General features: G+C 39.3%; 1 protein-coding gene and 1 non-coding gene across 2 annotated transcripts; one reads left to right on the top strand and one right to left on the bottom strand.

Moving 5' to 3' along the window:
* Positions 1 to 39,841: 39,841 nt before the first annotated feature.
* LOC133782080 (proline-rich receptor-like protein kinase PERK7) lies at positions 39,842 to 44,262 on the bottom strand. Its single transcript, XM_062221258.1, has 2 exons — positions 43,157 to 44,262; positions 39,842 to 40,263 (listed from the first exon to the last, which is right to left on the bottom strand). Exons 1-2 carry the CDS (start codon positions 44,024 to 44,026, stop codon positions 40,177 to 40,179), a joined length of 957 nt encoding a protein of 318 aa, XP_062077242.1. The 5' UTR covers positions 44,027 to 44,262; the 3' UTR covers positions 39,842 to 40,176.
* TRNAQ-UUG (transfer RNA glutamine (anticodon UUG)) lies at positions 42,007 to 42,078 on the top strand. The gene has a single exon. It is a non-coding gene; the product is annotated as a tRNA-Gln (tRNA).
* Positions 44,263 to 72,089: the final 27,827 nt, after the last annotated feature.

The following is a 72,089-nucleotide window of genomic DNA, read 5'->3' as shown; positions in this document are numbered from 1 at the left end:
GACATTAGAAGCAGTAAGCAGCCCAATCTTACCTGCGACCAGTCTGGTCGATAGTTCCACATACAAAGCAACATTTATGAGAAGATCTTTGTAAATCCCGAATTTATCTCACACAATCTCCTGAGTATCCGATGATTCAGGAAAGAATATCTGTAACAATCTTTTGTAATCCCCCTTGAGCCTATAAATAGCAAAAGATAGCTCAAGGAAGGGACTTTTTGGCTTTCGGATTATTTGAGACTATAGTAATTCTCCTAGTAATATTGTATTGTTCATCAGAGGTTAGTGAAACTCATTGAACCCTTGTTCTTTGATCACTCCTTTGACTCTATATCAATAACAGTCCAAGTGGACGTAGGTTATTACCAGATCCTGGGGCCGAACCACTATAAAAACATCGTGTTGTTATTGCTTTTTGTCATTACGTTCTTCTCTACATATTCATTCATATCAAGCATATTCTGACTCCGTGTCAGTTGGCCAAATCTTGGGTCAACATTCTGGTGCTTTCATTGAGAGCTTGACATATCATTGCTGAGAAAACCGATGGCGAAAGCTACAAAGAAAACTGGACAGGCCGCCGCCGCTGCACCGTCAAACCCACCACCTCCTCCTCCTCCTGCAAGCGTGGCAGAGGATGAGCCACATCTGGACTTTGAGGAGGAAGAGATGGATGATGCAACGCTGAAGAGTACCCTGGGCGCGTTGCAAGAAGAACTAGCTAATCTGAGGGCCAGTCAGGAGACTGTTGCCAAAGTTGTGGCACGGCAGCAGCAGGAGATTGAACGGCAGCGGGCAGAACTAAGCGAAAGGCAGGCGGAGATGGACCGTCGCCAGAACGAAGCCATGGCAGCCCTCGAGGCGGCCTTGCAGCTGGCAAGGAATCGACCCACACATGCTTCGCAACCTGACCAACCTGGCAATGGACCACCCCAGAGGGGTCCTAATCTAAGCCCACCGATCCAGCCTTCAAGTCCACAAAGGCCCGAGCAGCCTCAAGCGCCCCATGATGACGCCCCACTGGACCCTGAGGCGCAGCCACCATCCCAGGCTGGTCGCGGCGATCCCCCGCAACAAAGGCAGAATAGGGCCGAGCATCAGCCTTGTAGTCCTAGACGCCGTAGGGGTGATGAGCCAAACCTACCGAACAGAGGTCAGTATCCCCCTGGTAACAGGAGGGACTCAGAGTTAGGCTCTGCGGTCCGGGGTCCCCCACGGCACGATGATGCACGGGGATACTACGACCAGCGCAGGCCACCCTCTAACGCTCGGAACGTTTCAGCCAGGAATGGGAATCGAGGGAACAGTCGATCCCACCATAGCCAGTCGAGATTCAGAGATGACCATGGATATAATGAGGCTGACTCAGGCAAAGGGGACGTTGGCTGAAGGAATGAAGAAAGAGGTAAGGGCAAGAGCCAGGTACCTCAAGATGACCAACCCAATAGATGGGATGCCAGGGGGCAGCCCAGACAAAATAATGTCTTCAACCGGCTCGGGGGTAGCGAGCAGCGGAGAAGAGAAGAGGATTTGCGTGACGTACTTAACGATCGCGCGCGAGCGGCATGGCGAGAACGTCCCCCCGGCAACAGAGGCCACAGCGATTCTTGCCGCTGTACAGGCCCAGATAGACGCCCTCAACCAGGCAGTGCAACAGCTGGTCGGGGGAAGGACATCCTACATCGACCACGATAGAAGGAAAGGCACTCCTTTCGTACAGAGGATAGCTAATGCCGAAACTCCAAGCAAGTTCAAAATGCCTACACTCCCAAACTTTGACGGGTATGGAGACCCAGTGTCTCATGTCAATAAGTTTGAAATCCAAATGGACATTCAGAAAGTGTCCAAAGACGCTCGGTGCAGGATCTTCCCTGCAACACTTTCTGAAGCTGCGCAGGAATGGTTTTTTAAGTTCCCTCCCGCAAGCATAGTTTCCTGGGAAATGTTCGTAAGGGAGTTTTACGGACAGTTCTATGCAGGTCGTGTGCATCCAACCGAAGCAAACCAGCTGGTCGAGATCCGCCAGCAGGATGGGGAATCAGTAAAGGACTACGTCCAGCGCTTTATGAGAGCGGCGGCTGGAGCAAAAACGGTGGGGGACGAAGGCAAGATGATGGCCATTACCGCAGGGGTTAAACGTTGTTCTCCCCTCTGGAAAAGTCTCCGAAAAGAAGGAGTGAGAACTACCCAAGAATTTTTAGACCGAGCTGATCGCTACATCAAGCTCGAAGAAGCCATTGCTGATGATGGAAAGCCCTCAAACAAGGGTAAGAAGGCTGTCGAACCCGCCAAAACCGCCAATGGTTCTAAACCTAATGGCAACGACAAAGGCAACGGGAACGGCAACAGCAATAGCAAGAATGGTGGGAAACGGCCATATAGCGAGCCTTCCACCTCCGACAACAAACGAGCCAAGGGTAATCGTTATGAACCCTGGTTCACTAACTACACTGCCCTCGTTGAGTCTCGGGGGGAGGTTTATCAGGCCACAAGCTCTAGTGTGCCCTACAAAAAACCTGGCCCCATTCGGAAGGATATTTCGAAGAGAGACACTACCAAGTTCTATCGTTATCATAACGACTACGGACATGACACTAATGAATGCAACCAGTTGAAAGACGAAATCGAGTTCCTTATTATACAAGGACACTTGAGAAGATACGAACGGGCCTCGGGAAATTCCCAACGAGAAGCTCCGGGTGGCAACGAGCAAGCGTCCACGTGCCAACGCTCGCCACCCTTACAGCCTGCCCCCATGGCTGGAACACTCTTAACCATCTGTGGAGGCCCGCACCTCGCGGGAAATAGCGGAAAGGCCAGAGAACGATATGCTCGGACTCTGCGCCACGACCAGGACATCGAGATGATGACAGTGGAGGACCGTGCACCAAAGAAGGCTCGGTCAGAAGAGGATGAAATAACCTTCTCTGATGTCGATGCCCAACACGTCAGGTTCCCACATTCCGATCCGCTGGTCGTGGACATCCAGATGGCCAATATGATGGTGAAGAGGGTACTAGTCGATACAGGAAGTTCAGTGAATATCCTGTATAAATCCACACTGGAACGCATGAAATTATCCGTTAAGGACTTGGAGCCCTGCAACAAAACGATATATGGCTTCTCTGGAGAAGGACTCGCTCCCGCCGGATTGATCAAACTCCCAGTAACGACGGGTACAGCGCCTGCGATAAGGACATTACTCGCCACCTTTGTAGTGTTCGATTGTCCCTCGGCGTACAATGTCGTTATTGGAAGGCCCATAATGGTTGATCTACGGGTAGTCATCTCCATGTGGCACTTGGCCATGAAGTTCCCAATAGACGCGGGGGTAGGACGCGTGTTGGGAAACCAGAGGGAAGCCAGGGAGTGCTACAACGCCTCGATCACAAAGGCGAAGAGTGGAACGTCGAAGAGCGCTACCTCAGATAGGTTGCAGATGGCAGTTGATACGCAAGCCCAATCCGGTGATGAAGTCACCAAATAGGGTGTTGCCCAAAGTGAGGATGGAGATTTAGATCCTCGCTTTGGGGATTTTGAAGAAAATGTTGGACCCGTCGAGGACCTGGAGGAGGTCCAACTCGACGAAAAAGACCCAACCAGAGTCGTAAAGGTTGGGAGAAACTTAGAGCTCACCACGAAGAACGCACTGGTGGAATTTTTGCGAAAGAACCAGGAGGTTTTCGCCTGGTCCCATAAAGACATGGCTGGATTAGATTCTGCAGTAATCAGCCATGTCCTGAATATAGACAAGACCTTTCCACCTGTGCAACAAAAGAGAAGGCTGCTCGATAAAGATAGATCAAGAGCCTTAAAAGAAGAAGTCGAAAGACTAAAGGAGAATGGGTTCATCAGGGTGGAATTTTATCCATCATGGGTCTCCAATCCAGTTATGGTTCCCAAGCCTAACGGCTAATGGCGGACCTGCGTGGATTTTACAGACCTCAATAAAGCCTGCCCAAAAGACTGTTTCCCACTCCCGAGGATCGACCAGCTGGTCGATGCAACCGCAGGACACGAGATCCTCTCGTTCATGGATGCATATTCAGGCTACAACCAGATTAGCATGCATCCCCCTGACGAGGATCACACCAGCTTTCAGACCGATAGGGAGTTATATTGTTACAAAGTAATGCCCTTCGGACTGAAAAACGTAGGTGCGACTTACCAACGGCTAGTCAACCACATGTTCAAGGAGCAAATCAGTGTAAACATGGAGGTATATGTGGATGACATGCTGGTAAAGTCTAAGAAGGCAGAAGGGCATGTGAGGGATTTACAAGAGTGCTTTAGTGTGCTAAACAAGTACCAAATGAAGTTAAATCCCCTCAAATGTTCCTTTGGAGTTGGATCAGGGAAATTTTTGGGGTTTATTGTAAATTCAAGAGGAATCGAGGCCAACCCCGACAAGATAAAAGCCCTGATCGACATGAAGTCGCCAGAAAGGATCAAAGATGTACAAAGTTTAACCAGAAGAATCGCAGCCCTAAGTAGATTCATTTCAAAATCCACAGACAAGTGTGTCCCTTTTTCAATCTACTTAGGGGAAATAAGAAGTTTGAATGGACAGAAGACTGCGAGCAGGCATTCCAGGACTTGAAAGCCCATATGGCACCACCTCCCATCTTATCAAAGCTAATTGAAGGAGAAACTTTGTTTATTTATCTGGCGATTACTGAAGTTGCTGCCAGCGCGGTATTAGTGCGAGAGGAGGAAGGCGTACAAAAAGCAGTCTACTATGTTAGCAAGAGACTGATTGGGGCAGAATTAAGATATCCACCAATTGAGAGGTTAGCATATTGCTTGATCCTGGCCTCTAGGAAGTTACACCCCTACTTTCAAGCCCATCCTATTACAGTTCTAACTGACCAGCCCCTTCGGCAAGTCCTCCAAAAACCAGAAGCGGCTGGGCGATTGTTAAAATGGGCAGTCGAACTGGGACAATTCGATATAACTTCTTCACTGCGAGCAGCAGTCAAGGGACAAGTCTTGGCCGACCTTATTGCAGAGTTCACCGAACTCCCAGACAGCGAGCAGTGCGAACAGCCTAAAGCGCCCGAGCCTCAAGACAAAGCTCCTTCGTGGAAGCTATTCACGGATGGTTCATCCAACGAATCCCACGCTGGAGCGGAAGTGATATTGATAACGCCGGAAGGGCATCGATTTCACTGTGCCATCAGGTTTGACTTCAATGCATCAAATAATGAAGCAAAATACGAAGCACTCCTCGCTGGATTGAGAATGGAAAAGGATATGAGCATAAAGACGCTTGATATCTACAGTGATTCACAACTGGTGGTGAATCAGGTCCTAGGAGAATATCAAGTGCGAGGCTTGAAGATGGTGGCCTACTTAAACAAAACAAAAGACCTGCTAGCCCAGTTCACGAAATACACTCTCCAGCAAATCCCGCGAGATCAAAATTCAAACGCAGATGCCTTAGCCAAACTCGCGAGTGCGAAGGATGTTGACACTTTGAACATTGTGCCAGTAGAAAGACTAAGTAAGCCGAGCATACAAGCAACGGAGTCCAGTATGGAGATTCGAATGGAGGATACTTGGATGGCACCTTTATTGGAGTATCTGACAAATGGTATGTTGCCAACAGATAGGAACAAAGCCAGAACTCTACAAAGGCGAGATGCTAGGTACATACTGGTCGACGGTGTTATGTACCGAAGAGGATATTCCTTGCCACTACTCAGATGCGTTACACCAGAAAAGGCTAAGGAACTCATGAGAGAGGTGCATGAAGGCTTCTGTGGGGATCACGCTGGGGGGCAGAGTTTGGCAAAAAATATTCTAAGGCAAGGCTACTTCTGGCCAACTATGAACGAGGATTCGATGGAGTTTGTACGAAGGTGCGATAAATGTCAAAGGTTCTCCAAAATTCCACGAGCAGCTCCAAACGAATTGAAGCAGATGCAAAGTTCGTGGCCTTTTGCAGTATGGGGGATAGATTTGATTGGATCCCTACCTACAGGAAAAGGTGAAGTAAAGTACGCAGTCGTGGCAGTCGATTACTTCACCAAATGGGCCGAAGCTGAACCGCTCGCTACCATCACGACCAAGAAATTCCTTGACTTCGTTATCAAGAACATCGCCTATCGATATGGTCTACCTAGAAAGATAGTTTCAGACAACGGGACCCAATTTGACAGCGACTTATTCACCGATTTCTGCGATAGACATGGAGTCATTAAAAGCTTTTCTTCAGTTGCCCACCCCCAGGCGAATGGGCAGGTCGAAGTCGTGAATAAAACTCTTAAAGACACCTTGAAGAAAAGGCTTGAAGAAGCTAAGGGAGCGTGGCCAGAGCAATTGCCTGAAGTCCTCTGGTCGTATAGAACGTCTCACCGAACTGCGACAGGACATACCCCATTTTCCTTAGCCTATGGATATGAGGCAATGTTGCCTGTCGAGTTAGATCCCCCCTCACATCGACGTCTAACATACGACCAGGACCAGAACAGCCAACTAATGATGGAATCTCTAGATTCAATTGACGAAGTACGGGAGAAGGCCCAACTCCGAGTTGCTGCATACCAACAAAAAGTCGCCCGGTACTTTAACTCCAAAGTTAAAGAAAGAAAATTCAACGTCGGAGACTTGGTGCTACGATGAGTTTTCTTAAATACCCGTGACCCTACTGCTGGAGTGCTCGGACCTAATTGGGAAGGACCTTACCAAGTTGAAGAAATCCTTCATCCGGGCACCTACAAACTTGCATGCTTAAACGGAGATCTCGTTCCACGCTATTGGAATGGAGAACACCTGCGCAAGTATTATCAGCAAACAGTCATTTTTAAAGGACTGGCTTGTATTAATTTCTCTTTTTACAAGTTTAGCAAAGAGGGTTAGCCACGCTATATGGCTAATCGCTCGTATATGTAAGATTCTATTTCAGAATCACTCGTAAAGACATGTTTAGTCCATTTTTAATACGAGATTATAAGGGACTGTGTGCAGCCAGTCATTCTTGCCAACCTTTGTGAATTTACATTTATAAGTATTAGTTCATTACGTGTGTTGTTTTGCTGTATTACAAGTATTATTTTTGCACACGAACAGAAATGTTCGAACAGGTCATGGTCAAGGCAAGTGACCAAGGACCTAAAGCTCCTCGATCACTTGGGGGGCATATAAGGCACATCGATAGCAAAGCGTACCATGAGGTATGTAAACACATGAACAAAATGAGTGAAAGCATGCTAGGGTACTTAGAGTAATTTTCAAAATTTATATTTTGTTAAATCATGCCAAAGTACTATGCTAAGTTCGGTCATACAGACAAATGTTATAATAAATGAAAATATTATAGCATCGTGCAATCTTTTACATTGCAAGCATCACTGCTTGGATGTAATTGTTAAAGTAAAAGAAAAAATAAATGAAAAAGTTCAAGAGGCATTTGGGGCCGGAGGGTCATTAGCAGCGTTCTGGTTGACAGCATCCTCAACAGCCCCTTCTTCTTCAGCACCAGCCAGGCTTGGGGAGGCAGGAATCCTCGCTCTAGCCGCCTCTTCAGCCAATTGGGCAGTGCAGCGAGCCAGCTCAGCAGCCCTGATCTCATCTGAAAGATAACTGAAGTCGGCTCCCTGATTGTGTTTCCAGAAGTTGTAGAAACATCGGAGCGTCGTCCTCTTGTACCTTTCCAGATTTTTGGATTTGTCGAGCTCCAACTGCTTTACTTTGCCCTCGAGAGTAGCGATGGCCTCGTCCTTGGGCTTAAGCACCTCTTCCAATCTCCTGACTTCGCGGAGATGGGTTCGGCTGGCATCCTGGTACTCCTGCCTCGACTTTATCGCAGCTTCCTTCACAGCTTCAGCCTCCGACAACTTTGTCACAGTAGCGTCCCTCTGCTGGACCATCGCCTCCAACTCCTTGGCGTGCCTGGCCTCTGTAGCCAAAAGCTCCTCGGCTGCCTTCACTTGGTATCCCTCAATGGCCTTTGCCCTAGCCTGCTCGATGGTGGCCTGGGTTCGGGTACGAGCAGTGGTAGCGGACAGCAAAGCCTGAAGACAAAGGACAAGAGTTAGAACCTGTGGCAAAGACTAAAAGACTAAAGCCAAAAGGATTAAAGAAGTACTTATGCTGGCTATCTCGTTCTGGGTCCTGTTCAGGATCAGGTCGACCGTCATGTTTTTTGCCTCAACCATGGCATCTTTGACACGGTCATTTTTCCCGATGTACGCAATGCAGTCTTTTGCTACTCGTACGACACGGCTCGAGAGTTTGGCCCCAAGGGTCTCTTCCCGCCTATCTTGTTCCCTACTGGGTGCAGCCGGGGGAGGGATCTTTGGGGCGGGAGGACTCTCTTTCTCGACAGGGGCTGAAGGATGGATAGGAGTTTGCCCAGTTGGCACGTCCCTGGGAGGGTCCTCTGTTCGACCTTTCTTGGCCGGTCTCTGGCTTGTTTCGCCAGTCTGCCTTCGCGACGACTTTCTTCGGAGCTGAGGAACTTCTTCTTCCTCCTCAGCGTTGTATAGATCAAAGACGTTGGGAGTATCCATATCTGCACACAAGAAAAAGCATGCATAAGAATAAAGATAAAGGCAGATGAAAATTCGTTATGCAACAGAAAAGAGGTCACAAAGTGAATACCCGAGCTACAACTACTGGTCGCTATACTATTGACTCTATTAGTCATACATTCACTATCTGGCATGAAGAAGGCTGGCCCTAATTTTGGAGTATATGTAAAGTTGCCCTCCCCGTCAAACAAGTGACAGGGAATTGGCAAACTATTCAAAATCAAAATAGTGTTACCGTTCTCATCAGAAGACTCCCCCAAGTCCACAACTGGCTCTTTGGCCTTTTGTTTCCCCTTGCCTTGGGGAGCAGAAGGCCTTTCTGCGGAAGGATTGCCCGTGGGCTCCCTGATAGTAACCCCCGTTGGCCTCCTCCTCCGAGGGGACGCAGGAGGTTGCTGCTCGGGAACCCCCTCGGCAGTGGCATCATCCACCACGGACCCTCTTGTTTCATGGTGAGGAGCCAGGAGGCCAGACCGCCTCAGGTTTTCATCAGTGACCAGGGTCTTGACGCTTTTTGCTGCGTCGGTCATCCTGGCCAAAGTATTGGACCTCAACACCATGTCTGGTGTTGGGGTCGGACGTAACCATGGGCCTGAAAGACAGATTACAATTTGAGAAAAATGAAAGAGAACAACTTGATTAAAATTATCGACCAGTCGAAGACAAGCGCTTACCTCCTCGTGCGAAGGCCAGGTTGTTGCTGGTTATGTCCTGTGTAAGGAAGTACTCCTTACTATACTGCCCCACATTCGATATATGCGTGGTGTCACTCAGGAACGTCCGATTGGTCTTCTGGGGGCAGAAGTGAAAGAAACCCGTTCCATATTGTTGCGGGTTGGATTTGAGGTCAAAAAGATAGTTGACCTCATGAGGGGTAGGTTCTGGCCATTTCTTGAGTTTGTACAGGATATAGAGTGCGGCCAGCATTCTATATCCGTTTGGAGTAATTTGGAAGGGGGCGACACCGAAATAATTGGCCACCCCCTCATAAAAAGGATGAAAATGGAGGTAAGCTCCCGCCTCTAAGTGATACCGAGACCAGGCACTGAATATGCCCCCAGGGAGGTTAGCCCTTTGGTCTGCAGCGGGAATTGTAATAGAAACCCTTGTAAGAGGGTATTTCCTAAAGTAGTTAGCAACCATCCGCATGGTTACTGAACTGGTCGGAGCAGTATACCACTCAACATCAGGCAGATTCTGATACCGAGGGCGAGCCCTAGTTTGGATATTAGGGTCAGGGATAGGATTTTCTCGACCACTGGTCGAGGGAGCCCTAACCTGCGGATCAGGCTGAGCAGGAAGGTTTGGACTGTTTTCAGACTCAGGTCTTTTCTTGCCTACTGATTTTGAACGGGCCATTTGAGGAGAAGGACGGGGTCTAGTAGAGGATCGTGAGAAGGGAATCTCGTGAACTCGGTCGGCCGGTTGTTCTTCACCCTCGAGCAGCTGGGCGAGAAGGTCGTCGTCAATGGGCCGCTCACCTCCCCACAAATCTGGCATCAATGTCTGCAAACAGAAGAATGGGGTGGTGAGGATTGAGAATTTTTAAAAGCTTTTTAGAATAACGCTGGACAAGTATAAAAAGCCAAGTTTTTATACAACAGCATTCTAACCAAAAGGTAAAGTGTTCCATACGAACAGTTTGAAAGACGGATTAAAGGGTGAAAGTAAAAAGTTTTTCAAGAAAGCTTTTTCAACTCCCCATAGGGCGAGAAAAACCTATTTTCCAACTAGCCTAAAGATCGAATTTTTACTTCGATCTTACATCCTAAAAAGCATGATCCTGACTAATCAAACTAACTCGTAACCTTTTTTGCCTACAAAACACTCTACTCACAAGCATCTCAAACCAGAAGCAGATGGACTCAAACAGTCAACATACAGAAGCATGCACCACGAAAAATTGAAACGTAATAATTCGAAAACTTACCAAGAAAATGATCGTGGAGATGGAAAAAAGGCCGTCGGAGATTAAGAAACTCTCGGTCTGAGTCTTGGAAATACAGAAGAAACGGTCTCCTGGGACGAGTAAAGCTCTGGTTTTTAGGGTGTCTTGTGAAGATAATTGCGTGCGTAAAAAGAAAAGGAAAATTTCGAAGGTATTATATAAGTTTGTCTGTGGCATTAAAAATGTGTAATCATCAGTTTCCCTTTTTCGAAGTATGGGGAAGCAGAATGGCCGTCGAAATATTTCTGGGGAACCGAAAAGACGTGATTAGACAGAAGTAGGTTACTTTTTCCAAGAACACACGAAGGGTTCTGACACGTAAGGCGGGGTTACCGAAGAGTCGTTCGTTCAAAAGTTTATTTATTGCTCGTGATAAATAAACTTGGGGGGCAAATGTTGTCCAAAAAATTAGCATTGATGACGTGGCATGTGATCCCTGGACACGTGGATGACACCTGGAATAGTTCTGCTAGAGTATCGACTAGAAGAGACATTAGAAGAAGTAAGCGGCCCAATCTTACCTGCGACCAGTCTGGTCGATAGTTCCGCATACAAAGCAACATTTATGAGAAGATCTTTGTAAATCACGAATTTATCTCACACAATCTCCTGAGTATCCGATGATTCAGGAAAGAATATCTGTAACAATCTTTTGTAATCCCCCTTGAGCCTATAAATAGCAAAAGATAGCTCAAGGAAGGGACTTTTTGGCTTTCAGATTATTTGAGACTATAGTAATTCTCCTAGTAATATTGTATTGTTCATCAGAGGTTAGTGAAACTCATTGAACCCTTGTTCTTTGATCACTCCTTTGACTCTATATCAATAACAGTCCAAGTGGACGTAGGTTATTACCAGATCCTGGGGCCGAACCACTATAAAAACATCGTGTTGTTATTGCTTTTTGTCATTACGTTCTTCTCTACATATTCATTCATATCAAGCATATTTTGACTCCGTGTCAGTTGGCCAAATCTTGGGTCAACAACTCTAATTTTTAGATTTTTAGTAATAGAAACTTAACAATTTAGCAAAAAATTAATGTAACATAGCAAACTCAAATAATATACTTACCCACTCAATATTAGAAAATAAGAGACTTCATTTTGAAATTAGGGAATTCAAATTTATCTAAACCCTAAACACATACACAAACTAATGAATAATTAAAAGAAAATAATTCAATAATTAAAGAATTATTTATCAAATAAATTGGAACAAAAAAAAACCTGCTATTGAACCTCACTGTTGAGAACCCACCCACAGCCGAGATGCTGAGAACCCACGCCAGAGCTGAGGAAGACAAGCATCGCCGCCACCGGAGAAGAGAACTCAGCTACCAAGGAACCATCCAGGGGTTCTGAGAACCCAACTACCATCGTCTTTCTCCCCACCCACGAAACCCAATAGCCACTATCGACTTCACCATCGACTAGTCATCCCAAACCCCAAGCACAGCGTGAACCCTAAGCCCCAAATCCAAGTGAACTTCTTAGGCTGAAAAAATGGATCCCCTAATACCCTAATTCAAAAATGTATAAGATTTTAGATCTTTTTTACTTAACAATTTTAAGGGCATGCTTTGGGAGCCATTAATACTCTTTAAGGACTTGCAAAGCATGCCCTAAAGGTCACCATTGAAATTCAACTTAATTTTTCTCCACAGGTTTTTATAGGACACTCATTTCGAGTCCTAAAAACTCCGTAGACATTTTTAAGGACTTGCATTTAGGTGTGCATATCCTAAAAGGGTGTCATGTAAAGGGTATTTTGTAGTAGTGACCTATCCATTCACGATTGTCCTAATCTTTTGGGAAGGAGAAAACCAACAAGTGAAGAAGATTGGCCTAAGATAGCTCATATTCCATTTATTTATATGTTGGAAAAAATTGAGTGAATGAGAAATTGATGCCTAAAATGGTAATAATTCAGCAAATCACCTTGATCAAAGATGAGATTATCAAAATATTGTGTGAATAATTCTTATCAAATTTTAGCAAATCACTTTGGTCAAAGTTGAGAATATCATAATATTGTGTGATTAATTCTGATTGATTTTTTGAAAAATCACTTTGGATAACAGCCGATATTATCAAAATAAGTGTGATTAATTATGATTGATTTTCAGAAATTAAGATCCCAGATTTGTGGGATATTTGGGCATTAATGCACTTGATTCACGCACATTTTCAACTCTCCATGAAGCCTATAAAATGAGGTTTCTCCTCTCATTCTAGGACACAAAGTATCACACACAAACTTCTTTGTCTCTTTCTCTCTTCAGTCTTTGTAGTATTTTCTGGTGATAGATGGAAGGTTTGTTTCGAGTTCGCCTGAGCAGACGCAGTGGTGCTTTCATCCTACTTGATAGTTGTTATATCTTAGGATGCGTTTTCTCATGAATCCTCTAACACTATTCAGGTAGAGGGAGCAAATCTGCTTTAAGGAAAGCGTGTTTCGCGTGCCTCGACTTTGATTTATTCTTTGAATTGTATTTTTGAATTTTCGTTCTTCAATTAAATATATTAATATATATATTTCGTTCTTCCCCACTATATTATTTCTAATAATCTTAAAGCATATTTTTTACCCCTAAGGAGAAGACAAACAAGTTGAAGGGCGAAAACCATTTATGTTTTTTTTTGTTATTTAATCAGTGCTGATAATATTTTTATGATCTTTCTATTCTCTCGGTTTTATTTAATATATGTATGTATATATATCTTGATTAAGTACACAACATATACAATTTTGTAAATATATGCTTGGCAAAAGGTTCTTTATTTTATATTTGTCATTGACAATACATTCTATATGATTAGTTTTCTTGCCTTATTTATTAACAATTATTTGTCTATCAAGAGAATAAATAAGAATACAGAATATATATTGCATATATTTAACGTGTACAATATGCGAACATAATATATATATTTCATTAACTTATTTCTTTATTTTATATGCATGTTAATAAATGAGAAATTATATATATATGGAAACATGTGTTTATATATGTATTTTTTTTTTCTTCAATTTAACTACACGATTATATATGTATATGTATATGTTTTGATTTTTTTTTGTCTTTTACATATAAACTCACATGCATACTTTTTATATATATAAATTAATATGCATAAAATCATATATATATATGTATATAGAAATGTTTAAATTTGTTTAATCCATATATATATATATATATTTATCCATATGCATGAAATTCTATATATATATATGTTCATATATATATATATATATATTTGTTTGCTGCATTTAAATTGTCATATTCATGTATTTATATTTGCTTATATATTAAATATATTATGCATGCTATGTATACATATTATGTTTAATGGGTGGGTAGTTTCCATATGAAAATTTATATTATTTTACGATATAAATTTATATGTACTTATTTCTCTAAGTATTAGGTAACCATTCAGATATGACTAAAACTCATGGATGTTATTCCTATTGAAACCACTAGTGAATCTCCCCGAACTCCGGCTTCGACCACAAAGAACCAGTATTTGCAAGTTTCGGTTCCAACGATTCATGTGACCCATAATGAGAAACTAGAAAAATTCACTGGTGTGAATTTTAAGACCTGGCAGTAGAAAATGTTATTCTACTTAACAACTTTGAGTCTTGTGAGATTCTTGAAAGATGATTCTCCCACTGTTGGAGAGGACAAAGTAGATGTGCAAACTCAACATGCAATTGAGGCATGGAAGCACGCTGAATTCCTTTGTAAGAATTATATTTTGAATGGCTTGTCTGACTCATTGTATAGTGTGTAGAAAACCACTAAAGAATTGTTGGACTCCTTGGACCACAAATACAAAGCCAGAGATGTTAGAGCCAATAAATTCTTGGTTGGCCAATTCTTGAACTTCAAGATGGTGGATTCCAAAGATGTGATAAGCCAAATGCAAGATCTTCAGTTGATTATCTATGGAATACATGTTGAAGCGATGGTCTTGAGTGAGTCTTTCCAAGTAGCCGTTGTTATAGAGAATCTACCTCCTGCATGGCTAGACTTCAAAAATTATCTAAAGCACAAGCGAAATGAAATGAGTGTTGAAGATCTTATTCGCAGACTTCACGTTGAAGAGAATAACAAAGGTGCTAAGAAGAGATCCTCAATTCACAATGCTACTAAGGCTAATATGGTGGAGCATGACAAAGGCTCCAAGGGGAAGAAGCCTAAGCCAAAGCCAGGGTCCAAACTAGGACCAAAAGGTGGAGTTTCAAAGAAGCTGAAATTCCAAGGGAAGTGCTTTAACTGCAACAAGACGGGACATAAATTGTCAGATTGTAGACTGCCGAAAAAGAAAGGCAATGAGGCCAATGCTGTGGAAGCCATGTCCCAAAGCTTAGTGGATGCTATTCCAAAGGAATGGAGGCTCAATACTGGAGCTACTTGTCATGTCTGTGTGAACAAGTCTGCCTTCTCCAACCTTACTTCTCTGAGATAAAGGGGCAAGGTACTGTGTACTTGAAGATGATGTCTGGAAAGAGTGTCAAGCTACATAATGTGCTATATGTGCCTGACATTCGCATGAATCTAGAATGTTGTTGAGCATACATGGATTCAAGATGGTTTTTGAGTTCCGAAAAATTATACTAACTAAAGCTGGTGTTCCTATTGGGAAGGGTTATGTAAAAGAGGGAACGTGGAAAATGAATGTAATGGTTGTTAAGCCAAAGACTATCAATAATAATAATGCTACTACTTCTTCCGTTTACTTGCTTGAGTCTTCAAATTTATGGCGTGGTAGACTAGGTCATGCTAATTATGATACTTTGCATAGAATGATTAACTTGAGTCACATACCCACGTTTACTATTGATTCCAAACATAAGTGTGAAACTTGTGTAGAGACAAAACTAATCAGGTCATCGTTCCAAACGGTTGAAAGAAACATTAAACCCCTTTGTCATTTAAAGTTTGCTCAAACAAGAGGAGGTAACAAGTACTTTATTACTTTCATTGATGATAGTACGAAGTATTATTATGTATACTTGCTAAAAATCATGGATGAAGTTATAGAGAAATTTACTCTCTATAAGAAAAAGGTTGAAAATCAACTTAACAAGAAAATTAAGATGATAAGAAGTGATAGTAGTGGTGAATACATACATCTTTTTGGTGAATTTTGTGCATGTAATGCCCTGGTTACCCCAGAACAGTTACGGTGAACAGTGAACCGAAAAGTTGACCCGCTACCCGAGTCCTTTGGTTAAAAAACGTGATCTAAGTGTTGTTATCAGGTTAAGGTGAAAAACCAGTAAAAAGGAAAGGATACATTTTATTAAGTAAATAAACTGCTCATGAGCCTTTCAAAATGTTTACAAGTAGTTCGTAATACAAAAGGGTCGCTACAGTTTCAAATTTACAATCCTCGCCGACCTAAGCGGCAAAAGTAGGGTAAACCCCTAGTCCCTCTGAGAACTCCTTGACCGTGGTGGTCAAGCGGCCCAGTATGTACACCACATCGCCCAAGCTCTCCACTCAGGGTTGGTTAAGCTTCTCCTTTCCTTTACCTGCACCACACAGCACCCATGAGCCAAGGCCCAGCAAGAAAACACAATAAAGCATGACATAATATCAACAATGATCATAATAACCATTCAAGACCAACAGTCCAATACAGATGGGTGACAATAGCAAAAGTCACAAAGATGGGTACAACTCCCTCTAGCCATGTGATGATAGGGTCACCAGGGCTTAACTGATAAGTGGCTCTTTCATAAGTTTGATCAGGATAGGTGCATGGTGATTGGTCACCAACATAACCTTCCTCCCGACTCTAGAGTCGTAACTATGGACAACGTCCCCTAGCCATGTGACAAACGGTCACCGGGGTCATATACCTTGGCTAAATACATCTGGTCTTAGACCAGGCAAGCGCTTACAAGTTCTTCGACCTTAGGGTCGGTCCCGCATTAATGCCATGGAGCTATTCAATGCGTGATCATCGACTTTAGAGTCGGTCCCTGACTAGTCAGTGCCATAGACAGGTAATCAGCATTCACTAGCATTTAATATGCAATCCATGTCCACAAATATCAACCAACATGCTTCAATAGTAAACCATGCATGTCATATACCTATACAGGGTGCAACTGTGTTCATACACTGTTTTCTTACCTCTGGTTCGAGTGAGAATTATTATATGAACGACCCCTGAGAACGATCAACCTTTAAATCCCTTGACGATCACCTGGTCATAACCAAAATATAGGATTCATCAATAAAAATGATAACTGAGGATTCCCAAACCAAAATCTAGCCTCCGGGACACCAAACACTACTCTACCGGGTACCAGGTTCAACCTCGAGGCCTAAGGTTTGAATCCCCAAGCTAAAAACCCCATTTTGGCAAAAATGACCTTAAGGGCCGCGGCCCTCCCCTGCTGCGCCGCAGCACGCCCTCAAACAGAGAGGGACTCCCCCTGCCAGACGCCAAGGGCCGCGGCGCTCCCCTGTTGCGCCGCGGCGCCCAGCCCAGACCAGCCATAAAGGCTGCACGCGAACTCACTTTTTCCCCTGCGTTTTTCCTCTCAAACCAGCCCTTCAAACCAACTCAAAACCTCTTCCAAACACTCATTTAAACCTCCAAACATCACCCATAACTCACCCTCATCAAAACCCAAACTTATCATCAATCAAAACCTCTTCAAATCCACACTTCTATCAAGAAATCAAAACTGAAAAACTAAAGAGGAAAACAGAGCATAACCTGAATTCAATGACTAAAACTCACCTTAAAACCAGCTTTGAACCTCCTTCACTAGCTGAACCAAGTCCACCAACCCAGCCTTTGAATTCCCTAGCTTGAATCCCCACCTAGTACTCAAAAACCTCAAAGGAAAGATGAAGAAGATAGTGTACGGGAAGGAAGAAGAAAGTCTCTGTTTTTGTTCTGTTTATTCCACAAGCTTCTACAGCCAACTAAAGGGTGATATAAATCCCTTCCAAATGACCAAAATACCCTTAAGTCACTTAAAGCCTCTAAAACCATTTTAAGGGTAAAATTGGTACTTTCCACTTATCTCGTTAATCATAATTAACGCTTCCCAATTCCCGCTAATCTCAACATCCTCAAACACCAATAATTCATATCCTGTTACCCTAAAATCCCCGGTAACGCTATAACCATTAATATCACCCCGAGCTCAAACTTGTTATGCCAAACCGATAAATCATGTTTAAAGATCGTCTCATGCCGAAATACGCAAACCAATCCACATTATAATGTGGTCTCACAATATATCATTGACATACAAACAAGTATACAATTATACCCTCAACGGGCCAAATTACCAAAACACCCCTGCAAACAAATGTGGACTCACATGCATGCATTTAACATCATATTATAATATAATTCTCATAAACATGCATAAACACATTTAATGGCATAATTAAACAGTTATGGCCCTTCTGGCCTACTAATCCAGCCATTAAACCATAATAGGGAATCTGGGGCATTACAGTGCACAACATGGAATTATACATGAGGTCACACCACCTTAATCTCCTCAATCCAATAGAGTGGCAGAAATGAAAAATTGCACTCTAAAGGACATGATGAATGCTATGTTAATAAGTTATGGATTGCCATAGAACATGTGGGGTGAAGCCATTTTTTCGGCTAACTGTCTTTTAAATAAGATTCCCAAAAAGAAAGAACAAAACATGCCCTATGAACTTTGGAAAGGTAGGTTATCTTCTTAAAAACACTTAAAAGTGTGGGGGTGTCTTGCAAATGTGGTAGTACTATTGCCAAAGAAAATAAAAATAGGTCAGAAAATAGTTGACTGTATTTTCATTGGCTATGCGCAAATAGCAACGCATATCGATTTCTTGTACACGAGTATAAGAACCTTGACATCCACAAGAATACGATAAGGGAATCCAAAAATGCATCGTTCTTTGAACATGTATTTCTTAGCAAACCTAATGGGGTTGAACCAAACTCTTCTAAAAGAACATTTGAGACTATGTATGAGAATATCCATGATTAAAAACTAGAAGAGGAGAGTGAAGAAGTTCAAGTAGAGCCAAGACGAAATAAAAGGGCAATGATAGAAAACTATTTTGGACCAAATTTTCTAACTTGTATGGTAGAGGAAGAACCTTGAACATATAAAGAAGCTATGAGCTCTACTGAAAGTCCTTTATGGAAGAAAGCCATAAGAAGCAAAATTGATTCCATCATTCAAAATCACACTTGGGAACTTGTTGACCTCCCTCCTGGATGTAAACCTCTAGTTTCTAAGTGGATTTTCAAACGGAAAATGAAAACAGATGGAACAATTAATAATTATAAGGCCAGACTTGTAATAAAAGCTTACAAACAACAAGAAGGTCATGATTACTTTGACACGTATTCTCATGTGACGAGAATAAATTCCATAAGGATGATTTTAGCAATTATTGCATTGCGAAATATTGAAGTCCACCAAACGGACATAAAAACTACTTTTCTAAATGGAGATCTTGAGGAAGAAATTTACATGGAACAACTCGAGAGTTTTGTACCTCCAGAAAAAGAAAGGAAAATGTGCAAATTGGTAAAGTCCTTATATGGACTTAAGCAAGCTCCAAAGCAATGACATAAAAAGTTTGGCAGTGTCATGATGACACGTGCCTTCAAAATCAATGAGTGTGACAATTGTGTTTATGTCAAAAATACAAACGATGGATATATTATTCTTTGTTTGTATGTAGATGATATACTCATTTTCGAAAGCAACCAACGAATGGTAAAATCTACCAAAGATATGTTGAACTCGAGGTTTGACATAAAGGACACGGGACTGGCTGATGTAATTTTAGGAATAAAAACTACAAGGACGCTAGTTGGACTTAATTTGAGTCGGTCACACTATGTGGACAAGATTCTTGACAAATTTAGTAAAAATTATTCTGGTGTGTCCAGAACACCAATTGACATAAGTCATCATCTGTCCAATAATATAGGCAACAGTGTCTCTCAAGCAGAGTATGCTAGAGTGATAGGCAGTCTAATGTACTTGATGAGTTGTACAAGACCAGATATTGCCTACATTGTAAGTACTTTAATTCGATTCACGAGTAATCGAAGTGTTGAGCACTGGAAGGCAATTATAAGAGTACTTAGGTACTTGCGATATACTCGTGACTATGGGCTGAACTATACTAGAGATCAATCTGTTCTTGAATGATACACTGACGCAAGCAGGATATCTGACATCCAAGACTCGAAAGGTACTAGTGGATATGTGTTCACCCTAGGTGGCGCGACTAATTCATGGAAATCATCGAAACAAACTGTAATCACTATATCCACGATGGAATTCGAGTTTGTAGATCCACGATGTAGTGAAGAAGCAAAATGGCTGCATAATTTCTTGGAGGATATTCCAGAATGGCCTAAACTTGTGCCAACAATATGCATATATTGTAATAACCAAGCAACAATTGGACGGGCACAAAATATTCTGTATAATGGTAAGTCTAGACACATACGTCAATGACATAATACCATTAGAAAATTAATCTCAACTAGAGTTATCTCGATTGATTATGTGAAGTCAAAAGATAACATTGCGGATCCGCTAACCAAAGGGTTAAACAAAGATAAAGTTGAAAAGACATCAGAAGGAATGAGGCGTAAGCCCAAAGGAAATTAAGGTCAATATAAAGGAAACCCAACCTAGTTGAATGAAGATCCCAAGATCTAGGTTCAATGGGACAACCTAGTTATGGAGACCGAGTAGGATCACTGTGGGGGATTACCCCTACCCGTTCCAATGGTGAAACAGTGATGCCTATTGTAAAAAGAGGTTAAGCTTAAGCTTTTAATGACCCTTATGTGTTGGAAGTCCAAGCAGAGTAATGTGGGATTACTCTTAGATAAGAGGTCACCTATGTGAGAGAGAAGTCGAGTCGTTTCGAAGGAGAATTGTGGGAGCTCAATTCTCTAAAACCTCTCGTAGAACCAGGCAGATGTGTCACGACCAAAATGAACATAATCATGAGAATCGAAACTGTGCCTGGAAGATATATGTGTGAGATATATCATCATTTACACAAATGATAGAACAACTCAAAGACATCATGTCTACTGATCAGTTAGTAAAGTAAATATATTCTCACAAGGGAATATTCAAGGGCTAACACCCACCTGTACTACGCAAGTATCAATCATAGAACTCTATCACCTTGTTGTGTTGAGTCATTATTTCTTAACGTGGATCAATTTCATTCATGTAGGGGATTGTTGGAAAAAATTGAGTGAATGAGAAATTGATACATAAAATGGTAATGATTCAGCAAAACACCTTGATCAAAAATAAGATTATCATAATATTGTGTGATTAATTCTGATTGATTTTTAGCAAATCACTTTGGTCAAAGTTGAGATTATCAAAATATTGTGTGATTAATTTTCATTGATTTTTCAAAAAATTACTTTGGGTAACAGCTGATATTACCAGAATAAGTGTGATTAATTCTGAGTGATTTTTAGAAATTAAGATCTCATATTTGTGGGATATTTGGGCATTAATACACTTAATTCACACACATTTTCAACTCTCCGTGAAACTTATAAAATGAGGCTTCTCATCTCATTCTAAGACACACCAATATAGAGTATCACACACAAACAATCAAAATAATTAGGCAAAACAAATAAAAATAAAATTACAAACTAAGACATAATTAGTACTAAAAACTTCACCAATCTCTACGAAGGTCTAGGATAGAAAGACCCTCAAATTCTTTTGCTTTATAAATCTCCCATAAATCCTTTGCTGAAGCCTCTTTGCCCTCAAAGATTCTTTACTATTTTGCTATCCTGGAACTTGTAATGGATTCACCTTTTGATTTTCGTCCTACGGTTTTTTTTTTATTTTTTATTTCAAATAATATTCTCATTATTGTGTTTGAAGCCTCTAATTTGTAATTCTATATTCATATTTACTTACATTTTACCATGGTGCACTCTTTTCTTTTCTTAAATAAGATACATATATATTAGTATGGATCTTATACTAATACTAAATATACAAACGCATCTTACTAGCAGAAGTTAAATATTGTCACAAGTTCCAAATCAATTCAATATTTTTTTAATTCCAAATATTAAAAAAAGTCTTAAAATTTCACACAGGTCATCATTTTCATTCTTTGTCTAGTGAATGAAGGATTTGTTTTGGGTAACTTGCTTTAAGAATTGGGAATAGTTTTTCTTTTGAGGCAGAATTGTTTTTTTATTATTGCCATTGAGGCTGCTCATCATACAAATTGGCTTTCTCTGTGATTAGAATTTGATTATCATTACGTGGTGCGTCTGATAACTATTCATTCATTTTTGGTTGTTTAGAATCTTCTTAGTGGTTTAAGGAAGCGGCTTTTCTTTCTTAACTCATGCGTTATCATGTTTTTCATACTTTCTAGAGGGAAATCAACCAGCAGATTTCCTTTGCTTCAACGGTGGTGGACGACTTTTCTCAGTGATCATTTCACCAGACTTTTTATCTTCTATGAGTAATGATATGTGCACTAAGATTATACACTAAAACATTATACCGACTGCACATTCATTTTAAATGAGACCTATTCTTTTAAAAAACAATATCACGTCAGTAATGTTTTGGTGCACTTGTGATTATTATTGATCTTCTATTGTTAATAATTTTACTGCATTAGGATTGGTCTCAACCTGTATCATCACTGTTGTGATAAAGTAAATTCATAATTATACGTTTTCATGAATGATCATCGCTATCATTTTACTGTAAGTCGGATTTTTTATCTTTTATTGTTCATTTTCTATTGTGATGCTGTCACAACTCACAATAGTTAATTAGTTTAAAGGTGAGTATGAGTCAAGGCCAAAGGATAATCTACACAGAGTGCATGAAGAATGTCGAAGGAATTGCTCTGTAATTTTGCCGTGCAAAATGTGGCGAAATGGCTCAGAAAGAGTAAGTTCACCAAAACGAGAACTTGGATCCCAGACTTCTTCTGAATGATATGGAAGAATTTTGTGGTTAAGGAGGGTGGTTTTGTTTCTTGTTGAGGGTGGTTTTGTTTCTTGTTGAGGGTGGTTTTGTTTCTTGTTTTGAGTATGTGTTTGTGTAAATTGTGTTGTGGTGTGGTGCTATTGTTAGCTTAGCTGCTCTCTTGTGCTGTTTGGTTTAGCTTAGTTTTAGTTTTAAGTTAGACTGTTTCTATTCTGCGGCCTTTTGTGTTGATAATAATATAGTATTTATTTCACCTAATTAAGTGTGTTATAATCAAATTATATAAAAAGAAAATTGCACCTAATATGGTTTTTTTTAACCTTCTTTACATAAATATGGGATTTAAAAAAATTCCTAAAATCTATGATTTTTTTTATTATTATTTAAGTTATTCATTTAAGATTAATTTTCCACATTTTGGTATAATTTTGAAATAATGTCATATGCTTTTATTATTTGTAGTTTCGTATTATTTTCTCGTCCATCTTATCATTTCACTCTAATTATTATGATTTTTCAAACTTGAAATCTATTTAGAGTTATTTTGTTGTGAATTTCTTCTAAAATCCAAGTTCTAATTAATAAAAAAAAGTATACTAAAGATAATTATTAATTAATAATTAGAGCAATTGTTCTTCTTAATTATATAATGACTACTTTGACTAGTTATGGTCCCGAGTGTGTTGGGGAAGAGTGAGATAACACCACCACAAAAAATTAAATCTACACAAAATTTGCATTGACGGAGACTTAAAAAAGATTGAGAAAGAACTTGCAAATCCAAGTAAAACAATGAAGTTCTTCAATATTTGACGAAGCTTCAAAACCCTAAGCAAGACCACCACTTTCCTTGAGCAAATCCTTCAAGCAAATCAAACCACGAAACCAAGGCTTATACACGTTGAGAAACGTTGTCCTAATACTTTATTTCTCAGCCACCATTGATGCTTGAGGTCTTCTCTTGAGGAAATGAGGATTGAGATTGAACAATCCTTCAACTCTCTAAGTCAATCACTTTTGGAGAGTTCTTGGAGAAAACTAGAGATTATTGGAGCTAGAGAGAAAATTAGGGTAGAGAGATTAGAGAGAGTGATCAAGTCTCCCAAATCACTGTTTTTGACCCATATATAGAGTAGGCACCGTCATTAGATCTAACCAATAAAATTAGACTTGCAAGACACGTTATTTTGAGCATTTACGTAAATCCACGTGCGTCGCTTGCTAGGGTTTCTGAAAACTCTAGCTTCCAGGCGATGTGTCAACTCCTGGGTGGCGACGTATCGCCACCCCCTCTGACTTTGAACACTTCCAAAGGTCCAAAAAAATGCTCCAAATGCCACCAAACTTTTTGGGAACCCTTAGATAATTTTATGCATCACTTTGGACCCAGATTTGCATTTTCTAAATGCCTACAATTTGAAACTCAAATTCACATCTTCACTATGTGAATTCTACTAAGTGTTTATGCCTTGCTTGTATTTTCACTTTATCATTTTTATTTAACCAATCATAACAATCCCCCACTTGGTTAAATACAAGCCACATTCTCTGGTTTAAACAGTTTTGGTGCAAAAAATAAAGTGTTTTTCGGTTTGAACTTTATCTTAGTGAAAATACCACAAAGTATTATCGAAATCATTAGTAGCTTAAAACTTGAACCAAGTATTCCATAAGATAACACCGGTGATACCTCACACACCTCCACCACATCTTTTGTTTTCCCACTTTCTCGATTAGCACTATCATGTCCATGTGCTCATTTCTTCATAGACTTTTTGGGGAGAAACTCCAACTCCCATGAGAGACGACACCACCTCTAAGTCCACATAGGTGAAGTTATTACAACATATTTTCTACCTTTATAGATGCTTGTTACACTCAACTGAACTTCATTAAAAGCCCTAGGCTTAACCCTAACTCAGTAGCAACCAACACCAACCATCTCGAATGGAACTCATCATAAATTTTAGTGTTGAAACTATTCACTTATCAATGACTTGTTCTTACCCGTTGAACTCTTTCCCTTGATTTGTACAAGTTGAGAGTTGGGTTTCCATCATTGGTGAATTTATTCTTCTACGAGTTTTAATCTCATCCCTTTTGAAGTAGAACTTACTAACCTTCTCACAAGAGGTTTTGTAAATGGATCCGCTAAGTTCTCACTTGTTTTAACATATAAGATCGATATGATTCCACCTTGAATCAATTGTCTCACATATTCATGTCTTAAACTAATGTGTCTAGACTTTCCATTATACACACTATTCAATGCTCTAGCAAGTGCGGATTGGCTATCACAATGTATTGAAATTGTTGATACCATATCTGTGGTTAAAGGAATATCCATCATGAGATTTCTAAGCCACTCGGCCTCTTTGCCAGTTGCCTCTAAAGCTATAAACCCCGCTTCCACGATTGAGTGTGAAATACACGTTTTCTTCTTGGAGCCCCACGAGATTGTACCTCCTCCAAGAGTAAACACCCAACCGGTGGTGGAGAGATTATCTCCAATTCCCGATATCCAATTTACATCGGAATATCCTTCAAGTATCTTTGGAAAGTTTGTATAGTGAAAACTATACTCTTGGGTACCCTTAAGATAACCCAGTATTCTCTCAATAGTTTTCCAATGCTTGATACTCGGATTGCTAGTAAATCTACTAAATTTACTAACCACATATGCAATATCCGCTCTTGTGCAATGAGAAGCGTACATTAGGCTACCTATTGCACTTGCATATTCCAATTGATCCACCGCTCTTCCTTCATTATTTTCAAACTTCATGTTTGAATCAAATGGTGTCTGTGCCTCTTTGATTTTGAGATGACTGAATTTGTCGAGCACTTTCTCAACATAGGGGGTTTGACTTAACACAAAAACCCCACTATTCCTTCTAACTTTGATACCTAGAATGGTATCCACATCTCCAAGGTCTTTCATTTTGAAGTTAGAAGATAGAAACCTCTTCGTTTCCATTATTCATTTCATGTCATTACTCGAAATTAACATATCATCTACATATAGACACACAAGTATGACATAGTCACCACAAGTCTTAGAGTATAAGCACTTGTCTACATTGTTGTGTCTAAATCCATTAGAAACAATGACTTTATCAAACTTCTCATGCCATTGTTTGGGAGCTTGTTTTAAACCATATAATGATTTGACAAGTCTACACACTTTATGTTCATTTCCTTGAAGAACAAAACCTTCAGGTTGTTCCATATAGACCTCCTCCTTGAGATCCTCATTTAGGAATGTTGTTTTGACATCCATTTGGTGAACATAAATGATGTATATAGATGATAAGGCAAACAACAATCTTATAGAAGTAGTTCTTGCTACTGGTGCATATGTGTCAAAGTAATATATTCCTTCTCTTTGTTTGAAACCTTTGGCTACTAACCTAGCCTTGAAGGTTTGTATGGTGCCATCGATATGATATTTCTTTATAAATACCCATTTTTACCCAATTGGTTTGGACCCCTTTGGAAGGTCAACCAATTCCCAAGTGTGGTTTGGCATAATTGAATCCATTTCATCATTAATTGCCTCCCTCCAAAAAGCGGAGTCCCTAGAAGACATTGCTTTCTTGAAAGTTTTGGGATCATCTTCTATTTTAAGTACTATTGGATATTTCCAAGTAACTTCCTCATTATCACCTTCAACAAGGTATAGTGTCTCTATTGGAGAACACTTCTCATTTGATCCCAAATCTTTGAGCCTTTGGCTCATTCTAGGAGTCTCCTCTTGAGGCTCTCTAGTTTGAGTTGGTTCTCACTTGTTGTCATCTTCTCAAAGAACTAAACCTCTCTAGATTCAATTATTACATTAGACTCCAACTCTAATATGTTACAGAATAGTGTGGAGCACAATTGATACCCATTTGCTATTTCTCCTTTCTGTTAGGAAAGTTGTTGTAAAGGAAATCCCGAGGGTGCCAACATTGATTAGTGGAGAATTCTGTTAGCCTAGGAATTGCAATATTCCCTTTGTTTGTTTTGATTTCCATACACGTGTAAGGCTGGGATAAGCAGTACTCTCTTACCCTTTGGTATAAATGGAAGTTCACTATATCAGACTTATTTGAGCTGATCAATTAATCAAAATCAAATTTACAAAACTTCACTTGGTATCAGAGCAAACTTTGCCAACGCAATGTCGAATCCTCAAGATCAAACCAGTGCCTCCAACCATGGCGATCAGACTCCAGCTGGCCACACCACGGGACCGACTTCAGCAATGACAGCTCCATCACAGTCGTCTACTCCAGCACCGATTGCGACTCTGTTCAGCAACACCTTGAGCCAGCCGTTCTCTCTAAAGTTCGATCGAAATAACTTCCCACTGTGGAAGACGATGGTTAATACCATCATTCGTGGACACCGACTAGAAGGGTTCATTAATGGCACACGACGGGCTCCTCCAGAATTTGTTAATGCAGGAGCTGAAGAATCAGATCTGAGCATGGAGATTAATCCAGATTTTGAAAATTGGCTGGTGCATGACCAACTTTTGATGGGTTGGTTGTATGGGTCTATGACAGAGACAATAGCATCTGAAGTAATGGGATGCCAATCAGCTTTTGCCTTATGGAGTGCTCTTGAGGAACTTTATGGAGCACATTCTCGCGCAAATATGGATGATCTAAGGACAAAGATCCAAACTACACGGAAGGGGTCACAAACAATGACAGAGTATTTGAAGATGAAAAGAATATGGGCAGATTCATTGGCACTGGCAGGTAAACCCTATCCTGAGAAACATTTGATTTCTAATGTTCTTTCTGGCCTAGATGCAGATTATTTGTCTATTATGGTTCTTATTGAATCACAAACCAGCATATCATGGCAGCAGCTTCAGAGTATGTTATTGAGCTTCGACAGCCGATTGGAGAGGCTAAATGTTATTCCAGCTAGCAACAAGGTGAATGGAAATATCTCAGCAAATTTTGCACAAAAGCCAGGCTCAAGTGCACCTTCGAATTCAGGAGGCTTCAGGAGGTACAACACAAGTCAGTTTCACAATCGAGGTCAGCATTATTCACCTGGGTATAATCGTGGGTCAAGTTACCGTGGAAGAGGTCGTAGTGGAAGAACAAGCGGACCCAAACCAACTTGCCAAGTGTGTGGTAAGTATGGTCATTCAGCTGCTATCTGTTATAACAGATATGATGAGAACTATATGGGAGGCCAGCCAAACACTACTGGAGGACAGGAGAAACAAATTTCAGCTTTAGTGGCCACACCAGAGATGCTGAATGATGACTCATGGTATGCAGATAGTGGTGCAAGTAATCACCTAACAGCTGACACAAATAAGATGCAAATGAGGATGGAGTATGAGGGTAAGGATCTGATTACAATCGGTGATGGAAGTCAGTTACCTATCTCTCACATTGGGACAGGTTCAATTCGGACAAACACCTCTGATTCACTACTGTTGAATAATTTATTATATGTGCCAAGTATTTCAAAGAATTTGATTAGTGTTTCAAAGCTAACAGCAGATAATGATGTCTCAATGGAGTTTTTCTCTGATTTTTGTTGTGTGAAGGATCGAAGCACAGGGAAGGTGGTTCTGCAAGGAACTCTTAAGGACGGATTGTATCGACTCAACTCATCACCACAATCAAAACTGAACCATCCTCCATTTTCTGCTATTGCCGTGAACAAACCCCCAGCAACACAAGACCGTCATCACTCCCTAAAAGACATTTGGCATAGACGTTTAGGACACCCTTCAGCCAATGTACTAAATCAAGTCCTAAAAATGTCAAATGTAAAGTTCCCTATTAATGAAATACAACACTTTTGTGATGCTTGTCAGTATGGAAAATCACATGCTCTACCTTTTCAAAACTCTCAATCTATAGCAGCTGGAATATTTGATTTAGTACACACCGATCTTTGGGGGCCAGCACCCATAGCTTCACACACAAACTTCACCTATTATATCCATTTTATTGACGATCATAGTAGATATACCTGGCTGTATTTACTCAAACACAAGTCTGATGCACTAGCTACGTTTACTCAATTCAAAGCTATGGTAGAAACATAATTTGGGAGAAAAATAAAAAGACTAAGGAGTGATTCAGGTGGTGAGTACCAAGATTTCTCGAATTTAGTCACACAAAGTGGAATATTAGTTGAACATTCTTGCCCAAACACATCTGCCCAAAATGGTCGCGCAGAGCGCAAACACCGTCATATAGTTGAAACGGGTCTCACTCTCCTTGCTCAAGCCTCATTGCCTCAAAAATATTGGTCAGATGCCTTTCAAACAACCGTGTACCTAATCAATAGGCTCCCTACGTTAGTACTCAATAACAGAACACCATATGAAGTGTTGTACTCCAAGAAACCAGATTATAAGGAACTTAGAGTTTTTGGGTCAGCATGTTTTCCTTGTCTTAGAACTTATCAAACCCAGAAATTTCAATACCATTCCACTAAATGTGTGAATTTGGGCTATAGTGATGTTCACAAGGGGTTTAAGTGTCTTAGTTCGCATGGGCGTATTTATATATCCAGACATGTGGTGTTTAATGAAAAAGGAGTTTCCATGTCAACTTGGTTTCTTTAATAACTTTCGGCCAGAACAAGGAGTTACGGTTACTGTCCCTCATTCTTGGATTAATCTTCCTTTCAATACATTACAGTCACAGTCCCCTGTAGCATCATCTTCCCAGGCGCCTTCCTCGCAAAATCAGATACAAACTACACTTGAATTTGGTTCTCCTATATCTGCAACTCCTCATGATATGTCAGAGAATTTGTCAGCTAACACACCAATTGCAGAGGAGAATAGTCCAGATTCTAGTCAACCCTTGCATTAGGTTGATGAAGCATCAATGAGTCAAGAATCACCAAGTCCACCACCGCCTGTTATCCAACATCCAATGATCACGAGGAGTAAAGCTGGGATATTCAAACCAAGAGTTCTTCTATCTAAGGCAGAGTCTTCATCTCTTGAAACAACACCACAAACTACTCAGGAAGCTATGAATCATGAGGGTTGGAAGTTAGCTATGGAGGCTGAAATGGAGGCATTAAACAGAAACAATACTTGGCATTTGGTTCCACCTTCTGAACACTACAATGTAGTAGGCAACAAGTGGGTCTATACGAAGAAATTCAATGCTGATGGTTCATTCCAAAGATTTAAAGCACGACTCGTCGCAAAGGGCTTCCACCAACGGCCAAGGGTAGACTTTGGAGAGACATTCAGTCCCGTCATTAAGGCATCGACAGTCCGAGTAGTATTAACGATTGCAGTTGCAAACAATTGGGACATAAGACAGCTGGATATTAACAATGCGTTCTTAAACGGTATGTTGGATGAGGATGTTTATATGAGGCAGCCACCAGGTTTTGAAGATCAAGCAAAGCCGAGTTATGTGTGCAAGTTACGGAAGTCTATTTACGGCCTAAAACAAGCTCCAAGGGTATGGTACGAACAATTAAAAACCACACTTCTGCAATGGGACTTTGAGAGTTCGAAAGCTGATTCTTCACTCTTCATGCCGAAACACACAAAGTATGTCATTATGGTCCTAATATATGTAGACGATATAATTGTTACAGGGAGTAAATCACAGGAGCTTGAGAAGTTTATTTCCAAGTTGCATCATACATTTTCCTTGAAGGACCTAGGAGGCTTACATTACTTTCTAGGCATAGAAGTTTTTTGGGATAATACTGGGCTGTACCTATCACAAGGGAAATATATCTTAGAACTGTTACAGAGAGTAAATATGGAGAACCTAAAACCATGCCCTACGCCAATGACAGCCAACAAGGTGCTATCGATTCATGATGGGGAGCCAATGACCAATCCTGAGTTATACAGAAGTGTTTTGGGGGCACTTCAGTACTTGAGTCATACAAGACCCGATCTCTCTTTTGCCGTAAATAAACTTAGTCAATTCCTCAAATGCCCAACCGATGTGAATTGGAATGCAACTAAACGAATTCTCAGGTACTTGAAAGGGACACTGCAACACGGGATACATATAGCACCTAGTGATCGTCTCTCTCTCACAAGTTTCTCTGACGCCGACTGGGCGTGTTGCCCAGATGACCGTAGATCAGTAGCTGGATACTGTGTCTTTCTTGGTGATTCTCTCATATCGTGGTCTTCTAAAAAGCAAACGGTGGTGGCAAGATCAAGTACAGAATCTGAATACCGATCTTTGGCTCAAGTAGCTGCAGAGATGACTTGGCTTCAAGAACTACTTAAAGAAATGAGATTCAAACTTCCAGCAACTCCTGTTATTTGGTGTGATAACATGAGTGCCAGTGCACTTGCAGCTAACCCAGTCTATCATGCAAGAACTAAACATATCGAGCTGGATGCCCACTTTGTTAGAGATAAAGTTCTGCAAAAACAATTGGAGATTCGGTACATTCCCTCTCATGACCAGATTGCAGACTGCTTAACAAAGAGTCTATCACATTCAAGGTTCCAGTTTCTTGTTGACAAGCTCGGAGTGATTTCGACACCCTCTCGCTTGAGGGGCGGTGTTACAGAATAGTGTGGAGCACAATTGATACCCATTTGCTATTTCTCCTTTCTGTTAGGAAAGTTGTTGTAAAGGCAATCCCGAGGGTGCCAGCATTGATTAGTGGAGAATTCTGTTAGCCTAGGAATTGCAATATTCCCTTTGTTTGTTTTGATTTCCATACACGTGTAAGGCTGGGATAAGCAGTACTCTCTTACCCTTTGGTATAAATGGAAGTTCACTGTATCAGACTTATTTGAGCTGATCAATTAATCAAAATCAAATTTACAAAACTTCACTTAATAATCTATAAACTTTGCTGTTTTGGGCATAGCCCACAAATGCACATCTTATAGCTCTTAGACTCAACTTGGTCTTTTTAGGATCGGTGCTCTGGCAATAAGCAAGGCACCCCCACACTTTAAGATAACCAATGTTTGGTTTCTTTCCTTTACATAACTCATATGGAGATATATTATTTTTATTCATGGGAATACGATTCAAAATATGACAAACAGATAGCAAGGCTTCACCCCACAAACAAAAATTCAATTTAGAATGTAATAGCATAGCATTAATCATCTCAATAAATGTTCTATTCTTCTTTCAACTATACCATTTTGTTGTGGAGTATAAGGGGTTGTACATTCATGAATTATTCCATGTTCATCACAAAACAAGTTAAATTCATTTGAAAAATATTCACCACCCTTATCACTTCTAAGTATTTTAATTTTCCTTTCAAGTTGATTTTCAACTTCTGCTTTATACATTTTAAACACATCAAATGCTTCATCTTTATTTTTAAGCAAATATAAATATGTGAACCTAGAGCAATCATCAGTGAAATTAATAAAATATCAACTTCCTCCTCTAGTCAACATTCCATTAAGTTCACATAAATCACTATGTATCAAATCTAGCAACTTAGAGTTTCTTTCAACACTAAGAAAATGTTTCTTTACCATTTTAGATTTAACACATAATTCACATTTTTCATGCTCAACATTATCACAATCAATTAATCCACATTTGACAGCCCTTTCAATTGTGCTAAATCCTATATGTGCAAGTCTAACATGTCACAAAGTAATAGAGTTTTAGTCAAGCATATAACAAGAAGAAGAAACTTTATTGTTCACATTGACAATGGAAGTACAAAGTTTAAACATGCCATCACAAACATATCCCTTTCCAAAAAAAAAACATTGTCTTTTGATAAAATGAGCTTGTTGGAATCAATCACAACCTTGATTCCCAGTTTGACAAGCAAATTGCTACTCACAAGGTTTCTACTCATTTCTGGTACATACAAAATATTAGTGAGTAAAACCTTCTTGTCGGATGTGAAGAACAAGTCAATAGTTCCCTTTCCTTCAACCTTGGATCTTTTCTCATTGCCCATTTGAATTTCATGCCCTTCCTTTGAAGATTCAAAGGTCTTGAATAGAGATCAATCATAAGTTACATGAATGGTGGCACAAGTATCATACCACCACCCACTCACCTTTCCATGAATGGCATTTACATCACTAAGTGTGGCCACTAGCTCTTCTTGAGTCGAGTTGACCTTTGCATCATTGTTATGGCTCCTCTTGAACCTACAATCTCTAGCAAAGTGGTCATTCTTGCCACACACATAGCAAGGTCCCTTGGAACTCTTGAATTGCCCATCATTCTTCTTGGGCCCCAATGGGTTTTGGCCCTTGCCCTTGTTCTTTCCATTTCCCTTGCCTTTGTTAGGAGGATTTGCCACAACATTTGGACTTCTCATCATTCAAATCTCTAGAACAAGATTCCTCCTCAATTCTCAAGTGTTTGAGAATTTCCTCCAAAGAAATCTCTTCATTTCTATGGAGCATATTTTTCCCATAGCCTCTCCATGAAAGAGGTAACTTGGCTATAATGGGACCAACAAGAAATTGTTTCGGTAATACAATTTTAAGAGTGGACAATTTATTCACAATAATTTGCAGCTCATAAATTTGAGGGAGAAGGGGTTTATCATCATAAAATTTAAATTCCATATATTGAGTAATAAGGAATTTCCTTGTACCTTCCGCTTTCGCTTTATACTTCTTTCCCAAGGCCTCCCAAATCTCCTTGGCGGTTTTGGTGTTGGTGTAGAGATCTTAGAGCCTATCCGAGAGGACGTTGAGGATGTGACCCCTACATATCAACTCATCTTCTTCGCGCTTCTTCCTTTCTTTCACAAATTCTTGAGTATCATCTTCCTTGGGCTCTTCCGAGCTTTATCCAAGACATAGAAAACCTTCAAAATAGTGAGCAAGAACCTAATCTTGTCTTACCAACGCACAAAATTAGTCTCATCAAATATATCCAATCTAACAAAGTATTGTGTCATGAATCTCAAAGCCAAAAGAGAGTTAGATTTTCCATGATATGCTATCATAGATAATAGAGTATTAGAATGTTGGGGGAGAGTGAGATAACACCACCACAAAAAATTGAATCTACACAAAATTTGGATTGAGAGAGACTTAAAAAAGATTGAGAAAGAACTTGCAAACCCAAGTAGATCAATGGAGTTCTTAAATATTTGATGAAGCTTCAAAGCCCTAAGCAAGACCACCACTTTCCTTGAGCAAATCCTTCAAGCAAATCAAACTGTTGACGGTGAGAACTCGTCAACGAAGTTAAGTTGGAAAAATTATCGAATTAAAATCGCTAATGGGAAAGCTATGAAAACTTGAACAATAACTCCAGAACAATGGAATAACAACAATGGAGAATTCAGTATCTCATTCACACTAATGTCTCTGCTACAGTGAAATTTTCCCAACCCCTTTCAGGTGGCCTTGGAATTCAATTTATAGTAGGCTCTAACGGCCTTAGGTACATAGTGGTCCAGGGGACCAAACGGTACAAACGTACTGTACTAGGGGAGTGGCTTCAGAGGTTGTGGCTGTACATCCCGTACAGGAGCAGGTGTCAGGGGGATGTCTCCACTACTTGTCTGTACTCCTTCTTGAGGCGTGGTAGCAGGCGTGTTGGCGCAGGAGGTAGTGGTGTCGGCTCTGACCCATGGCCGTAGACGTACGGACCACGATCCTCGCTGGCACTGGCATCCGTACCTAGTACCCGGTCGTACAAATATGTCTCATTCGACTCGCTCTGGTCCTACTAAGCATAGGGACTTTGAGGTTGTGAAAAAGGGGATCTTTGGTGTCCGTATTGGCCGTGGCGTGGAATAGGGGTCTTGGGCCTATGCGCATCAAGTCACGGTGTGTCGGCCTCCTGAGAAGATGGTGGGCCGGTGGACCTCCCGGGGCGCGCGCGCGTGGGACCTTGCGCGGCCTTGCGCATGGGGCGCCATTGGCGGCCTCGCAGCCTCCCCCGGCCCCGCGCATGGGCATGGTAGGAGTGGCCCAAGGGCCTCCCTGAATAGGGCGCCTCGCCCTATGATGGCCTCTCGCCCCTATGGTGGCCTCGCTAAATAAGGCACCTCGCCCTTATGGTGGCCTCGCTAAATAAAACACCTCGCCCTATGGTCTCACGGATCAGGAGGGCCTCGCTCATTTGACGGCCTCGCGGATCAGGAGGGCCACGCCCATTTGATGGTCTCGCGGATCAGGAGGGCCTCGCCCATTTGATGATCTCGCGGATCAGGAGGGCCTCGCCATAGGACGGTCTCGCGGATTAGGAGGGCCTCGCCATAGGACGGTCTCGCGGATCAGGAGGGCCTCGCCACTTGGTGGCCTCGCGGAAGGCGACTCGGTGGCCTCGCGGAACAGCATCCTCGCGAGACGGGGTGGTCTCGCGGATCAGGGGGGCCTCGCCACTTGGTGGCCTCGCGGAAGGCGACTCGGTGGTCTCGCGGAACAGCATCCTCGCGAGACGGGGTGGTCTCGCGGATCAGGGGGGTCTCGCCCATCTGATGGCCATGCGAAATGGGGGGAGGGGGAGTACGTCCAGGTGACGACCTTGCATTTTCCCTTGATGGGATTATGAGCATCAACACAAACCACAAAACCAAGGCTTATAAACGTTGAGAAACACTGTCCTAATAATCCATTTCCAAGCCACCATTGATGCTTGAGGCTTTCTCTTGAGGAAATGAGGATTGAGATTGAACAAGCCTTTAACTCTTTAAGCCAAGCACTTTCTTGGAGAAAACTAGAGATTCTTGAAGCCAGAGAGAGAATTAGGGTAGAGAGAGATTAGAGAGAGTGATCAAATCTCCCAAATTATTTTTTTTGACCCATATATAGAGTAGGCACCGTCATTAGGTCTAACCAATAGAATTAGATTTACAAAACACGTTATTTTGAGCATTTACGTAAATCCACATGCGTCGCCTACTAGGGTTTCTGAAAACCCTAGCTTCTAGGCGATGTGTCGCCTCCTAGGTGGCGACGTATCGCCACCCCCTCTGACTTTGGACACTTCCAAAAGTCCAAAAAATGCTCCAAATGCTACCAAACTTTTTGGGAACCATTAGATACTTTTATGCATCACTTTGGACCCAAATTTGCATTTTCTAAGTGCCTACAATTTGAAACTCAAATTCACATCTTCATTATGTGAATTCTACTAAGTGTTTATACCTTGCTTGTATTTTAACACTACTTAAAGGTACCCAACATCACATGAGGTGACATTCTATGATTGATTAGTGATAACTCATAATATTTATTAGATTAAAATGTGTGAGACTCAATATTAGATTGCATCAATAGTGATATGTCATCTTCTTGTGATGTTGGGCACCACTAGTGCTCCTTAGCAATACTCTATAGCCCTACATGCATGATAAAACTATTGATTACTTGTGAGCAAAAATCATTTGGTAGGTGGTAATTAGTAACTATCACATCAATTTTATTTTTTCTTAATTTTTAATTGCATGGAAATCAGATACCTATTTTTGGAATAATATAAGTAATTTGTTACCTAGAAATTATATACAAATGAGAGTAAAAATTACATGCACACATTTCAAATTGTGATAGTAACTTGATGGTAAGCAGTTATTTAACCCGTTATAATGAAGAAGAAAAAGTATGAAAAGCTACTTTTAAAGTTTATGAACTTTAAGATTTATTCAAACAGATGAACAATGAATAAGAACTTAGAAAGTAAATAACACAAGGGAATTTTTACAAAGTTCACTGATAAAATCAACTACTCCTTGGGTCCTTGGGTCACAAAGACCATGGCAAAATACTATAGCAAATTTTGTTCTTTACAAATTACAAAATCAACATGCTTATTTGCTAAATAACATATGTAACTCATAGCAAGATTTACAATCACCATTTATTGAGTCTCCTACTCAACATCGTAAGCTTCTAAATCACTTAGAAGTAGTGTTGAAATCATTTCAACACTTTATTTCTGAAATCCCTTCAGAAATTCTGGAACATATCCCTCTGTTCTTCACCTTCACAAATGTTGAATCAAGCACCAAGAAAGAAGCTTCAAACCCAAACCAAAAACCTGCAACAAAAGATTAGAGAGAAAACCAAGAAAACTAAATGAATTGGTTGCCTACTGAAGACCCAGAACTAACTGTACATATATACAACTAACTAAGCCTAACAACATCACTAACAACCTCTAAACAGAATTAGTTAAACACTAACTAAACAAATTTATCCTACGTGGCAAATGAGACCACAAAGATCTCCAGATGCAATGAATACACAACCCAGATGCATCTGGGATCATGATTTGTCAAATAATAACTCCTATAGAAAAACATGGTTATTACAAAATATTTGAAAAGTAATATAATAAAGTTTAAAAAAAAAAAGAGATCGTCAAAGGCAGTCCAATTCAGGAAAAAAGAGAAAGAGAGAGGGATCGCATTTGAAAAAAAATAAAAGCTTGATCTGAAAATAATATAAAAAACAGAAGAAGAAGAAGAAGAGCACCAGAGGCGGACAATCACCAGAGATATCGTCGAAGTTGTGGACGAAGGTTGTGGTAGTTCGACTTGGTGGTTCTTTGGTCGTGGTCGAAGAAGGAGGTCAGAATTGTGGGGGAGGAGAATTCACATTGTTAACCTGTGTTTTGTACTATTTGGCCATAAAACCTTTGTTTCGTATTAAATTGGATGTGAATTTTTTTTATGGGAATAATGGATTATTATATTTATAAATAGAATGAAAAATCACATATAAGAAGTAAGTTTATTACTTGGTTTCCATATTTTGTTGACAAATTTAGATTTTTATATCAATGTACATGTTTGCCAAAAAAAACCATATTTAAAAAAAAAAAAAAAAACCCTTGTATAAAATCTACTTAAACTTCAATTTACAGTAACCATTCGGATCAAATTATTTTATTTAATTTTTTTTAACCATATTTATGATTTTACAAATGAAAGATCACAATCAATTGAAGTTTATTACTAAATAAATCAAACGTAATAAGACTGTTACTTTTGCATAAATAACCTAGTCATGTCTTTACTCTTCAATTACCTGAAATTTAGATCAAAAGTAAGATTTTGAAGTTACCTTTTTATTCGTTTTGTGATAGAAAAAGGAATTAATGGGTGACTTTTTTATTTATTTAATTACTGTATGTTTATGGCATTCAATTTGATTTTAATACTTAATATTGTCATTTTCTTTGTAAGAGCTTTTTAATAGCAATAAGAATTATATATATATTCAAGGTAGAAGCATTTAAAAATATATATATATATACTATAGTATATATAAATATTTATATCAATAATCTATATATATATATATATATGACATCTAAACAGAACATTGACATAAATATATATTTATATAGTTACATGACATATATATAAAACACAATAATATTTAAAAATAAAATAAGAATAGAAATAAAATAAGAATAGAAAAATTTATAGTGTAGACAGTAGTATATATGCATCAACTATTTTTAGTTTCTAATATATCTCGCAATGTTATTTGATGAAGAAAAAGAACTTCAATTATTTGATATAAAACAAACTATCACACAAATTTATAAGATAAAAAAATAATATGTATGTTTTTATTATTTTTAAATAAATATGATTTAATTATTTAAATTATCATAAAATATCTTTAAAATATCATATTTTAATTAATTTATTTATTTTTGATTAAATTTATGTTTGTTCTAGTTTTTTAATTTGGTAGTGACAATATATGATATGTTTAATATAATATCAAGTTTAATTAAATTTTATTCAAGTTATAAAATGTATGGTTTTATTATTTTTGACTAATTATCATTGTAAAAAATCTCATATTTTAATTTGTTTAATTATTTATATATTTAAGTTTAAGTTATATTTACAATATACTGCTAAATATAAGAATATTCTCTTAAATTTAAAAATATTCAGTTAAAGTTAACGGAAAAAAATAAAAAATCATTAAAACAAAAAATTTGATTTATCTACACACATTTTATATAGAAGAGATAATAGGTATATTAATTTATTTTATAAAGAAAATTGATCATATTTGAGTTAGTAATATTTTTAAGTTGGATGTTATTTAATTTTTTATTATCTGAAACAAAGTTTCAAGTTGACATATAATTCAATTCGTATTTTGTTAAGCCATGAAACACTCAACCCACCCACGAACACTACTAGTAAGAAATTTTTCTTTCATTTGAAAATATATCTTCTATATAATAAGTGTGTAGATAAAGGAAATTTTTTGTTTTAACGGTTTTCTATTTTTTTAATGTTAACTTTAACCGAATATTCTTATATTTAACGGTAGTTTGAAACCCTTAAATTTAAATAAAATAAAATAAATAATTAAAAATTTTAAAATAAGATATTTTTGAGATATTTTACAATAATAATTATTTAAAAATAATAAAATAATACGTTTTATAACTTAAATAAAATTTAATTAAATTTAAACTCGCTTATTAGAATAATATCATATTAAACATATAATATAATCATATCATATTAAACATATAATATAATGAATTAACAATAAATTACTTTTTTTTTTGTAAAAAAATAGCAATAAATTTAAATTTAAAATTCACGTATAATATTTAATATTACATTAAACATATAATATATAATCTCTTATTGTCACTCCTAAATTTAAAAACTAGAACAAATATAAATTTAAACAAAAATAAATAAATTATGTAATTAAAATAAAATATTTATTTCAAAATTTATATAACATTAATATAAAACTAATAAATTCTATATATAAAACTAATCAAACATGCATAATATATTGCATGTATGTAGTATATGCAATTTATATATAGAATTTACTAATTATTTTTATTAAATTTATATTAATGTCATATAAATTTTAAAATAAATATCTTATTTTAATTAAATAATTTATTTATTTATTTTATTATTTATATTATTTTAAAATAATTATTATTATAAAATATCTAAAAAATATCATATTTTAATTTATTTAATTATTTATTATTTTTAAATAATTATTATTATAAAATATCTTTAAAATATTATATTTTAATTTTTTTAATTATTTATTCTATTTTATTTAGATATCTATAATCTACCATTAAATATAAAAATATTATGTTATCTACACAATTATTATATAATTATATAGAAGAAATATATAATATTTCTTTTTCACTTGAGCAATCAAACTTAAGAAGAAAGGAAACTAGAAATTAGCAACAGATCTAAATAATATATATTCGAGACGCAGAGAATTTCCACTATGCGAGCGAATAAGAAATCATATCATACCATTATGTTAATAGATTCAAGATATGTTTTGGTGTAAATTGTTAAAAAATTGTGAGTTTTAGACATAAATTAATAGATAATATATATTTCTATAGAGGACAGATGAGGCGTATTGACCCCAATGGAAGTGGAATCTCTCTAATACCACCAACCAACGCATAATTTTTTATTTTTTTTTACACTATACAAGCAGTCAGCAACTCTCCGAAGCAATGGATTTTAAAAATTAATTTTGCAAAATCTTGGAACTTTTTTCTTTTTCTTCAAATAAATAATCCTAAAAATTCGAACCTCCTCTTTGTTCTTTCTCTTGGCTAGCTTTGCCTTTAAACTGCTAATTCATTTCCACTCATGTGAAAGGGCTTTTCATTTTTTTTCTTTTTTCTTTTTTCTCTCCGCTTGTTAAGAGAAAGAAGAAGAAAAATGAGAATTTGTGACACAAAAAATCTACACATTCACTCCATCGAATCCACACTGCTTGTAAGTAAGAGATTGCTTCCTTGGGCTTATCACTATAGCACAATCCACCGAAACCTGTCCACCCAAAATCAATTTCTCAAAACTCATGACCAAATAATCATAATACTAAAATTCAGACATAAAAGACAAAAGGGCAAAACAATTATTACTCAAATTATCTAGTTACTCTAGGACCACTCCAATCAAAGAAATCATTCCAATCAAATATATTTTTATATATAAAAAGATATTGACCTAGTTATGTACTCAAATTATAGTAGTGCTATTATAGTAGTACTTGTAGCAGTGGATAGTAAAACGTATATTATGTAATGTGAAGTTTTCTTAGTGTTTAAGTATTGCAAAGAATACTTGCTAAGCGAATGAAAAGCATGGATTCTCTCCCCAGAATTCAAAAAAAATATATAATAATAATAAGTACCAATATCTTCCTATTTCAACTTTTTAGTCAACCTCCGTCTCCGAAAACACATGCCGGAGTATTTTTTTTCATAACGGTGTTCGTTGTAATTTTAACATCCTTATTGTAAATTTTTGAATAATTTCCCATGCCAAAAACAAATTTGTATTTTTTTAACAAGCATGGTAAAACAGAATATCATACAACATCAAAAATTATATTTTGAAAATTTGCAAGAATAATACTGTAACTACAACTAACACCGCCATAAAAAAAATTAAAAAAAAATGATCTGACATGTGATTTGAGAGACAAAGATTAACTAAGAAGAGGATGAAATATGAGATTGACCATAACACTCATCTAATAATAATAAAAAAGGAGAAGAAGAGGTTGGATTCCATTCTGACCTAGTTGGTACTCACCACAAACACGACACCACAAAAAAGAAGCCTAAAAGCTCATCCCACCATATAATCAATTAAGAAAATAATTTAAGTATAACTAGGAAACTTAAGCCATCTGGTTGCTATTATTCTGCCAAAAAATCAAAGACCCTTTCTTTATTTAATTTTTTCTTTTCAGTTATGCATATGAAGAATTTCTTTTGCATATATTATCCGCCGTTGAATATGGAGACCCACTTTGAGGTAACGTGGAGCCCACATGCAACGGAGTCACGTGGTCGCATATTCAAGAATCATCAACACTTTATCCACCAATTCACACTAGTAATAAAAAAGCAAAAGAAAATGCATCATATATATTTATGAAATAAATAAATAAATAAAAGAATTAAACATTTGGTACTTTCTATATAGTATCTACTATGTTTGTGTTTAACATTTTCAACAAGCCACACCGTCAGGAGGAACCCTATATCAATTTTAGTGTGCCTTTCATCAATATCAATGCTCATAAGAAAAGTTTCAATATTCTTTTCATACTTCTATACTTATTCTTTGCATTAATTGTTGTTCAATGAAAAATAATATAGATATAATGAATTGTATGGCCCACTAACAGGGTTCGATTATCATAATTATATAGGATATGTAGAGTCTAAAAAATGTATTAACTATTTGACAATTATGACTAAAGAGAGAAAAAGTGAAACGAAGAAACAATTAAGAAAACAACAACAACCAGAAACTAGAGTAAGCATGCTCAGTGCCCCATAGCATGAATAAATGTCTTATGTTTGTTAAACACTATTAAAACTATATTGGGAAATCATTAAAATTAATTGGACATTTTGGACTTTTCGATATGTTCTCAAATTGAGGACATAAAATAGATAACAACGAAAAATAAAACAAAATCTAATAAAACTAGGAATAAATGAGAACAGTAAAAAGAAAAGAAGTAAAACTTAGAACAGTGGAGCGAGCATGTAAGGTTCCATGGTGTAGTGGTTAGCACTCTGGACTTTGAATCCAGCGACCTGGGTTCGACTCCCGGTGGGACCTTCTTTCCCGGATTTAATTATTTGTACTTTTTTTTTTCTTTTTAGAAAATAAAAAATGAAAATGCAAAGACGAATCCGAAGAAAACCAAAGAACGGACTAGAACCATTTATGATTGAAAAAGAGACAAGACAAAAATTGAAAATACAAAGAAAACGACAGCGATGCAAATATCTAGGAACATGCTCTGCTTCTTCTATTCACACCTACACTACAATAAACTACAAAACGACATTTTCGTAACAACAAATATTGACCAAACGACACCAAAATATTTGCATCTCAACACAACACAGCAGACCCATCGCCCATACATGTTATTTGAAGACCAAAAAGAAGCCTTTTATTTTCCACCGAAAAAGAAAAGAAATGTCAATTTTAACAACTAAATGGGATAATTTGCACAATTTCAGATTAAAGCAAAATGGACTTAATTTAATTTCTAAAAAAATTAATATTAATTAAAATATAATCAAGAAGAGCCGCCAAGTCAAAAACAGCAAGATAGAAAAAAAGTTCCTTTGCTTCCCATATAGGAGCGAGCCTATTGGCGCGTTTTATAAAAGCGTGCGTAAAAACAAAGCAATTTCTCCCAATTTAATTATTTTAATTTTAACAGCAACATCTGATTTTTTTTTTTTAATTCAAATTCTACCTTGACTAGATGAGTCCAAAAAATAAAATAAATAAAAAAAAGCCGGGCCAAGGTAAAAATATGGGGAAAAAAAGAAAAATTAAACAAGCAACACAACAATTATCACACTGTGATGTGTCTCCTCAATCCACCGCTTAAAAAAAATTATTGAAAGAAAAAGAAAATTAAAAAAGAAAAAAAGAAAGAAAATAGCAGAGTGGGACAGAAGGTAGTAGTGGGTTTCGCAGTTACAGAGGCGACTTGCCTCAAACCCACAGTCACACATTCCCGACGGCACCCTTTACTGAATCATAGACATTAATTTTCTCGGCAACCAAACAACAATTTTCGAATGTCCAACTTCGAAATTTTGATAATGCTAGTGAAATTTTTTGACAGAAAGTGCATAATGAATTGTGTGTGTGAGTTTGTAGATATAATGCTGACCTGGACGCCGGGGGAATCAAAGTTCAAGACGCGGATCTTGGCGCCAACATCGCCGAGGACTCTGAGCTCGACCCTGTCATTAAGCGAAGCGTCTTTGATCAAATCGACTGCGTCGGCCTGGAGAAGATTGACTCGATCGACGGCTATGGTGGCTACCACCTGCCTCGTGCTGTGTGCCTCCTGGTAAAATCCAGGCACCGAAGCTTTTCCCAAGGGAATCCCTCGGTACATGACGGTGAACCTCGACTCGCCGTACTTGATCCCCACTTTGTTAGGGTTCACGGCCGTGAATAGCATCCGAATGCTGAGAGAAAGCGATGCGGTGGTGGTCGGGTTCGGATTCGGGTTCAAGCTAGGGTCGGTCGTGGTGGTGGCGGTTTGGGAGGGATTGGGCGCTGTAATGCCCATGTACTGAACCCCAACCTGTTGGAGATCGAACTGAGGCTTCTTCGGCTTCACGGCGAGAAAAACGACGAGCACTACGGCCAGGACGAGGAGAGCGAGGAAGGAGAAGAGGAGGAAGAGGCAACAGCAGCAGCCTCTGAAGGAGGCTGAGGACGAAGACGACGAAGAATACGGCGTCGTTGGGTAATAGAACTGGTGGTGATTGTTGTCGTTTTGTGTTGATCGGCTTCTCTGATGATTGTCGTTTGAGGACGGCCGACTTCCTTGATGGTTGTCGTATATGGGTGGCCGACTTCCCTGATGGTTGTCGTTTATGGGTGGCCGACTTCCCTGATGGTTGTCGTTTATGGGTGGCCGACTTCCCTGATGGTTGTCGTTTGAGGGAGGTCGGGTTCTGTGATGGTTGTCGTTTGAGGGAGGTCGGGTTCTGTGATGGTCTCCGTTGGCGGTGGGAGTGGGGGGCATTTTCGTCTTTTAGTGACTCTCTCTCCGACACTCACTCTTCCTTTTTCTACTCTTCCCCTCTCTTTTCCTCTTCTTCTACAGTAGGTTGCTTGGTTTTGAAGGAAGAAGGGAGTTAGAGAGAGACTAGAGAAGAGGATGAGGAGGAAGAGAGTGAAAGAGAGAGAGAGGGAGCAGTTGAAGTGTGAACGATAAAGGTTTTAGAGAGAGAAAGAAATGAAAAAAGGTGAACATTAATATAAACAAAGAAAAAAAAATTAAAAATTGTGAAAATTAAAAAGTGAAAGAGGAAGAGTAGGAATGAACACTGATTATAATCTGCTCAGAACTGAACAACCTATTAGATTCAGCCACGTGTATGAGAACTACTTTTTTTTATTTATAAACTTTACAATGGTGGGAGTGGGCATAGAGTTCTCTATTATTTTCTTTCTTGTGGATTTCTAGCTCGGAGCCAGCTTATTTGTTTATGGTAACGAAAAAGTTAAGTGTTTTACCAATTTTTTACCAAAGTGATATTCGGTTGCTAAGTCAAAAAATAGAAAATTTGGGAAGAAAAAGAAGTCAAGAGATAATTTGTTATGAGGATATCACTTGGATAAAAAGCTTTTTTGTTTTAAAAATGGTATGTGATAATATTATGGTATTCAAGTGGGGACATGAGCTTAAAATTGTAGATTGTGTTACCGCTACAGTGAATGAATAAGAGATCTGGAATGCCATAAGGAGAATTGGCACCAGCTTTGGGTAAGCTATGTAGTATGTGAAATAAAGTCAACAAAAATGTTCTCATAAAGTGGAATCTTTTAAGAATTTTGGCCAATTAACATACTAATTATGAAGCTTGAAGATAGATTGTAATAAATACAGTGTTATGTCAACCAGTTTCAACAAATTTGGTCCCTAAATTATTATTGGGGCAGATTTAGAAGAGCAAAGAATGTGGAGAAGCAAATCAATTGGGGACTTTATTATGTGTCTACATTGTGAAAGGGAGCAAATGTGTGTCGTATCCGTGGCTCTCTGAAGGGGAAGACATCTGTGATTAGATTTGTGTATAGAATGATTATGGGCTGTGAATGTGGCTTCAGTCAAAGCTCCAGGATATGATTTGTGTTGACGCCGTTTTTCGTCTAACAGTGAAAAAAGAGCACATAAACAATAACTGATAATGGCCAATTGAAATAAGACAATACAAACACACGATTTTTACGTGGTTCAGCAGTTAAATCTGCCTAGTCCACGAGTCTCTCTTATTAAACTCAAGATTATCTCTGGAAATTCCTCTTCAGGAATGAATTCTCCAGAATTTTCTCTCAAGGTTCAAAATTTTGGTCCATTACAATGGCGCATGACCCCTCTATGTATAGAGAAGGCTGTAGAATACTATCCCACATATTTTGGGTAGTTACTCTTTTTGTGTAATTCAAATAAATGGCTTTAAATGCCTATAATCAGATATAAAAGGAAACGTCCCCTGAAGATCAGGGGACGTATAACTGACCAAATAATATCCCACGATTCTTGGGGATTTACAATAATAAATGAGGATTACATTTCGTATAGACATCACTTATATATATTCAAGGTGGTTATCAGGTATCTCCAAGGCTTTAACTTCCCAGGTTTTCCGTCATCTTTCGAGATCGTATGTGCGTCGAGCACGGGACCTTTGATCCGGTGTCGTCCCTGAAGATGGATGCGTCTCCAGAGCTACCTTTTCGAGATCATGAACACTCCGAGGTCACCATATTCGAGGTCGTCTATGTCCTGCAGGCTCGATATTTAATCCTGGAGTATATTTCCAACCTTATGAGTCCACTTGTTTGCGAATCCAAATTTCGAGGTCATATTTAACATAGCTCGAAATCTGGGTGTAACATCTTGCCCCCTCAAAAGTATTTGTTCGAATCCTAAGAGAAGGAAACTTTTGAACTACTTTCTTCGAGAACTGTACCATCACACTTTTGAAAATGGACACGCGTCAGCTGGGTATTGCTCATTTTTGGTACTTAAGTACCTTGGAAACATGCCCACGATCATCCGTCTGCCACCTTTTCGGCACCATCTTGTCATTGATTCCCATCCGTCCGATCTAGCAAGGATTTCATTCAACGCCCCGGATTAATCCCCCTTTTTCCATCTATATATACGAGACCCCATTCTTCATCTTCATTTTTACCTCCGTTCACCAAAAGCAAGAAAGGAAGAAAAACGAAACCAGAGACTTCTTTATAAAGTTTCTATTATGTGCATGTTTTCTCGGCCAAAGAAACAAAGAAACCCTGGTCTGTTCGAGTCCGTGAGTTCTTATTTGCAACCTCTTCTTCAATCGACAATCTCTCTGCAATCGCCATTATTGTGTAAGTATGCAATCTTTGTTTTCCATTTTGTCAGTTTTTATTCATGTTGTTCTTGCTGTGTATGTGTATATACTAGTTTACATCCTTAGCATAATATGATAGGAGGTTTTGATCCGATAGGCTCTTATGCTTTTTAGACTTCCATACTGGATTTACATCACTGGCTTATACCCAGTTTTCATATTTGAGTGAGGTTCTTATTTTTTGGGTTTTGAATTTTTTTAGGCGACGTTTCTTGTACACTAAGTTTTCGGGTAAAAAACATGGGCCTTGACAAATGCACGAAACCCAAGGCTGCCTTTCCTGGTTAACCGCCACTCTCTTTTCCCTTAATTTTCGGGATTTTCAAAAAAATTTCCACTCTCCTTCCTTTCCCGTGGAACGCACGTCCTGACTCTTTAATAAGGGTCTTAATATATAGCTTGTTTTGCTCCTTAACCCCGAGCTCGTAAGTTCGAGCTCGGAACTCTTGCATGCATGGCCCTCACCATTTTTTCTTTCTCGCTGGATGTCACAGAATCTGGAAAGACGGTGGGGGTCGTTGCTGGCAATCCCTTACGAGCCAAAATCTCCGAGCCCAGAATCGTTGTTCGCCCGAAATCAACGTCGGATAAGAGAATACGAGCTTGCGCGCGAGCAAGAGGACATTCGAGCTCACTACCGCCGCCAGATAGACGAGGTCATAGAGGGGAAGAGGAGAGTTCTTCGGGAGGCCCTCTATCCGGAATCCTATTCAGGACCTAGGCCGATTCCTCTCGATCTTGCATTAAAGGTTACTGTCGCGTACCATCCAGGAGAACTCAAATTTTCACTAATGGGGGAACCTTCTTCCTCACAGCCGAGGAGAGAAGTGTTTGAGGCCGAGCACTACTGGAGCTCGGTTACCACAACTAGTCAGATAACTGACATCTTGGCTTTCCACGGCCTTAGCCTGTCAGGCTCCTTGAAGTGTCGACCTCCGGTCGACCATGAACGAAGCTGTTTCGCCCCTGGGGGCCGCGACGCCAGTGTGAAATACGCGGTCTGGAGCCAAGAACATATGAGGGCAGGAGCTCTATTGCCCTTGAAGTCTTTTTTCAAGGACTTCACGGATTTCGTTGGGTTGGCCCCGTTCCAACTCAACACCAACTCTTACAGGGTACTGTCTGCCCTGAGGTCCTTATACCACGAGATGGGGTGGAAAGGACCTTCGCCTCAAGAGATCTTGTATCTCTTTTGTCTGAAAAGTAACCCCTCCCGGGCTCGGGGAGGGGATGGCTTTTATTACCTCTCGAGCTATCCCAAGGAGAAGAAGGTCTTTGGAGATCTTCCCAATCATCCGCCTGATTTGAAGAGGGCCTTCTTCTGGACAGACGGTCTGTCCCCGTCTCGACACTATTCGTTCAGGCGGATTCGTAAGTATTCTTGTTATCTTTATTTCTGTGCTCAAGATTTTAGCTCTTAGATCCGTACTTAGTAGAAATATGTTATCTTTCAGCCAATTTTCCGCGTCCCACTCCTGACGATACAATGAAGGAGCATAGAGAGACCTTGCTCCAACTCACCCGTGGCAGGAGGTCTCTCCTATACCTTTTGCACGAGGATAAGCTCTGAAAGTGCGGACTTTTGGAGGAGGGCCAGTCCACCTTTGACTGGTCCAATATAAAATATGAACACTGGGAGCAGGTGCCCCTGCCCACAGGCGCCCTCCCTCCGAGGAGAGAAACGAGGCCACCACTTCCAGTTCACCAGAGGAGTCCGTCGTCTGGGAATGAGGCTAATGATGAAGCCTCGAGCTCGGATTCGGATGAAGGTAAAGTCCTCCCTACCTCGAGAATGTGGTCCCCCACCTTACTAAAACACAGGCCCAATAGGTTAGTCTCGTGCCCACAGGATAGATACCACTTCTACATATGGAGTTGGGTAGATGACTGTGTCCATAGGTTTGATAGTGGGCTCGGGAAATACGACACCATGTATACCACGGACGAGGTGTGGAACGGAATAGCTGTTCAGTATGGGACCAACGATTATAGGGACCTTTCGAGGTTATCGCCCACATATAGGGAAGGCACTCCCCCCGCCTCCTTTGAAGACGGGGGAATTTCATGGTCCCCAAGCTCGAGCTCGGGGGAGAGTTCCAGTTAGGTTTCTTCTATCATCACTTTATATGTCTGTGATACTGAAACAACTTGTATGCTTCTCTTTTACTGGCTCACTATGTGTTGTCACTTGTGCAGGCAAGATGGACTCCAACCTCGACAACATCATCGATGGTGCTGGCGCCAAGAGGAGCAAGCGTCCCAGAGCGAGGTCGTTTAAGACTGACCAGCCGAGCAAGGGCCCCAAGAGGTCCAAGAAAACACCTCCCCTTGCTCCGCCGGTTTCGAGCTCCATCGTTGCGGCGACTTCCCAGGCCGGCGCTTCCACAACGGCGCCGTCCTCGCAGGTCGTCGCCTCTGCTGTGGCGCCGACTTTGCTGGTTGGTCCCTCCATTATGGCTGAGTCCCAACCTCCTGTGGTAGGTCAGTCATCCTTAGGTCCGCCTACTAGAAGGCCTTCTGCTTCTCGAGCTCAGAAGCTATCAATTTCCACCCACATGGATGCATATGTGGTCGATAATGCCGCTGGGTCCCATGGATCTACGCTGGTCTTGGATGTTATGTCCCGGATCGGCCAGAGCTATGGCAGTCTCGAAGCTCCCCAATGGCAGTGCTTAAATGACACCCGAGACTGCACTATTCTCTACGAGAAGAGTATCGAGCATACTGCCGCGGTGAGTATCCTTCTATAGTCCTTCCTTTTCTGCTTATAATCACACTGACCTGGAGCTAATGGTGGTTTCTTCCTTTTTCAGGCTCTTGCCTTCACTGCCCAGCTAAATTATAAGCTGAACAATGAGATCCACTCGAGCAAGTCTCATGCTCAGGAGGCGAAGGATCTCCAGCTCAAAGCATGCGATGATTTGAAGGCAGCGAATGCGAAGCTTGAGGCAGGAACCAAGGAACGTGAGGACATGGCCACCGAGCTCGGGAAGCTGAAAACTGAGCTCGAGGAGCATAAGAAGGAGATCACCCAGCTTCAGGAGATCAACAAAAAGCTTGAAGAGGAAAAGGCTGCTACCTTTGACATCATGGAGGATGCAAAAGCTCGTCTCCTTGCTGAGTACAAAGAGAAGAAGGAACAAGCGGTTGACTCAGCCATGTACCGAATGTGGACCTACAATGAAGATCTGGACACCAGCTTCTTAGGTCCTCACGAGGCGCCGCTTCTTGAAAGGTGGAATGCTCGGCTCGAGAAGGAAGAGGCTGAGTAGCTTGAGAAGGAGAAGGCTGATCAGCTCGAGAAGGAAAAGGCTGCTCAGGACGCCGTTTCGGAGGGAGCCCAGGAGGATAGCCATGCTATTCGTCCTGAGGAATCCGGTGCTGCAGTTGTTGAGAAGGCCAAGGAGACTCCTCTTCCTTGACTCTGATCTCGGGGGAACCATTTATTGGGGCTGCGTCCCCTTATTTCTGTAATTATTTTAATTTATGCCCTCGGGGCTGATACAATTTCTTTAAATATTACTTATATATGCTTTACATTTCTTGGCTCAAAATATTTGGCACATTTTATATTGATGAATCAGTTGTGTTTATTTAGTCATACAAACATATTGTGGATTTAGGTTCAAAGCTCAATGCATTCATGCACAATTTGTTCAAATTATCCACTTCCGACCTCGTTATTCTTCAAAGTCGGATATTACTTTGACCATGAACCCAAAAGTACTTATATGGTATGTAATGTGGATGATTTGGTTATATCTTTTTTGCTTAGTCACTTTTTCTCATCCTCGGTTTTTGCTCCAAGGTTAAGAGTTCGAATTATTTTCTTTAAGATATTCCAGCCTCGATTTCGAAATAGGTTTAGGTTCCTACTTACCATCGATTAGTTTTTTTCTTTTGGTTGGTTTGTTCCAAACTTGTTAAGTTTGCACATCTGGTTAACTCCAAACGTTTTCGGTTTTTGATAATTCGGTTATGTCCGAACTATCTCAGCTCGCATATTTGGTTATATCCAAGTACTTTATATATTTTTGATAATTCGGTTGTGTCCGAACTATTTTGATAATTCGGTTATGTCCGAACTATCTAAGCTCGCGTATTTGGTTACATCCAAATACTTTATATGTTTTTGATAATTCGGTTATGTCCGAACTTTCTAGGCTCGCATATTTGGTTACATCCAAAGACTTTATAAGTTTTTGATAATTCGGTTATGTCCGAACTATCTAGGCTCGCGTATTTGGTTACATCCAAATACTTTATATTTTTTTTTTGTATATGTTATTTTATTTTTTAAGCTGATGGTATATGTACCAATGATGCCCCCTTAATATCCTATGAGTGTGACCATAGGTTATTAAATTAAGAGAGATTGCAAAAATAAAAAGAAATAACATATTTGAACGAAATGGATCTTTTATTTGATGACATTCAAAAACAAATAAGCTAATACAAATAGAAACTCATGGTTATAGGCAACACTTTTCCTACACTACTGATAGTAAGGTCTAAGGTGTTCGCCATTCCATGCTCGCGGTACTAGGCTCTCGTCCAATCTCGCAAGTTTGTACACACCAGGTCGGATGACTGACTCTATCTGGTATGGTCCTTCCCAGTTCGGCCCGAGCACTCCAGCTGCTGGATCTCGAGTTGCCAAGAATACGCGTCTTAACACCAGATCTCCCATTCCGAATTTTCGATCTCGAACCCTCTTGTTGAAATATCTGGTAGTTCGTTGCTGGTAGGCAGCGTTTCTCAGTTGGGCCTCTTCTCTTTTTTCTTCAATCAAGTCTAAGGTTTCCTCGAGCTGAGTATGGTTTGAACTTTGGTCGTAAATCTGAGTTCGGATCGTTGGGATTTCGACTTCTATGGGCAACATTGCCTCGCAGCCGTATGCTAGAGAGAACGGGGTATGTCCTGTCGAGGTTCGAGCCGTTGTCCTGTATCCCTAAAGGACTTGGGGCAATTCTTCGGGCCACCGTCCCTTTGCTTCCTCCAACTTTTTCTTTAGAGAACTCTTGAGAGTTTTGTTCACAGCTTCGACCGGGCCATTCGCTTGAGGGTGAGCCACTGATGAAAAACTCTTTATTATACCGTTCTTTTCACAAAAATTGGTGAATAGGTCGCAATCGAACTGGGTTCCGTTGTCGGATACGATCTTCCTTGGCACTCCGTATCGGCACACGATGCTCTTTACAATGAAATCAAGGATCTTCTTTGAGGTTATAGTTGCCAACGGTTCAGCCTCCGTCCATTTTGTGAAGTAATCCACGGCGACTACAGCATATTTCACTCCGCCTTTGCCAGTCGGGAGAGAGCCTATGAGATCGATGCCCCATACCGCGAAAGGCCATGGGGATGTCAACATGGTCAGCTCGGATGGTGGGGCTCGAGGTATCATGGCGAATCTCTGGCATTTGTCGCATTTCTTCACATACTCGAAAGAATCCGCTTTAATGGTTGGCCAGAAATATCCCTGGCGTATGATCTTCTTGGACAGGTTGTGCCCCCCAGTGTGATCTCCACAGAACCCTTCATGAATTTCTTCAATGACTTTCTTAGCTTCGGGAGGGGTTACGCACCTGAGTAATGGCATGGAATATCCCCTTCGGTACAGCCTTCCATCCAAGATTGTGTAACGGGGAAGTTGATACATCAACTTTCGAGCTTGGTTCCGATCTTTTGGAAGAACTCCATTTTCGAGATAATCAACTATCGGGGTCATCCAGGTCGGCTCTGTTTCGATCATACACACATCTTCCTCTTCTGGCTCGTTAATGCTAGGCGCTGATAGGTGTTCTATGGGTATGACATTCAGCTCTTCATTTTCGGCGGACGTAGCGAGTCGAGCTAAGGCATCTGCGTTTGAATTCTGCTCGCGAGGAACTTGTTCGATTGTATAGAATTCGAAACACTCTAACGCTGATTTTGCCTTCTCCAAATAAGCCGCCATTCTCGTGCCGCGAGCCTGGTATTCACCCAAATTTGATTAACCACTAGCTGGGAGTCACTGTAGCACTGTATAGCTTTAGCTTTGAGCTCCTTAGCTATACGAAGTCCTGCGAGTAAAGCCTCGTATTCGGCCTCATTATTCGACGCTTTGAAGTCAAATCTTAGGGCAGAATGAAATCTGCTTCCCGCGGGGGTAACTAAAATGACCCCTGCCCCCGCTCCATTTTCATTTGACGAGCCGTCAACGTAAAGTTTCCATAGCTCGTGGGTCGTGATTATTACCTCGTCGTCGGCTATACCAGTACATTCCACTATAAAGTCCGCCAATGCTTGTGCCTTAATGGTTGTTCTCGGGTGGTAGGTGATCTCGAACTGTCCGAGCTCAACAGCCCATTTAAGAAGCCGACCTGAAGCTTCTGGTTTAGACAGGACTTGCCTAAGTGGTTGATCAGTCAGTACATGGATGGGATGTGCCTGAAAGTAGGGGCGGAGCTTACGGGATGAATGAATTAGACTGAGCGCGAGTTTCTCCATCAATGGGTACCTTGACTCTGCCCCCAGTAATCTTTTACTGATGTAATAAACGGGTCTTTGCACCCTCTCTTCTTCTCGGACGAGCACCGCACTTATCGCGTGTTCGGTAGTTGAAAGGTATAGGTACAGTATTTCCCCCGTTTCAGGTTTTGATAGGATAGGCGGCTCTGCAAGGTGCTTTTTGAGCTCCTGAAAGGCCAGCTCGCATTCCTCTGTCCATTCAAACTTCTTACCTCCTCTCAGTAAGTTGAAAAATGGAAGACCACGATCTTTAGATTTTGAGATGAATCTGCTTAGAGCTGCCATCCTGCCAGTCAAACTTTGGACATCTTTGTGCCTTCGAGGTGAGGGCATGTCAATCAGGGCTTTGATCTTGTCAGGGTTAGCCTCGATTCCTCGAGAGTTCACAATAAAGCCCAGAAATGTTCCTGAAGATACCCCGAAAGTGCACTTCTGAGGGTTTAGCTTCATGTTGTATTTCCTGAGCACGCCAAAGCACTCTTCGAGGTCATCAACATGGTTCTTGTTGAGTTGAGACTTTACAAGCATGTCATCAACATAAACCTCCATGTTGTTCCCTATTTGTTATGAAAACATCATGTTTACGAGCCGCTGGTATGTGGCTCCAGCATTCTTGAGCCTGAATGGCATGACATTATAGCAATATAGCCCTTTATCCGTGATGAAGCTCATGTGTTCTTGGTCGGGGGCATGCATGGGAATCTGGTTATATCCAGAATAGGCATCCATGAACGACATCAGGCCATGCCCCACCGTGGCATCTACGAGCTGGTCAATCCTTGGTAACGGAAAACAGTCTTTTGGGCAAGCTTTGTTGAGATCTGAGTAGTCAATACAGGTTCTCCACGTCCCATTGGGCTTTGGGACCAACACCGGATTGGCTACCCAGTCAGGGTAAAAGGCATCCCTAATGAATTTGTTTGCCTTTAACCTGTCAACCTCCTCTTTTAACGCCTTCTTTCTGTCTTCATCCAGTTGTCTTCGCTTTTGTTGCTTCGGGGGAAAGCTTTTGTCTATGTTTAGTGCGTGGCTTGCTACATTCGGGCTTATCCCCACCATGTCTGAGTGCGACCATGCGAAGACATCCTGGTTTTTCTTCAAAAAACAGATTAATTGCTATTTGGCCTCGTCTTGGAGGTGTTTTCCGACCTTCACCTTCTTCGAGGGATCAGCTTCCTCGAGCTGAACCTCTTCGAGCTCCTCTAAAGGTTCGAGGTCAAACTTCTCCTCAATCCTCGGATCGATCTCTTCGTCAACCTCTAAGACCGTTCCGTCTTTGTTTTGTATGATGACGAGTGCTTGAGCGTTCATTTGTTTCTTTCCTCTCATGGAGATGTTATAGCATTCCCTCCCTGCCAATTGGTCTCCTTTCAACGTCCTGACTCCGCTAGGGGTCGGGAACTTAAGGGCCAGATGCCTTACTGATGAAACTGCCCCCAGCCCGACCAGGGCGGGTCTCCCGAGTAGCACATTGTAGGCAGATGGTAAGTCTACTACTACGAACTCCATTATCTTGGTCACCGAGACTGGATAGTCTCCCAAGGTTATGGGGAGCTCAATGGATCCCATACAGGCAATTCCTTCTCCTAAAAAGTCGTACAAAGTAGTTGCACATGCTTTCAGGTCGCGAAGGGAGAGTCCCATCTTCTCGAGGGTTACTTTATAGAGGATGTTGACTGAGCTCCTGTTATCTATGAGAACTCGGTGGACCCTTTTATTGGCCAACTGAAGAGTAATAACCAGCGGATCATGATGAGGGAATTGAATATGGGAGGCGTCTTCCTCGGTGAAGGTTATTGGTTGTGTTTCAATCCTCTGGCTTTTTGGTGCCCTGGGTTCGGGTTCATAAGGAGACCCGTCCCCTGTCTTCAACTCGTTAACATACCTCTTTTGGGCATTCCTGCCCCCTCCTGCGAGATGAGGCCCTCCCGAGATGGTTATTACATCCTCTCCATCTATCGGCAGGGGCCTATCTTCTTCCCGAGATCGGGAGTTATTGTTTTGTGTGGTCGGAGGCGCGGCTACTCTCTGGCTCGCGGCCGCTTGACCAATATTCTGGTTTTTGACATAATGCCGGAAGTAACCTCTCGAGATCAACCCTTCGATCTCGTCCTTTAGTTATTGACATTCATCGGTTGTATGTCCGGTGTCTCTGTGGAACCGAAAATATTTACTGGAATCCCTCTTGGATTTTTGATTTCTCATCGGGTCCGGACGCCTAAAGGGGACCTGGTTTTCATTAGCCAGATATATGTTTTCCCGAGACTCATTGAGCTCGGTGTATACCTTATACACGGAGAAATACCTCTCCCCTTTCTTTTTCTTTCCTCCCTCAGCTTCGGGGTTACTTCCTTCATTCTTTTTCCTCTTGGATCGGTTCTCCGAGGCAGGCTTTGGTGCCGCTGGGTCCGCCGAGGTTGAGGCAGAGTTGATGTTTATCGTTGTAGTTTCGGACTGGGAGGTCGCTTTGAGCGTCGACCTCGCTTCCTCTACATTGACAAACCTCTGCGCTCGTTTGTTAAACTCGGTTATTGACCTGACCGGTTTCCCTTGCATGTCATCCCAAAGGGCACTTCCCGGTAATACGCCAGCTCGGATAGCCATGAGGTGTCCATTGTCATCCACATCCCGAGCTCGGGCTACTTCCAGATTAAATCTTGTTAAGTAACTCTTCAATGTTTCGCCCGGTTGCTGCCGGACGTTAGTTAAGGTGGATGCTTCTGGTCTGACCCCTACCATTTCTCTGAACTGCTTCTTAAAGTCTTTAGACAACTGCTCCCATGAGGTTATTGAGTGTCTCTTATACTTTTCGAACCAACTTTTGGCAGGTCCTGCCAATGATGTTGGAAACAACATGCACCTGAGCTCGTAACCCACGTTACTGACTCTCATGATAGTGTTGAACGTGCTCAGGTGACTACACGGGTCGGTCTTTCCTTCAAATGTAGGGACGTGAGGAATCTGAAACCCTTGAGGAAATTGAGTGTTAGAAATATGGGGAGAAAACGGCTCGAGCTCCTCATCAGAGTCCTCATATCGACCATTTCCTCGTTCATTCTTCAAAAGCCTAAAGGCTCTTTCGAGCTGAACGATTCTTTCTTGGACGGGGTCAGTAGGAGGTGCTGTCTGGAATTGACTGTCATTGATAGTGATTCCAGGCTCGCATCTTCGCAAGGGATCTCTACGCTTATTCAAGCGATCCCTCAGGTCCGGATTTGTTTGATCTCCATTCCCCCGACTCTGATTCAAATGATTTCGCAGGTCGGGACGATTCTTGCGACTTCCAGTATTCTTACGACCTCAATCGTGTTTACTGACGGGCCTGGTCTCTCCGGACTCATCACTGGTGAAACTCATTGCTCGGTTATTTGGCGATGGATTCTTTCCACGTCGCCTCGTCTCCGTAGTGCGAGACCGAGACGTCTGACTTCTCTCAGATGGAGTGCCTCTCCGCTCCTGGAAAGTCTCTCTATTTCCTTGTCTTTCCCCCGCACGCCCTTGATCCTGATCTCGAACAGGTTGAACGTTTCTGTGTGGGGGCGAAGGATATCTTATGGGTGACGGAGGGAACCGTATTGGCGATGGTGGCTGCCACCCTTGTCGCGGCCTGGATGGTCCAGAATTTGCCCGAGATGGGTCAGTTGCATTTGGTGCGTTCCCAGGTACCTGAGTCCGAGCCTCTGCAGGGGTTCGGTCATTCTCAGCTCCTGCAGGCACTTCCACAGGCGGGTTAGCCGGGGCCCGAACTCGAGTACTCCTCTGGGGCCTGGGTGGAGCGGATGGCTCTGCTGGTGTCGGAGGTTAAGTCGGCCTCCTTGTGGCAGCATCCTTTCGTGGACGCCCGCGGGGCCTCCGGGGAGGAACATGTACGTCCCTTGGAGGAGGGACTCGGTTTTCGCGCGGAGGCGGGGGCTGAGCCACCTGCGCCTCTGCGGCTATCCTTGTCAACTCCTCATTCCGTTTGTTGGCTTCTGCCAACAATTGCTTCAGTTGTCAGTTTTCAAGCTCCACAATAGGAACGTACCGCTCAGGATTGTAGTACATATCCTCATCTCTTGGTGGAGGAGGTGGTCCCCGGGAATCAGAGGACCCACTTCTCTCTTCAACATCCGGGTTCTCCATTAATTGTTTTCCAAGACGTCTTGGGTAATTTTCCTCAGGGGTGTTCTGATTGTTTGTGGCCATGATTTTCTCAGGGATGAATGCTTAAGGCTCTCAATGAAAGCACCAAACTGTTGACGCCGTTTTTCGTCTAACAGTGAAAGAAGAGCACATAAACAATAACTGATAATGGCCAATTGAAATAAGACAATACAAGCACACGATTTTTACGTGGTTCAGCAGTTAAATCTGCCTAGTCCACGAGTCTCTCTTATTAAACTCAAGATTATCTCTGGAAATTCCTCTTCAGGAATGAATTCTCCAGAATTTTCTCTCAAGGTTCAAAATTTTGGTCCATTACAATGGCGCATGACCCCTCTATTTATAGAGAAGGCTGTAGAATACTATCCCACATATTTTGGGTAGTTACTCTTTTTGTGTTATTCAAATAAATGGCTTTAAATGCCTATAATCAGATATAAAAGGAAACGTCCCCTGAAGACCAGGTGACGTATAACTGACCAAATAATATCCCACGATTCTTGGGGATTTACAATAATAAATGAGGATTACATTTCGTATAGACATCACTTATATATATTCAAGGTGGTTATCAGGTATCTCCAAGGGTTTAACTTCCCAGGTTTCCCGTCATCTTTCGAGATCGTATGTGCGTCGAGCTCAGGACCTCTGATCCGGGGTCGTCCCTGAAGATGGATGCATCTCCAGAGCTACCTTTTCGAGATCATGAACACTCCGAGGTCACCATATTCGAGGTCGTCTATGTCCTGCAGGCTCGATATTTAATCCTGGAGCATATTTCCAACCTTATGAGTCCACTTGTTTGCGAATCCAAATTTCGAGGTTATATTTAACATAGCTCGAAATCTGGGTGTAACAATTTGGATTCCTTTTATAGTCTTATCAAGAATATTGGCTTCTTATTGGGGATCTAGGAGTGGAGTTTATGACCAAATTAATATTTAGAAATTGCTGGATGATGGAGCATATCACTTACATTCCAACAAAAAAAAAGTTTATCTTCTTCAATTGTGAAGATTTAATCAATAAATATATAAAAAAAAATTCCATTCAAATAATGTCAAGGATTGAAAATACTTCATTATATTACATTCCACAAAATAAAAACCCATGAAAATATGATGTGGTAGCTATATACAATAATATTTTGTAAAAGTCCTTAAAAAATTCCTATAAAAAAGTAATAATTGATGTTTATAATTCTTTTAAGGTAAATATCATTTTGAGTTTTATGTTGTGCAAAGTTATTGATTGGATTTTTTTTTATTTTGCTAAATGATAATTCAGACTTTACGTTTTGTAAAATCGAACAAAAAAATACATTGAATTCAATTTTTGTTTAAATAATTTCAAATATAATATTTACATCTCTGCTTCTCGCTCATCTTTTATGTTTCTCTAAACTCATCTTATCTTTAAGGATCCAACAATTTATCTTATATTTTAAATAAATTTGACCAAAATCGACTCAGGATATTATTTTGTTTCATTTTGTAAAATATAAGGTTTGAATTGTCATTTAACAAAAGAGAGAGTTTGGTCGATAGTTTTTGCACAACACAAGGACTGAAATGATATTTACCCTTCTTTGAATTTCCAGGTAGTTATTTTTAGTAATTACAATATTTAACTAATTTTTAATTTTTTTTATCCCCAACAAGAAAGTATTTGACTTATTCTCAAATTAGAATGGAAAGTAATTTTTAATAGCCCTATTATTGAAAAATTATTTACTAGATGTAATTTCAAGTGATTTTTGAAGCATAAGAATAATTTAAAAATAAATGTATGGTTATATTTTTAAGGAAAAAAATCTAAAACTTTTTCATGATAATATTCTTATGTGAAATTGTAACAACTCGAATTTGTTAATAGGGCTTAGGGCCTTGATTAGTGTGCCTGGAGGGCAATAAATGAATTAATATGTTGATATGTGAATTTATGTGAATATATGATAGTGATGCATGTTTAGTTGAGTTAAATATGCATGTGGGCCCCGTCTGGATATTAGAGGTATAAATGTGATAAATGCTATATATATATGTGATATGTCTGTGCAGCACGATCCGAGACAGTCTTGGGGAGCGGTTAGCCAGAAAGTCACAATAGGGTTGAGATTCCGACTCGGGGCGAGTTGAGGGGTAATTTGGGTATTAGATGTGTTATGGGGTTATCAGGTTGTGGAAATAAATATTTGGAGATATATTTGAGGATAGAATGTCTAGGAGGGAATACCGGAGAAATTTACCATTTTGCCCTCGGGGACGTTTTGGTACCCCGAGCCTTGAGGTAACCTTAAAGCTTAAGTTAAATAAAACAAAGTAAAGGAACTGTTGGGAAACTTGGAGAAACCGACATTCACTTTCATTCCCAGCTGTAGCTAGTTTCTCATCTCCCTCTCTCTTTCACTCTCTAAGACAAACTCAAGGGAATTAAGCTTTGGGTGGCCACTAGTCAAGAACTAAGGATTGAAGCTGAGCTTGGGATTTAGAGATTTTGCACAGAAGTATAATTCTTCAAGGTAAGTTCTTAATATGTTGATTTGAGTCAATTTTGCAGCTGGTTTAAGGTTGTATATTGAGGTTGCATGTAGGATTAGTTTGGATTGGGATTTGATTATTAGGCTGAGTTTTGGGGGGCTAGTTCTTGATAGGTTTTGATGTTAAAACTGGGCTAGAATCTTGTGATGATTATCTAGAGTTGTTAGTTTGGTTTTGGGAGAATTGGTTTGAAGAAAATGCAGGGAAAAAGATGAAGATTTCTGGGTTTGGAGGTGAGGGTCGCGGCCCTAGGAGGGCATGCTGCGGCCCGTGTGTGCACGCGGCCATGGGAGCCCGAGATGCTTGAGGGTGGTGCGACACTTGGTGATGCGCGTCGCGGCCCGTGTGGGTTTCAGAGTGGTGCTAGCCTCTGTTTCGAGGCTAGCCGCGGCGCTTGTGGGTAGGGCCACGACTCTTAGTGCCAGTCTGAGTTTTTAAGTGTGTTTAGGCTTGGGAACTCAATGGTTAAGGCTCGGGATGGATTTTATCACCCGGATTGATAGAATTCATGGTCCCAGAGATTAGAGATATGGCTCAAAGTTATTTAATGGATTATAACTTGATGGATGGATATTGTTAATGTGTTGTGACTAGGGTTTTGGTGAGGCTCAAGTTAGAGGACTGTGCTCGGGATAGCGGTGCTCGAAGAGCTCGGGACTCAGGTAAGAAAACCCTTGTTCCCATAGAGCTTGTATGCAGGGCTGAGCCCAATGTGTTTGAATTGCAAGGCGTAGCCCTTTGATTGAATTTGCTAGTATTCTGTACTTGTTTATTATGCTATGAATGCAATTGTGTGAATGATCGGCAAGAGCCGGGAACGGTGTAGGCCGAGGTCGGCAGGGGCCGGGAACGGCAAAGGGCCGAAAAAGGCATTAGGCACGTTGAGTGCAAGGCAGAGTACGGGAGCAATGTTGAGCACGTGGAGTGCAAGTTGCCAGGGCAAGTCCCTAAAGGATACCTGGGATATCCTCACGGTGTGGACCGCGAACCCAGGGCCTGGTAAAGCGCATGGGACGGCTAGGCCGTATGTGTTTAGCCTATTGATGGCTAGTTTATATACTTGGTGTATGTCTTGCATATGTTATCTGTTTGTGGGTTTTCTTGCTGGGCTTCGGCTCAAAGATGCTCTGTGGTGCAGGTAAGGGCAAGGAGAAAGCCAACCAACCATGAGTGTACCAGGCATGAAGCGATGTGTACATGTTTGGCCTGCCTGGCTGCCTCAGCCAGTGAATTTTTTGGGAGATGATTGTAAATAAACTTAGATTTTGTCGTTTAGTCGACTTGGTTCAATTTATATGTTGTAAATATTTCTAAACTGTATTTTGGGATCCCAAGTGTTAAACTTGTATGAATTTCAATGAAATGGAGTTATTTCTAAGGTTTTTCCTCTGTTTATGGCTTAATTACACTATTTGACCTAAAACGTCGATTAGCGAGTTGAATACATGTTTTTAAACTCACTTAGTAACGGCTCTAAGGAAGTAGGACGTTACAGAAACTGTTATGCTTATGATATCTCTACATCTATATGGCAAAAAAAATAATTGGTGCTAATATTTGAGAGAAAAAATGTATATTTAAGAAAGGGCCTTTAGCATTAATACATTTAAGTTATGCATGGGTGGTCATTTTAGTCCTTGAATTTTTATTTTGTTCAGCAATCAAATCATTAAGTTTATTATATAGTGTCAATTAAATCCATGAAGTTTGCAGTCAATTTGGTTCCATAGATGTTGTAAGAGTGGATTATTATTTATGGGAACCAAATCAGTCGAAAACTTAACCAACCAATCAATTTTTTTAGCATAATGCATCACCATCACGCTTCCATAAACCAGACTAGTGAACTCACCCATTTTTGCAGCTAAGACTGTGATGTTGTAGTTTTTGTCAATAAGCACCCGACGAAACTTGGCCCAAGTCATTGTTGTAACATCTCAAGCCTACTTGACTACACCCCACCATATTGTGGCATCCCTCCTCAACATATGGGTAGCACAAGCCATCTGATCAGCTCCCATCACTCTCATGAAATATAAGATTGACTCCATCCTCCTCAGTTACTCTTTAACTTCAACTGGGTTAATGCTCCCTTCAAAAATTGGAGGATGATACTTTCTAAGCCTCTTATAAAGTGGCTCGAGTCAATCTTCACCCATAAGAGCAACCCCAAAGGTGCAAGTTGCGGTTGTTGTACATTTCATGATTCATGTGCTGAAAATATCCAAACCAATCCAAAATATTGAAAGAAATAATCCAATAATCATAGTGAAAACAATAATCAAAATCCAATCCCAACAAAACATCAAAGTCAAATAGCGCTGCAACCCAAAATTCCCATGATCCTAGCCACAGAACGCTAAGCAATGAAACAATGAGTTGCAAAGCTTTTCCCATAACTCCTCAGGAAGTCCTTGTTTTCCCTGGAATGATCCCACGTGCCTCTCAAACAACCACTTTTTCACATATCTCTTGACCATGAGGTTGACTCTATTGCCTCCAACTACCAGTCGATTGACAATGCACCATATCATCTCCACGTCTTCTTGCACCTTACGTGCTCGAATGGTCGATTTGAGAAAATTGTAATTCCTCTCACAGTCCAATAATCCTTCATCCCAAACCACATCTTTAATGTGGTTGTTGACCATTACCAAATGACTAACCAAGTCCACGAGACTCCTCTTCACTTCTAGACTTGTCCTCGTCCTCCTGACCTCGCAGATGTTCTTTTCCAACCTCTTTCATTGAGGCTTGCTCCACACCCTCCTCGCAACCTTGTATTGCATGAACATAGCTTTAATGATTTTGAATCCACAGGTAAATCAAGGCATTAAATAAAGGAAACAAAGGAATATAAAACCAAATTTTACAAGGCAATAAGTTGAGCTTGCCTTCGGTGATGAGGATACATGTTAGGACATTCTACAAGACTTTAAAATTGTGGTCTTTAGTATTGCCCTAATTTCTTAAAATATTACGTGCTTGATTTTCGTGCAAATATTACATGATAAAAACATCGAATGTCATAGTCATATATTCGAGAATTGAAGTCTTTGAACAAAGTGTAAGTATGAGAACCCATAATTAAAAACAAAACAAAAGTAATTTAGACTCATAATAACTCAAGTCTTAAAAACTAAAGAACACACATAAAATATTTATAGATTACTAAATCGTCCACAAGGCCCGACCCTAAGTTCGTTGGATCCTAACATGTATGCCCTCCATCGAAACTCTTAAACTCATTGATGCAAGCTTAATTCCTTACCTTTACCTATAACACAGAGTACTCGTGAGATAATGCTCATCGAGAAGAGCTATGATGGACACAACCCATAAGCCCAAATTACATAGCAACATATTAAGTCATATTATCATGAATTTTCATAATTTCATAACAAAATAGACACAAGTATAACAACATAGTGTCAGAACCATAACACCCATCATATCAACATAATACTGTCATTGCGATGACTCATTGCCTTTGTGACAACCCTTTAGTACTACCATGCACACACTAGAAAGGATAAAAACGCAACAACTCATACAAAGCATGCAATAGTAACGATATCAATATCATCATGACACAATATAAATTAATGATTTCCATATTAAACATAAGCAAGTAAAACCTTTATCAAATGTATGTTGAGCATACACTCTATGTCATAGCTAGGTATCACTCTTCTTACTTGAACTTCCAGCAACAACTTGATCACCTCATTTAAGCACCTTCCCAAGACTTAAGAGCATTAACACCAAATTATGAACTTTATAACCAATTACCAAACTCATGCATCACATGATTTAATCCATTTCCTAAGACTTGATCACTATCAATACATCTCTGTGACAACTCTCAAACACCCAAACAAAAGGTCCTAAACAACTTCATCAAGCCTCATCTCAACAATTAGAGAAATGGGTAAAATCTCATTTCTGTACGTCAGCTGTAGACACGTCTCCAACTGGAGTAATCACGTCCTTCTTGGGAAAAACCTTAATTTCTATGTGTCGGCCGTAGTCGTGTCTCCCATCGACACAATCGCATCTTTTTAGGGAAAACCCCAATTGTGACTTTGTGACTATACTTCATTCTCATCCTAAATATTTGAACCAAATAGTCATGAAACCTCACTTTAATCACTTTAATGACCATAAAGAAGTCATAGGATGATTCCAACATAAATTGAATATAAATATAAGCATGCATGGTTAGGGCTTAATCATCTCCAAGATATCATGCAAAACCTCAAAACTAGCAATGGTACATCATATACTCGACCTTAGCATATTTATAACTCCATAAAATTATAACCTTAGGTTCTAACATGCATAGAAAACCAATCATAAAGACCTATGATGTTTTTCTATCAAATCCACCATTATTATGCATCAAGCTTCAAGAAAATTTCAAGAAAGTGAGATGTACATACCAATAGATGTGCAGCAACACTAAACCACAAAATCATATATTGTCAAGTGATCCCAAAACAAATGAGTAAGAATCTTTCTTATTTTCCATGATTATTTTATTATTTTTTATACTAAATATTCAATTATAAATAACAATGACAATTCTTATTTGATACCTTTAAATAATGTTAATCCTAAAATATGGCAGGCTAGGCTTGATCATATAGGAAAATTTTAAATGAATAGACAAGCCAGAGACAACCTAGTGGGCAAAATTGATGAATAAACTTGCCTACATGTGAACATTTTTTAGTGGGAAATTCAATTTGGAAAAGCCAAAAATGCCTATATGGCTAAATGAATGTGAGGCCAACGCATGGTGTATTTTATTTCATCATTTCTACAGATGACTTCTGTAACGTCCAAAATTACTTAATAAGGCTTAGAGCCTTGATTAGGGGGCCAAGATGGAAAATTTTGAAAATGATGTGATTATGTGATATATATGTGTATCATTATATGGTTATGCGAGTTATATTATAATATGACTTGATATGCATGTTTAGGTGTATTAAATATGCATATTGGCCCATTTATAATTAAAAGGGAAATTTTCGTAATTGGGCCCATTATGGGTATATTTGGAATATATGTGTGGGACCACATCATTATGTGGATATATTTGAGCTACTCGATACGAGATGATCCTAGGGAGAAAGCTAGTGGGAAAGTCACAACTGGGCCAATACTTGACTCGGGGGTGAGTCAATGGGTATTTTGGGTATTTAGTACATTATCGGGATATTGGGTAATGGGAATGATTATTTGGTGATATATTGGGAGTTAGTGAGATCAGGAGGGAATTAAGGAGATTTTGACTATTTGGCCCCCGGGGACGTTTTTGGGACCCCAAGCCTTGGGGTTTACTTAAGGTTACTTGAGCTCGAAGTAACCGATCAGAAACAGAAAAATACGTTCAAACAATTTTCTCCCTCTCCCGTTATCCTTTTTACCACTTGTTGCCTTTTCGAAGGAAACTAAAGTTTTAGAGCTCGGATTCAAGCAAGGTTAGAGTCATAACGATTCTATGGAAGATTAGAAGCTTGATAACCAGAGGATTTAGCGGGAAAACACCATAGTTGGAGGTAATTTAAGCTTTGAATTCACGAGTCTCCGTTTACTTAAGTTCTTCAGTTTTGATTTGGATTTTACGGTTCGATGAGTTTTTGATCCATCAGAACTGCGGGTTTTGATGCTTGAGAGGTTCTCTGGGTGGCGTGTGATTGAATGGTGAGTTTGGTACGGATTTGGGGATGATTTTGAGAGGATTTTGGGCTAAGAAATCTGAGTTTGCGGGATCGCACTACAACCCTGTTCTTGGGCGTCGCGGCCCTCATGAACTCAGTCGTATGGCAGTTTCTTGAAGCTGGGTAGCGCTGTGGCCCTAGTCCTGTGTGTTTGGTGTTGGGCTCTCTGGTTGTGAGAGCCGCGACTCTTAGCGTGGGGCGTCGCAACCCTAATAGGGTGAGCCACGACGCAAGTGGCAGTTTTTGGCCAATTAAGGTTTTGAGCACGGGAACTCAAACCTTAGGGCTCGAGATCAATCCTACTACCCGGTTTAGTAGAGTTCGACGTCTTGGAGGCTAGGACTTGGTCCAAAAGTTGGTGTTTACTCGTTATTGACGAGATTCTATACTTGGTTGTGACTAGGTTATTGCTAGGGGCTCAAAACCAGGATTGTGCTCGAGGGTCGTGTTATGATTAATGCCCTAAAAGCATGTAAAGACATTTTATTGGTTTTAAATAAAAGTACAATTTTATTATATTAGAATGTTATAATTATTATTTGAATTAATTATATAATAATATCAAGAAAATTTTGTATTCATTCATGAGAATATGATCTTGTATTAGTATAAAGAATTAAGATCATATATAATGAATAAAATAGTCAGTAACATATTAAAGTAAGGAATCTTTAATGAGTGGTTACTAGTACGGTTTGCTAAGCATACAAGATGCAAGTAATCTAGATTCAGATTACTGATGTGGATAGACATCTTAGTAAAGGTGTTGTATATAATAGAGAATATATATGACAGGACCGATGAGAATTAATTATCTTTATAAACTTGTCGTTTGACGTAAAGATTTAATTCTTGTAATAATAGATGATCATTTGTAGATCAGTCTACATCCTGAGTATTCATGAATTCCTGTTTATGTTTATTGGATCTTTTGATTCACTCGTTAAAGTCTCTTAGAATAATGAGGCTAATGACTTTTGTTTTGGATATTCAATATCATGGATGCCTGTGAACATGAATTACAATATTGGAATCCATGCTTTCCTAACGGATCGAATATTGGTTCCCTTAAGGGTAGATTCTGGAACTGAATAGTTTTGAGCTCAAATCTATAATTAGATTATAGATTAATTATTCGCTAGTGAATTAATGGTACTGAAGGATCAAGAGGTAGTTAGAAGGGTAAAATGGTAATTTTTACCAGCTCTAATTAACGAACCAATAATAGAGGACAGAACTACATATATTGATTATATCAATTAACTACTAGAGAAAACTCTGTAGATATAATTCTATAAATACTTAGAGTGCGATTCCATATTTATAGTGGAGTAATTATGAAATTAATAAATAAGATTATTAGATTAAAGATTTTAATTAATAATCTGGTTTATTGGAGCTTCGTATTATAGGTCTATGGTCCCCAGATCACCTGTGTCCTACACTGTCAAGGTTAAGGATGTCAAAAGAAAGATATGTAAAGATAAATGACTAAATTGCAAATGAATTAATTTTCTAGGGCAAGGAAATAATTATGGGTAATTGATTAATTATGAATTAATTAATTATTTAACTATATAGTTTTTATTTGATAATGATGGGTAATTGATTAATTGTGAATTAATTAATTATTTTACTATATAGTTTTTATTTTGAAAAACTATAGGTTAAATTAATATTAATCTTATTTGGATTAATATAAAGAGATATAATAATAAATATCTTATTTATAATATGAAATTTATTTATTTAATTTAAAACTGATTTTTTAAGATAAAGTTAATTTTGAATTAACTGATATTTATGTTGGGATAAATATCTTGTCTTAAAAGTTTATTAAATAAACAAATGAGAAAATTATGGCGACCCTAATAGGGGTGGGCGACACACATTGTAAAGTACAGTGTGTGGTGCCTAGCATCAAGTATTTTTATCCCTACGATTTGAATTTTGAATTTCAAATAAGTTTGTTTGATCATTTATTTAATTATTATTTTTAAATATGATTTAAATAGATAATTAAATGAAAATATCTAATTAATTTTAATTAAATAATGATTATTTAATTAGATTAAATATCTTTATAAATCTTATATACGTGATATTAAAAAAGAATGAATAATGAGACTCTCTCTCTAAAGATTGTTTTCTCTAAACTTGAAAACTATTATAAACATTCTCTCTATCAAAAGCTCTCTAGATCTCATGTGTTGAGTACATCTAGGAAGTCACATAAATTAATATTTTGAATCCTACGTGTCCACACACGTCCTTGTGTGTTTAAGGATTGGTTTGGAAGATCAGGGTGTGAGATCTCATAACACTGGATAGGAAGATCGTTGATTTATACAAAAAGACTCAATGACACTTGATAGGCTGCAAGAGGTAATCCCTGATCTATTTATATGTGATTTAAAATTTATATATGTATATGATCATGACTGATATTAATATTTATTAAAATGAGTCCTTATATTCTGTTGCGTACCTTTGATTTGATCATTTAATACCAACAATTGGTACCAGAGCAGTCTATACATATATATATATATATATTAAATACTGTGTGTGTTTCTTGCATTTGTTATATGTATGTTGATATGTATATTGAATGGATGGTTGAATGATGGATTGTTAATTATATGGTGCTAATGGGTTTTGAATTTTATTGTTTTTTTCTAGATATTGTGTAAGCCATAAAGGGCATAGGATTTTTTTGTAAATTTATTTGAGAAACATGTACTTTAAAATCTGTACACAAAGAAAATTGGAGGGACCTGAGCCACCAGCCACCATGGCAGCAGCCTGAGCCCCTTGGCCACAAGGTTGAGCCACACACATCAGCCGAAGGTGCCTCCTGCACGCGCGAGCCTCCTGGCTCCTTGCCCCACGCGTGCCCCTACTCGCCCCAGTGCCGCACGCCCACGCCTCCGCCTAACTCATTCACGCGCGAGCCTCTGGCTCCTTGCTCCTGCGCGTGGGTCATGTGCCCCCAGCCCTATGTGCCCTAGCCCATGACAGCCATCCAACCTGAGCCCTAGGCTCACCATGTCGCCGGCCCTAGGGTTTCCTAGGGCACTATTTTGGTGCCCAAAACCCCAATTCCTAAGTTGTTGAAAAATATATTTTATTTAATTAATTTTTAAATTATTTGAATTTAAAAGTTTAATTATCTTATTTTATTTTATTATAAAATTAAATATCTTTTAGTTGGTTAAGATATTTTAATATCTTAAGTTTAAATAATTATTTGAATTTGATTCTTTAATTATTTAAATTCAACTAAATTAAAAAAATGACAAAAATAGTTATTTAATTAAAAAATAGTTTTAATTAAATAAATTAATTAGAAAATTTGTTTCTAATTAATAAGTTGGGCAAAACAAAGTTTCTAAAGATTTGCAAGAAAGCCTAAAGGAGAGGAGGAGCATTCTTGGAGAGTCTTGAAAGCTACATAGGCTTAGATTGCAATTTTATTTCTAATTTTTTTTCAAAGGGTTGTAAATCTTAAAAATACTCATTAGTACTCGGTTCATCATTTATTGTTTATTTATTTATATATCGTATTTATTTAAATAAATGTTCATTGATGTTTGATTGATAACATGATCATGCATTAGTCAATTACATGTCGTTCATGAAACCCCACACAGCTTCTCATTAATCATGCATCTTTTAGAAACATGATTATCTAGGATTGTCCTATTTGTTTATATGAATTATTTTTGGTGAAATCAATTGCATGTAAACTACTAAGTATTAAATTAGTTAAAACTTGGTAACTCACACCATAGTAAAGGCAATAATTTTTATAGGTCTTTAAGATAACCAACTTTATGTAAAAAAACGTTTTAGTAAAGTTAGATGAATGTAAGGGGTAATTATTTAAATCACATTAATTAGAGAAACAGACTCTTTTATAATTATGATTTTGTAATTAATTACATTCATAGTATTAATAAACAAGTAATTAATTTAGAATTAATTGATTAGTTTAATAAAACACATTTAATCTAAAATAGTAAGTGGGAGAAGGTGAAAATCTCAATGTGACCTATGGTCTCCATTATTAGTACAACACTGTGAGATATGAATAAGACCTCGAGGTGGCTTTGTTTCCGTCCCCCTAAGGAAGGTGTCTAGACATATCAATACCAAGGTTGGCTTCTTACGAAGATAGGGGAAGTGATGTATTTTAGGCTTGACTGACCCTAAGGCGACACTCTCTAAGTTAAGTCATGAATTCCGAAATAATGGGTTACACTTACAAATATGTAATTAAACTTTTGCGATGGATAATTACATCTTGACCAAACCAGCGATACTTTATATTTAAAGGAAAAAATAAAGAGTTATTTTAAGTTTTAAATTATAAAGATAAGATTGTCTTATAAGCTATCTGAATTTTAACTTGACCGACCCTAAGACGACACTTTATTTGTTGGGTAGTTTTATTGTGGAAAAGTAAATGTTAATTTATGTGTTTTAATGGTTGCATTCATGCATCATGTTTACTTTCCAAAACATTGATATTTGTTTCAAATGATAATATTATTGTATTTTATTTGCAATCATAAAATGTTGCCACCCAATTATTTTCCTATAACGTGCCTGGTGATGCATAAAAAGATTGATGATCATATAAAGAAAGTAAAAATGACTGAAGAGGGTGAAGATGGGTGGGCAAATTCAGCTTTGTTCGTTTTTCTAGCAAAAAATCTTAAACATTTCTATAATGATAAGAGGCTTCCTCATGTACCATCATGGGATGCAAGCAAAGAAGAACATGAGAAATATGTTGATTGGATGAGATCAAATCACATGGCCAAATTTTACTATCTTAGTACCATAGAAGAGAAGCTAAGGAAACAATTCGAATACATTGAATATGCTCGTGATTTGTGGGATGATGCCTTTGAGGATTTACAAACAAGACCACAATCACGAAAAATGTAGATATGATTTACCTTTACGTTAGGCTTAATAGTGGATTATGATACATAAAGTTATAAATCTTTGATTTAGAAACCACTAATCATATTTTTGTTATTTGTTCTTCTTTACAGACAATTAAAACATATGGCTTCGAACAAAATGTCGACAAAGCATGTGTGTATAAATACATCAAAGGAAAAGTGGTGGATTTATTTGTTCTTTACGTTGATGACATTTTTCTCATTGGGAACAATGTAGAGACATTGACCAACGTAAAGAAGTGGTTAGCTGAAAAGTTCCAAATGAAAGATTTGGGCTTTGTGAGTTATGTTCTGGGAATCCAAATCCTAAGGGATAGGAAGAACAAGCTCTGGCACTTTCTCAGACTAATTATATAGATAAGTTTCTTGAAAGATTCTCTATGGAGAATTTCAAGAAAGGTCAATTACCGACCAGACATGGAATTGCTCTTTCCAAGGAACAATGTCCCAATACACCTCAGGAGGAAAAGGATATGAGAAAGTATCCCTATGCTTCAGTAGTTGGGAGTCTGATGTATGCTATGTTATGTACTAGGCCCGACATATGTTATGCAGTTGGGATTGTAAATCGTTATCAATCGAATCCTGGTTTGGAACATTGGATTGCAGCAAAGCACATTCTCAAGTATCTTAGGAGAATGAAAGACTATATGTTGGTATATTCAGCGGGTGAGCTAAACCCTACTGGATACACTGATTCTTATTTCCAAATCGGACAAAGACAGTCAAAAATTGACATATGGGTCAGTGTTCACTCTTGGTGGAGGAGCTGTGGTCTAGAGAAGCATTAAGCAATCCAGCATAGCTAATTCAACATTGGTCTAGCGGCTTGTGAAGCAGCTAAGGAAGCGGTTTGGTTGAGGAAGTTCTACACTGATCTAGAAGTTGTTCCAGATATGGATAAGTCATTAATCATGTACTGTGACAACAGTGGAGCAATAGCTAATTCCAAAGAACTGAGAAGACACAAGAGAGGGAAGCATATAGAAAGGAAATACCATATGGTAAGAGAGATTGTACATTGAGGTGATGTAACTGTTATGAAGATAGTATCGAAACAGAACCTGGCTAATTCGTTAACCAAGACACTTCCTACAAAGTTGTTCATGGGTTACGTGCGCAATATGGGATTAAGGGAAATGTCTCACTTGCTTTGAGGGCAAGTGTGAAATTGTTAGGATTAATGCCCTAAAAGCATGTAAAGACATTTTATTGGTTTTAAATAAAAGTAGAATTTTATTATATGTGAATGTTATAATTATTGTTTGAATTAATTATATAATAATATCAAGAAAATTTCTTATTCATTCATGAGAATATGATCTTTAATTAGTACGAGAGAATTAAGATCATATATAATGAATAAAATAGTTAGTGGCATATGAAAGTAAGGAATCTTTAATGAATGGTTACTAGTACGGTTTGCTAAGCATACGAGATGCAAGTAGTCTAGATTCAGATTACTAATGTGGATAGTGTTGACGCGATTTTTCGCCAACAATGAATTATATGAATAACTAGGATGAATTAGTGCTTAATGATAAACCGTAATAAGAAAATGATAATACTCAAGGATGCTGGAAGTCGACTAAGAAGAGAAAAATGATCACTCCTTTTTTACGTGGTTCGGAGGTTAAAATCCCCCTAGTCCATGAGTCAATATTATTACTGTTTCTCTCTCTTGCTATTTTTACAGAGTATTTGCATTACAGAAAGAATCCAACCCTTTGCACTTCACAGGATCTTGGTATTTATAGGAGAATGATCTCTGGGTAGGTATTG

Source organism: Humulus lupulus, chromosome 6 (genome assembly GCF_963169125.1).
Source record: "Humulus lupulus chromosome 6, drHumLupu1.1, whole genome shotgun sequence".
Classification (NCBI taxonomy): Eukaryota; Viridiplantae; Streptophyta; class Magnoliopsida; order Rosales; family Cannabaceae; genus Humulus; species Humulus lupulus.
This window is presented reverse-complemented; position numbering and strand designations above follow the sequence as displayed.

Excerpts from the sequence above, each read along its gene's own strand:
- LOC133782080 (XM_062221258.1), bottom strand. The coding sequence starts at position 44,026 with ATGCCCCCCACTCCCACCGCCAACGGAGACCATCACAGAACCCGACCT. Across the intron at positions 40,264-43,156 it reads TTGATTCCCCCGGCGTCCAG|GTTTCGGTGGATTGTGCTAT; the intron begins GTCAGCATTATA and ends TTGGGTGGACAG.